The sequence below is a fragment of the Ovis aries genome, chromosome 13 (assembly GCF_016772045.2).
Source record: "Ovis aries strain OAR_USU_Benz2616 breed Rambouillet chromosome 13, ARS-UI_Ramb_v3.0, whole genome shotgun sequence".
Lineage (NCBI taxonomy): Eukaryota > Metazoa > Chordata > Mammalia > Artiodactyla > Bovidae > Ovis > Ovis aries.
In genome coordinates this window covers 79,826,418-79,897,958 of record NC_056066.1, presented here as the reverse complement: position 1 = coordinate 79,897,958, position 71,541 = coordinate 79,826,418, and the positions used below count along the sequence as shown (strand labels likewise).

Sequence of the window (71,541 nt, the reverse complement as noted above, 5' to 3'; positions counted from 1 at the left end):
TTTAAGACACAAGCAAGTCTCCCACACCAGCTGGGTGCCCTGCTCAATTCCACAGGTAGGTAGTGTCAGATCCCACAAGTCAAGGGTTCAGTCCTGCAAGACGGCCTCACCCTCTCCTTCAGAAGCCGGTGACAGGCCCATGTTGGCACAAGCTTCTGGCAGCAGCTGGGGATCTGCATGTCCCAAGACACGCCCCACCCCACCCCTGGCCCCTGCCTTGAGCTCCGTTAACCCTCTAGAGTCACTCACAGAACTCAAAGAACATTTTACTAATTTCTCACCAGTTTGTTATAAACGGACACAACCTAGGAACAGCAGGGTGGAACGGCACAGGGTGAGTAGGTAGGAAGAGGCCCAGAGCCTCCCTGCTCCCCTTGAATTCCTGGCCAGATGTTCACCAGCCCGGACGCGGTCTGCAGCCTGTCCTTTTGGGTTTTCGTGGAGGCTCCCTTACCCTGGCAGTGTTGATTAAATCCCGGCCATTGGTGGTAAAACCAATCTGAGACTGCAAGTTCCAACCAGGGCTAAACACAGGCTGGGTTTCCCTGGCAACCAGCACCCTTGCTTAGGTGACTTGGGGTTCCCAAAAGCCACCTCATTAACATAACAAAAGACGTTTTCATCACTCTCATCTCTGAGGAAACTCCAAAGGGTTTTAGGAGCTTCAAACCAAGAAAGGTGGAAAACCAACCTCACCAACTCATAAATCACAGTATCACACATGTCACTAGCGAGGAAACGAGTATTTTCCTGTATAGCTTAGACTGAGGCTAAGCACCCAGACCAAAGCTAGTCTTGACCACCGTAACCAGCCCAGGAGCTCCAGTAAACCCACTTCTGTCCATCTGCCGATAGGATTGCGGTGACCTGTGCATGAGGCATAACTGAGAAAAACTCCGTGTAAGACGCTGGCAGCCAAAGGCGTCCTAACTGAGACAGGCCACGACCAACCAGCACAAAACACTCCCCGGCGCCTCAGCTGGTGAAGAACCCTCCTGCAGTGCAGGGGACCCCAGTGTGATTCCTGGGTCAGGAAGATCCCCTGGGGAAGGGATAGGCTATCCACGCCAGTATTCTTGGGCTTCCCTGGTGGCTCAGCTGGTAAAGAGTCTCCCCATAATGCAGGAGACATGACTTCAAACCCTGTGTTGGGAAGACCCCCTGGAGGAGGGCATAGAAACCCACTCCAGTATTCTTGCCTGAAGAATCCCCATGGACAGAGGAGCCTGGCGGGCTACGGTCCATGGACTTGCGAAGAGTCGGACATGACTGAGCGACTAAGCACAGCACAAGTGCTAGGGTGCGGCCACACAGAGGGACCTGCAGGAAGAGGCTCGTAGATCAGCCAAGATGTTAAAGAGGGTCCGTAGAAGGGGACCTTGAGCTCATTCCAGTGGTCATGTACTGTGAAGAAAGCTGAGCACCCAAGAACTGATGCTTTTGAGCTGTGGTGTTGGAGAAGACTCTTGAGAGTCCCTTGGACTCAAGGAGATCCAACCAGTCCATTCTGAAGGAGATCAGCCCTGGGATTTCCTTGGAAGGAATGATGCTAAAGCTGAAACTCCAGTACTTTGGCCACCTCATGCGAAGAGTTGACTCATTGGAAAAGACTCTGATGCTGGGAGGGATTGAGGGCAGGAGGAGAAGGGGACGACAGAGGATGAGATGGCTGGATGGCATCACTGACTCGATGGACGTGGGTCTGAGTGAACTCTGGGAGATGGTGATGGACAGGGAGGCCTGGCGCACTGCGATTCATGGGGTCACAAAGAGTCGGGCATGACTGAGCAACTGAACTGAACTGAACTGATCCTGATAAAGTGAGACACAGAGTTTCAGATGGAAACAGGACAGAAGGTATACAGTGCGGAAGCTTGGAGGAGCTTCAGGTAATTCAGGATGATAGAAGCTGTCTCTGCAATGGCACCCCACTCCAGTACTCTTGCCTGGAAAATCCCATGGACGGAGGAGCCTGCTGGGCTGCAGTCCATGGGGTCGCTGAGAGTCGGACATGACTGAGCGACTTCACTTTCACTTTTCACTTTCATGCATTGGAGAAGGAAATGGCAACCCACTCCAGTGTTCTTGCCTGGAGAATCCCAGGGACGGGGGAGCCTGGTGGGCTGCCATCTATAGGGTCGCACAGAGTCGGACACGACTGAAGTGACTTAGTAGTAGTAGTAGTAGAAGCTGTCTCAGTCTGGATCATGTGAACATTTTGGTTGACAACTGGGCTGGGGGGAGGGGGATGGCTGTGACTTACTTTATGTGGAGTCAGGGCAGTCATTCTCAAGGGAAGTCACAGAAAGAAGTAGTCTTGTTCTCAGAAGTAAGAAACAGATACTAGGAAGACCAAAACAATAGCTCCTCCGTCCATAGAATTCTCCAGGCAAGAATACTGGAGTGATTTGCCATTTCCTCCTCCAGGGGATCTTCTCAACCCAGGGATCAAACCCAGGTCGCCTGCATTGCAAGCAGATTCTCTGCCATCTGAGCCACTAGGGAAGCCCCTAAATGATAACAAACTGAACTAAACCCTAGGTTCTCCAATCTCCTGGGTGATACACCATCTGAGAAAAAGCGGAGAATCCTTTCTGTGGCAGACAAGCTACTTGTACATCAAAAATACACCTCCTCCAGTCTAGAGGGTCCGTATTTCCTTCAAGGAGACCCCCTTTTGTGGACGGGAACACCCATCTTAGACTGCAGAGAATGAGAAATTAGTTTCTATGACTTTGAACCCTTGTATCTTGGGGACTGTTGATTTCAATAGCATACGTGGCCCTAACTAAAGTGTTAACACTTCCTGGGACACCTTACTGAAAAATCTGGATTATCAGCACAGTTGTCATATGACTACCTTCTGAATTGGCTGTGATCTTGGATGGGTAAAAAGCATTTAAAAGTAATAAACATTTCAAGATGTTTTTGTTTGTTTGGTAACTCAAAAAGAATATGCCATTGTCACTGGGGAGAAGGTAATATAAGAACTTACTGTTTTCACAACTTTTTATGAATCTTCAATGATTCCAAAATTTAAAGGCATTTTAAAAGATATTCAAAAAGATTTTTTTTTTAATGTTTACCAACAGTTTTGGATTCTACAAGGGAAGGGTCTCAGTTTTGCACTCTGTAAAATGAGGGTTTTGTGTTTAGTCCCATAGTCATGTCTGACTCTTGCAATCCCGTAGACTGTAGCCTGCCAGGCTCCTCTTTCCATGGGATTTCCCAGGCCAGAATACTGGAGTGGGTTGCCATTTCCTTCTCCAGGGGATCTTCCTGACCCAGGGATCAAACTCTCACCCCCTGCAGTGCAGGTGGATTCTTTACCACTGCGCCACCTAGGAAGCCCAATATGGGGATTGCTGCTGCTGCTGCTGCTGGGTCGCTCCAGTCATGTCCGACTCTGTGCGACCCCATAGATGGCAGCCCACCAGCCTCCGCCGTCCCCGGGATTCTCCAGGCAAGAACACTGGAGTGGGTTGCCATTTCCTTCTCCAATGCATGAAAGTGAAAAGTGAAAGTGAAGTCGCTCATTCGTGCCCGACTCTTAGCGACCCCATGGACTGCAGCCCAGCAGGCTCCTCCATCCATGGGATTTTCCAGGCAAGAGTGCTGGAGTGGGCTGCCATTGCCTTCTCCGAATATGAGGATTAGATCAGTGATTTTCAAACCATACCATCATTTAGGGTTTCAAGATCTTAGCAAATAACTGATTGGAATTTTCTGTCACATATTAGAACCATTTGAAAACACACAAGCTAAAGTATTACCTGCTAATTTTTAACACACCGGGGACCCCAGCGAGCTGAGAGCCAACCCCAGCAGGTTAGCTCTTCGGCAGTCACATTTTGGGACAAGGTGTCTCCTTTGCCATCGATGCGTTATGTCTGAACCTCTCTGAACTCATAATTATACAGACTGTAACTGCATTGTTCTGTTTTGTTGGAGACAGGGGTTGAGTTTGCTTTCCTTTGATTAAATTCAGAGGTATATCATGATAAGAGAAATGCAAATTAAATCTCTGACACAGCATTTTTTTTACCCACCAGATTGACAGAGATCAGAAACCTGATAACTGAGTTAGAATGTAGGAAAGAGATGCCCTAACAAGTTACTGATGGGCATTCAAAGTGCCACTGGAAAGCATCAAAATTTGAAAGGCAGAGTTGCCCCTGGTGGTCCAGTGGTTAAGACTTCCCCTTCCAATGTAGGGGATGTGCTTCAGTCTCTGGTCCGGGAGCAGAGGTTATACATCCCTCCAGGCCAAAAAAACAAAACAAAACGTAAAAGAGAAACAGTATTGTAACAAATTCAGTAAAGACTTTAAAAATGGTCCATATCCCCCCAAAAAAACTTAAAAAAAAAAACCCACTAAATGCCCATACCCATTGACTTAGCAATTCTACCTTAGGAAATTATGCTACAGATATACATTCTCCCCTGTACAGGTATAGATACAGATATAGATACTCATTGCAGCTTTGTCAATGGCAATAAAACCCTTGAAACAAACTAAATGTTCATTAACAGGGATTGTTTAAGTGAATTTTAGTATATGTATACACACAATGAAAAACTGAACTCTTCCTAAGGCAGGGAGGAAAATCCAGATTCACTTACAAGCGATATTTTCCAAACTACATTGTTATGCAAAAAAGCAGGGTGTCAAGTGTTGTTTACATGGTATTTTCATTTGGAAGAAAAATAAATGGAGGGAGATATGTATATAGATCTGTATAGATAATACTGCTCTGAAGAACACCCCAGCCACTGGCGATAATGACTGTTTCTTGGAAGGGAGACTAGGGGAGCTGTGAGAGGCTGCAGAGGCACGCCCTTTTCATGACACAACTTCTTATACTGTTGGAGCACTCTCGTGTTCAGACAGTATACAAAAAAGCGAAAAACCTCAGGCGTGTGTGTGCTTGCTCGCATGGGCTCATCCGCGTGAAGCTGCTCTGAAAGCGCAGGCGTGCCACCCTCAGACGCCAGACAATTCTCAGAGCCAGCTCTCATCAAAATGATTGGTTGTATAATCACCACCTAATGCCCAACAGGTTGAGTCTTGACTATATCCTATTACAGAAGGTTTCAGTGGTTATTTTAACCTTCAAGTGTTTCTTCGTTGACTTTTATGTAAAGATTATGTAAATCTTATGTAAAGATTGCAGGCCGTCGTTAAATACTGTTGTCAAATCAGCTCTGGAATATAAAAAATTTCCCCCTGGTCTGCTGCCAAGATTTTAGATCAGGTTTCACGGAGAAGGTCAGGAGGGGCTAGTTAGTGTCACCCATGACGTTTCTCCAGGCTTGGTGCCTGGAACTCCACGCCTCAAGGCTCTGTTCCCGCACAGCTGGGTGTCGCCCAGGTGTGTGTGTTTTCAGCAAACTCCCTTGGAGATTTTAAGACACTCTCCAATTAAGAATCACCTGCCGTGTCCAGGAAAGCCAGAAGAAAATTATAAGCCCTACACACCTTAATCCAAACCTTAAACCAGAGCCCAACCAGGAGAAGAAAGCAAGTCTGAGGATTTAAGTTAAACTGACATCAGGAATTGATAGCTGAAAGGCCAAATGGATGTTTAGGTAACCAGAGATTATAGCATCAGCTGGAAGTCACCGGCCCATGCTCCCCAGGGAGGAAGCCGTATTTCAGAGACCAGGAACCAGAGTCCCTGCCTGAGGCCACAGTGGGCCCATCTGGGATCCAAGGCCAGAGCAGAGACGCAGACCCTGCCACCCAGAGGGGAAGACCTGGGCAAAGACTCCGGCTGCTTCTCCAGCTTCCTTCCACCCACTAGCAAACTCGACAGGAAGCTAGAAGTCCTGGAAGCCTGGAAGACAAGACAGGGGTCAGCTCTCCTGCAGAGCCGAGCAGAGGAGGCAGGGAAGCGATCAGACGACAAGAGGCTCAGAGCCAGCTCACCCACCTCGGGTAAATTTATGGGTGGACCCTTAGGCCAGAATTTTCTGTAGTACTTTTGAGAAATGGAGAAGTGGAGAGGTTGCTGACACAAGTACTTTTGAAAACCGCAAAGCCCGGGGTTAGCCATTCTTGTTAGCCTTTGTCTAGAAAAATAAGGAAGGCTATAAGGTATTTGCATATCAGTGACTACACAACTTAAATGAAACCTATAATTTTTCTAGATTCTGTCACTGTACCACACTTCTGTCTGTATGTTTTACTGAAAAGGGAAAAATGCTTTCCTATAATCGTCAAAGATTTGCTTTAATAGTTGTCTTCCAAAGTAACCATGATACTAGTCATGCCATCCGTCCATCCATCATCCACCCATCCATCCATCTGTCTGTTCATCACCCATCTATCCATCCCTTTTTAGATACCAGACACTATTATAGATGCTGGTGTAAGCAAGGAAGAAAATGAACAAAAGTTTCTGCCCTGAGAACTTCAATTTTAGTGAATTGTGCATGGTTGCTATAGGAAACTAAATCTGTTAAAATGGTTACTGTCAAAAAAATTTTGATCACTTGAAATTATAAACCATTTTGTTAGGACAAGGATATCTTCACTTGCAGAACTTACAGCAATCAAGCCAGTGACTGTGACCTCAGTCTTCTTGTTACGATTAATAAATACTGCCAGCATAAAAATAGTGTGTTTTTAAATTTATTTTTGTTTGCGCTGGGGCTTCGCTCCAGTGCACTGGCTCTTCGTCGCTGTGTTCAGGCTTTCCTAGGTGCAGCCACGACCGAAGCGACTCAGCAGCAGCAGCAGCAGCTACGCAAGGCTCAGGAGTTGTGGCGCGTGGGTTTTAGTGGCTCCAAGCATGTGGGATCTTAGTTGCCCAAGCAGAGATCGAACTCATGTCCCCCACATTGGCAGGTGGATTCTTAACCACTGGACCACCAGGAAAGGTCCTATGTATTTTCTTAACAACTGAAGAAAGTATCTGAAAATCTCCTGCCAGAAATCACTTAAAGAAGGATAGAATTCTAATTGATTGACTGTAACATATGCAAATCTCCATTCTTCTTACAGTTTCGGTTACTTGTCCTCAAGGAGTCTTAACTGCGCTGGTCCTTTATCGGCCTTCCATGCGGATGACATTTATTTAACTTTTAGGAGACTCAGTTTCCACATCTGTAAACGAGTGTGACAGTGTCTACCTATGTGTTGTTCTAAGGATTAAATGGCATAGCACAAGTAGTAGAAGTAATTCCAGGCAAGAATCCTGGAGTGGGTCGCCCGGCCCTCCTCCAGGGGATCTTCCCAACGCAGGGATCGAAGCCGCTTCTCTTATGCCTCCTGCATTGGCAGGCGAGTTCTTTACCAATAGTGCCACCTGGGAGACCCACATACACATACAAACATACACAAAAAGAAAGAAAGGCTTTATGTAGATTCATCAACCGAAAAGTTATTTCTGGGTACTAAATTATATATGGGTTTTCTTTTCTTATATTATTGGGTTTTTTCTAAACTACTAACCAAGAACTTGTAATACACCTATAATAAGAAGTACATGTATAGGAAGAAAAAAAGAAATAAAAAAAGGATATTTTAAGACCTGAAAAAAAAAAAAAACCACTGCAGTGACCTATAGGTGCGGTAGAGAAAGTCTGGCTGAGCACAGTAGCAAGTGGTTAATACGGAGCTGGTGGAAACATATGTGAATTCATTCAGCAGCAACAACTGTACTCAGGTCTCATGTGTCAGGCCCTGTTCTAGGCTCCAGAGATGCAGGGTTAATGAAAGAAATCAGGCCCATGCTCTCCAGGAGCTTACAGTCTGGACAGGAGACAGCAACAGGAAGACATAATAATAACGGTGAATAGGATTTGGACTTACCTGGTGGTCCAGTGGTTGAGAATCTGCTTGCCAATGCAAGGGTCACGGGTTTGAGCCCTGGTCTGGGAAGATCCCACATGTTGTGGAGCAGCTGAGTCCAGTGCCGCAACGACAGAAGCCCGTGGGCCTGGAGCCTGCGCTCCATGACAGGAGAAGCCCCAGTGAGAAGCCGGGAGCCACAGCCAAGAGGAACCCCACGCGCTGCAACTGGGAAAAGCCTGTGAGCAGCAGGGAAGACCCGGCACAACCAAGACTAAACAGTGTCTACACATTTAGATGGTGATTTCAGCTCAGCTCAGTCAGTCAGTAGTCCGACTCTTTGTGGCCCCGAGGACTGCAGCACACCAGGCCTGCCTGTCCATCACCGATTCCCAGAGTTTGCTCAAACTCGTGTCCATTGAGTCCGTGATGCCGTCCAACCACCTCATCCTCTGTCGTCCCCTTCTCCTCCTGCCCTCAATCTTTCCCAGCATTAGGGTCTTTTCTAATGAGTCAGTTCTTCGCATGAGGTGGCCAAAGTATTGGAGTTTCAGCTTCAGCATCAGTCCTTCCAATGAATATTCAGGACTGATTTCTTTAGGATGGACTCGTTGAATCTCCTTGCAGTCCAAGACTCTCAAGAGTCTTCTCCAACACCACAGTTCAAAAGCATCAATTCTTCAGTACTCAGCTTTCTTTATAGTCCAACTCCCTCATCCATACCTGGCTACTTGAAAAACCATAGCCTTGACTAGACAGACCTTTGTTGGCAAAGTAATGTCTCTGCTTTTGAATATACTATCTAGGTTGGTCATAGCTTTTCTTCCAAGGAATAAACATCTTTTAATTTCATGGCTGCAGTCGCCACCTGCAGGGATTTTGGAGCCCCAAAATATAAAGTCAGCCACTGTTTCCACTGTATCTCCATCTATTTTGCCATGAAATGATGGGACCAGATGCCATGATCTTAGTTTTCTGAATGTTGAGCTTTAAGCCAACTTTTTCACTCTCCTCTTTCACTTTCATCAAGAGGCTTTTGAATTCCTCTTCACTTTCTGCCATAAGGGTGGTGTCATCTGCATATCTGAGGTTATTGATATTTCTCCCAGCAATCTTGATTCCAGCTTGTGCTTCTTCCAGACCAGCGTTTCTCATGATGTATTCTGCATATAAGTTAAATAAGCAGGGTGACAATATACAGCCTTGACATACTCCTTTCCCAGTTTGGAACCAGTCTGTTGTTCCATGTCCAGTTCTAACTGTTGCTTCCTGACCTGCATACAGATTTCCCAAGAAGCAGGTCAGCTGGTCTGGTATTCCCATCTCTTTCAGAATTTTCCACAGCTTATTGTGATCCACACAGTCAAATGCTTTGGCATAGTCAATAAAGCAGAAGTAGATGTGTTTTTGGAACTCTCTTCGTTTTTCCATGATCCAGTGGATGTTGGCAATTTGATCTCTGATTTCTCTGCCTTTTCTAAAACCAGCTTGAACATCTGGAAGTTCACAGTTCACGTATTATTGAAGCCTGGCTTGGAGAATTTTGAGCATTACTTTCCTAGTGTATGAGATGAGTGCAATTATGCGGTAGTTTGAGCATTCTTTGGCATTGCCTTTCTTTGGGATTGGAATGAAAACTGGCCTTTTCCAGTCCTGTGGCCACTGCTGAGTTTTCCAAATTTGCTGGCATATTGAGTGCAGCACTTTCACAGCATCATCTTTCAGGATTTGAAACAGCTCAACTGGAATTCCATCACCTCCACTAGCTTTGTTTGTAGTGATGCTTTCTAAGGCCCACTTGACTTCACATTCCAGGATGTCTGGCTCTAGGTGAGTGATCACACCATCGTGATCATCTGGATCATGAAGATCTTTTTAATATAGTTCTTCTGTGTATTCTTGCCACCTCTTCTTAATATCTTCTGCTTCTGTTAGGTCCATACCATTTCTGTCCTTTATTGAGCCCATCTTTGCATGAAATGTTCCCTTGGTATCTCTAATTTTCTTGAAGAGATCTCTAGTCTTTCCCATTCTGTTGTTTTCCTCTATTTCTTTGCACTGATCATTGAGGAAGATTTTCTTATCTCTCCTTGCTATTCTTTGGAACTCTGCATTCAAATGGGTATATCTTTCCTTTTCTCCTTTGCTTTTTGCTTCTCTTCTTTTCACAGCTATTTATAAGGCCTCCCCAGACAGCCATTTTGCTGTTTTGCATTTCTTTTTCTTGGGGATGGTCTTGATCCCTGTCTCCTGTACAATGTCACGAACCTCCATCCATAGTTCATCAGGCACTCTGTCTATCAGATCTAGTCCCTTAAATCTATTTCTCACTTCCACTGTATAATCATTAGGGATTTGATTTAGGTCATACCTGAATGGTCTAGTGGTTTTCCTTGCTTTCTTCAATTTAAGTCTGAATTTGGCAATAAGGAGTTCATGATCTGAGCCACAGTCTGCTCCGTCTTGTTTTTGCTGACTGTATAGAGCTTCTCCATCTTTGGCTGCAAATATAATCAATCTGATTTTGGTGTTGGCTATCTGGTGATGTCCATGTGTAGAGTCTTCTCTTGTGTTGTTGGAAGAGAGTGTTTGCTATGACCAGTGTGTTCTCTTGGCAAAACTCTATTAGCCTTTGTCCTGCTTCATTCCGTACTCCAAGGCCAAATTTGCCTGTTATCCAGGTGTTTCTTGACTTCCTGCTTTTGCATTCCAATCTCCTATAATGAAAAAGACAAATTTTGGGGGTGTTAGTTCTAGAAGGTCTTGTAGGTCTTCATAGAACCTTTCAACTTTAGCTTCTTCAGCATTATTGGTCGGGGCATAGACTTGGATTATCGTGATACTGAATGGTTTGCCTTAGAAATGAACAGAGATCATTCTGTCGTTTTTGAGATTGCATCCAAGTACTGCATTTCGGTACTGCTGGAATCAAGATTGCCAGGAGAAATATCAATAACCTCAGATATGCAGATGACACCACCCTTATGGCAGAAAGTGAAGAGGAACTAAAAAGTCTCTTGATGAAAGTGGAAGAGGAAAGCAAAAAAGTTGGCTTAAAGCTCAACATTCAGAAAACGAAGATCATGGCATCCAGTCCCATCACTTCATGGGAAATAGATGGGAAACAGTTGAAACAGTGTCAGACTTTATTTTGGGGGGCTCCAAAATCACTGCAGATGGTGACTGCAGCCATGAAATTAAAAGATGCTTAACTCCTTGGAAGAAAAGTTATGACCAACCTAGATAGCATATTCAAAAGCAGAGACATTACTTTGCCGACTAAGGTCCGTCTAGTCAAGGCTATGGTCTTTCCAGTGGTCATGTATGGATGTGAGAGTTGGACTGTGAAGAAGGCTGAGCACTGAAGAATTGATGCTTTTGAACTATGGTGTTGGAGAAGACTCTTGAGAGTCCCTTGGACTGCAAGGAGATCCAACCAGTCCATTCTGAAGGAGATCAACCCTGGGATTTCTTTGGAAAGAATGATGCTAAAGCTGAAGCTCTAGTACTTTGGCCACCTCATGCGAAGCGCTGACTCATTGGAAAAGACTCTGATGCTGGGAGGGATTGGGGGCAGGAAGAGAAGGGGACGACCGAGGATGAGATGGCTGGATGGCATCACTGACTCGATGGACGTGAGTCTGAGTGAACTCCGGGAGATGGTGATGGACAGGGAGGCCCGGCGTGCTGCGATTCATGGGGTGGCAAAGAGTCGGACACGACTGAGCGACTGAGCTGAACTGAACTGAACTGCATTTCGGACTCTTGTTGACCATGATGGCTACCCCATTTCTTCTAAGGGATTCCTGCCCGCAGTAGTAGACACACTGGTCATCTGAGCCAAATCCACCCATTCCAGTCCATTTTAGTTCACCGGTTCCTAAAATGTAGACGTTCACTCTTGCCATCTCCTGTTTGACAACTTCCAGTTTGCCTTGATTTGTGCACCTAACATTCCAGGTTCCTATGCAATATTGCTCTTTACAGCATTGGACCTTGCTTCTCTCACCAGTCACATCCACAACTGGATGTTGTTTTTCTTTGGCTCCATCCCTTCATTCTTTCTGGAGTTATTTCTCCACTGATCTCCAGTAACATATTAGGCACCTACCAACCTGGGGAGCTCCCCTTTCAGTATCCTATCATTTTGCCTTTTCATACTGTTCATGGACTTCTCAAGGCAAGAATACTGAAGCAGTTTGCCATTCCCTTCTCCAGTGGACAGTGTTTTGTCAGAACTCTCCACCATGACCTGTCTTGGGTGGCCCCACACGGCATGGCTCATAGTTTCATTGAGTTAGACAAGGCTGTGGTCCGTGTGATCAGATTGGTTAGTTTTCTGTGATTGTGGTTTTCAGTCTTTCTGCCCTCTGATGGAGAAGGGTAAGAGGCTTCTGGAAGCTTCCTGATAGGAGAGACTGAAGGGGAAACTGATGGGCAGGGCCATGCTCAGTAACTCTTTAATCCAGTTTTCTGTTGATGAGTGAGGCTATGTTCCCTCCCTGTTGTCTGACCTGAGGCCAAACTATGGTGGAGATAATGAAGACATTGGAGACCTCCTTCAAAAGGTCCCATGATGCACTGCTGCACTCAGTGCCCCCGACCCTGCAGCAGGCCCCCGCCGACCCACGCCTCCCCCAGAGACTCCTGGACACTGCCGGGCAAGTCTGGGTCAGTCTCCTGTGGGGTCACTGCTCCTTTCTCCTGCGTCCGGGTGCACAAGGTTCTCTTGTGCCCTCCAAGAGTCTATTTCCCGGTGCTGTGTAAGTTCCGGCGGCTCTATGGTGGGGTTAATGGCGACCTCCAAGAGGGCTTACGCTGCACCCAGGTCTGCTGCACCCAGAGCCCCTGCCCCTGTGCAGGCCACTGCTAACCCGCTCCTCTGCAGCTGACACTCAGACGCAGTTCTGGCTCGGTCTCTGTGGGGTCCCTGGGTCCTGGTGCGCGCAAGCTATGTTTGAGCCTTCTGAGTGTCTCTGGTGGAAATGGGGTTTGATTTTTAAATGCGAATTCGCCCCTCCTCCTGTCTTGCTGGGGCTTCTCCTTTGCCCTTGGACATGGGGTAAATAATTAAATTTTTTTAAACATTTGTTGCCCGATCATGCTAATGTTGCCCTGGCGGTATTCTAGGCTCAGTCGAGACCGCCTCTTTGCGACCCGATGGACTGTAGCCCACCGGGCTTCTCTGTCCATGGGATTCTCCAGGCAAGAGTACTGGAGTAGGTTGCCATTTCCTTCTCCAGGTAACCCCTAAATGTGTGTGTGTGTTAATCATTATGTTGTGTCCGCCTCTTTGCGACCCCAGGGACTGTAGTCTACCAGGCTTCTCTGTCCATGGGATTCTCCAGGCAAGAATACTGGAGAGGGTTGCCATTTCCTTCTCCAGGGGATCTTCCTGACCCAGGAATCGAACCCGGGTCTCCTGCACTGCAGGCAGACGCTTTACCCTCTGAGCCACTAGCGAAGCCCTATTCGAAGCACTTTATATATATGGACTCCCAGGTGGCTCAGAGGGTAAAGCGTCTGCCTGCAATGCGGGAGACCCAGGTTCAATCCCTGGGTCGGGAAGATCCCCTGGAGGAGGAAATGGCAACCCTCTCCAGTACTCTTGCCTGGAAAAATCCATGGATGGAGGAGCCTGGTGGCCTACAGTGCATGGGGTGGCAAATAGTCGGACCTACTGAAGGACTTCACTTTCACGTTCCTCTGAAAAGACCCTAGGGAAATAGGTACCATTACTATTCCCAGACTATAGATAACTGAGGCACAGAGAGTTGAGTCTCCCACACAGGTCACCCAACTGGTTACAGCAAAACAGCTCCAGGGTTTACATCACCTTGGAATAGTGTGTGTCCAGGATGGGCAGACCTAAGCACTGATTCGTAAGGCCCCCAAGCATATCGTGGTGAGAATTACCTGAAGCACTTGTGAAATACATGCAGATCACCGGGTCTTGCCTTAGGAAATTTGGGTGCAGTCGATCTGGATTGGAACTTTAGGATTTGTTCCTTAGCAAGCCCCCTTGGTGTTTCTCCTCTTCCGACAAAAATAAAAAATACTGCTCTCAACAAAAGGAATCTGCAACAACAGAATTCTGTATGGTGTTTATCTGTCTGGACTTGGGGAGCTGGGGTAACACTGACTGGGAAGGGGCATGAGGCGGGAAATGTTCATCCAGGTGGGGATTCATTTATCAACCGTTAAAAAAATAAACATTGCCCTATGCTGCGGTGCCTTTCTGGGTCATATAGACTAGGAGTGGGTGTAATGAAGGTGATGTACAGAGTGTACCAAGCAGGGGGTAAGGACTTCAGATAAGAGACAGAAAAGGTCTCCCCCACAAAGTGACCTTCCATTTGGCTAGTCTTACAAAGACCAGGGGAAGGCAATCCAGGAAGCAGGAGGAGGAAACACAGAGCTGGGCGTGTCTGAGCAGGAGCAGTGACGGGGGTCTGGCTGACCTGAGCATCTGGGAGAGAGCGGTGAGACTCGCAGTGGGACCAGTGGGAGCATTGTGGATGAGGGCTCCCGCGCCTGCCAGTCCCCCAGGCTGGAACTGCCCCAGACGCAGCGGCCTCATTCACATATTGCTTGCTCAGATAGGCCAAGGAAGCCACTATCACATCCTTGGTTCGTGTCTTCTGAGATCATATTATTCTCAAGAAATTACACTGCTGATCTGACTGTTTAGCATGGACTGCATCGCTAGCCACCAGCCAAGTTCTGTTAGAGCAGGAAGTAAATAGTCGGGATCACCCTTGTACCTCCAGGGACTAGACCGCTGCCTGGCACATGGCGAACGCTTCTAAGTAAATTGCTGCTGGAAGAATGAGCAAACCCTCAGTGGAAACCGCAGGATAATCCCATCAGTTATAGTCACCCTATTTACTGTGGGCCTACTATGTGCTGGGCACCAGGCCAAGTCACTGGGGATAGATGTATCAGCGAGGCAGAGGGGTTTTTATTATTCATTCAAGGTCGTTGAGGACTTATTGAATGTAAGGGGCAAGGGAAGACAGGTAATAAACGAATAAATCTGTGTATCTGTCTGTAGAGATTGACTAGATAGATCCATCTGCAGATAGATGGATAGACTGGTAGATACAGAGATACTCCAGATTACCAGGTTAGATTTGACCAATTCTAAGATAAAGCAGACCAGAAAGTAACAGGGGAGCCACTGGATGGAGGGTCGGCAGGATCAGAACGGGGGGCTAGCCAAGAAGGGCCTCTCCGTGGACGGCATTTGACCCGAGGGCGTTAGGCAGGGTGGCCGGTGGATACAGAGCGAACAGTGAGCACAGAAGCCTTGAGGCTGAAAAGAGCTCGGGGCTGACGCCTGAGGGGAGCAGGGAACGGCAGGTGAAGCCAGCCGAGCGCGGGGTCAGATCGGGCGCAGCAGCGCCCGCCAGTATCAGGAATTTCACCTTGCCACTTAGAATGCTGGTCCTCGGGCCTCCCCCCGAACCACCGAGTCAGAAACTCTGGGCTGGCCCCGCGGCCTCCGTCCTAACAAGCTCTTCGGGGGTGGTGATGCACAGAAGAGTTGGCGGACCCCCGGAGCCAGGGGTCTTGCCCCAGCGACAGATCCCAGTTGCCACCCAAGCACGTGAGCACGGTCCTCTTTATTTCACTACTGGGCAGGGGGCCCGCCCAGCGCTCTGCGGATACGCTCAGCCGGCATTCCCCACCCGCCAGGCCTGTGACCAACCTCCCCCCACCCACCCACGCACCCACCCACCCAACTGCTGCCTGGCTCGGGCCTCATCTGCAAACCCCTGGGACGACCCGATTGCCCGGACTCGGCGGGGACCAGATGCCCAGAGCGGCAGGTGCAAAGGCGCCAGAGCCGGGGTGGGGAGAGGGGAGGGGGTGCCAAACGCGCCGGCCCAGCCCTCCGGGGTGCGGGCAGGGCGCCGGCTGGTGCAGCCCGGGGGGTTGGGGGGGGGCGCGTCCCTCGCTGCCCGCGGCCGCCCCTCCGCTTGTGCGCCGTCCGGACCCCGGGGAGACCCCGCGGCCCGGGCGCCGGGATTGGCCGGCTCCTTCCCCCGGGAGCCGCAGCCGCGAAGCCAGGTTGGTGCGGCCGGGCCGGGCCAGCGCCCTCTAGGCAGCGGAAGTGGCGCTCGCTGTACATCCGTCCTCCCCGCCTCGCGGAGTTGGGAGAAGGAAGGCTGGGGGGGGGTGGTGGAAAAATAAAAGGAAAAGTCCCTGCACCATGTAGACCCGCGCGCCCCGCGCCCTGGCACCCCGGCCGGCCGGGGACCACCCCCTCGCCCCCAGTCTGCGGCCATGAACGCGAGCAACGAGGGCGAGAGCTTCCCGGGCTCGGTGCAAAGTAAGTGCTTTTCCGGGCGCAGTGCGCGCTCCGGGGCCCGGGCCCAAGCACGCCTGCGACGCAGCGGGCAGGCCCGGGGCCCCGAAATCGGGGTGACGGCCCCGAGCCGGCGTCTCGGGGACCGCGGCGGGCGCGCCGGGCAGGAGGCGCCGGGGTGGGCCGGGGGCGCGCGCACCCGACCCGGCGCGAGGCGGGGGCGCTCGCCAGCCTCCGACGAGCCCCCCGGGCAGGGGGTGGCCGGGGAGGGCTGGCGGCTCCGACGGTCGCCCACCCTCTCGCGGCATTCCCCGCCCCCGGCGCAGCCTCAGGTGGATTTGGGGTAACCGCGGCCACGCTGATGGGAAAGCTTCTGTCTCGGTGGCCCCGAATCCTTGAAGTCTGGGGTTCGGAGGACTGCACGAGGTCTGGCTGGCTGGGCTTGCCGGCTTCCTGCAAAGCCTTGTCCACGTTCAAGGTGGAGATCTGAATGGGGAACGGGGCCGTGGGCGTTTTCTTTGAGTTTTGAGTTTGAGGTTCGTTTTCATTATGATGACAGCCTTTTTCAAGCCCGTGGTTTCGCCTGGCTCGTTGTTTCCCTAAGTGTGGACCAGGGGCTGAGCGCGAACCAGCCACCTGGGAGCTCCAGCGCTTATTTTTTTAAAAGGGGGAAAAAAAAAAAAGCTCTCTGAGCCCCACCTACCGGGTGGTGGGGCCGGGGTTGAGGGGAGGAGGATGGTCTTGCCCTGGGCGATTCGGAGGCCCAGGAAGTTTGAGAACCCCTGGCACTTGTTAGATGTTACTGTTAACGACTCGGAAGATACTGGCTCCTAAACTTGTCTGTATGTTCCTTGCGTAACTTGTGAAAAGCGCAGATTTCCCTAAACCTCAGTCCCCGTTCACCCCACCTCCGCTGGGACTCTCTGAAGTGGGGCTCAGACGTGTCCGTGTTTAAACAACCCACCCCAGCCCTTATTCTGATGCCCAGACAGGTTTGGAGAACTTTGCAAGGAAAAAGAGGCTTCTCAGGCAGCGCCAGTGGTAAAGAACCCGCCTCCCAATGTCGGAGACGGAAGAGTCACAGGTTCGATCCCTGGCTTGGGAAGACACCCTGGAGAAGGGCGCGGTAACCCACTCCAGTGTTCTTGCCTGGAGAATCCCATGGACAGAGGAGCCTGGCAAAGATAAAGGAATTCTTTTTGTTGATGATGCAAAAAAGAAAAAAAGACCCAGTGTATTCTATTGGGTCTCAGTTCATTACAGATTTTCAGAAGGGATGTTTCAAATCCAACTAGAACACCTCAGTAATAACCCCATCAGGTGATATGCTGGGGATCCCTGTGGCGGCCTTTTACAAGCACCATCTCATTTAATTCTCGTAACCATCTTACGAAGCAGAAACTTCACCCCATCTCCTCCCGGGTATCAGTCCTGCCGTTAAGGAATCTCAGTGATGCAGTCACTACGTCTCTTGAATTCCTTGTCTTCCTGTTAGCTTGGGCGCCTCAGTAGCTACAGGAAGACAGTGAAGAGAAATGTCACGTCCTTCCATCCACTGATTTCAGTGTTTGCAAGATGCCTTATAAACCTACCTTGCTCAGTGCAGAGTATCTTTTCTTAGAAGTCAACCAAATTGTATTTCTGCACAGAGATGTCTTGTCTTGGTTGTAACAGGACATTGAACATAATGCAAATATTCTATAATTTTTTTAAAATTAGGAAGCAAAGATGCCAACTGTTTATGCACAGAGGTGGTTTAAATACTATTTAGACTCAGGGAAAATTGGGAATAATATACAAACCTTACAGTTAGAAATTATGAGGCTTAAAAAATATGGAATACTGTATTGCTATTAAATAATTATATATATATAAAGAGATTTTAGTGATAGAGCATAATGCTTATACAGCAGTACTGGGGAAAAGGTTAATAATTTACAATGCACTATGATATAAACAATCTTTAATTGAATTAATGGAAGAAAATATTTTGTAATGTTCATGGTAGCCATAGGTGGAAAGACTGTAATTTCCCTCCTTGCTTCTTCTCTTCCAAGTTTTCTGTTATAAATATGAATTTCCTTGTAATAAGGCAAAGAAAACTTTTTAAATAAAAATTCAGTTTGTCTTATTAGTTAGAGACTTAGTCATTGTATTTCTTTAGTTAACAAACATTTATATAGCAGTTTCTAATATAGTGCCAGGACTGTGGTAAGCACTTTGCAAGTGTTAAATACAGTATTAATTCTTGATATTATTACTATAGTGAAATAATGCCTCTGTCAGGAATTAGTTTTGCTTACAAGTAACAAAAGTGAACTATACTGGCCTAATTAGAAGTCTGGAATTGATTGATTCTAGGGTTGATTTAGGGGATCAGTGAAGTAAACTTTTGTAGAGATCGTACTATTTACCTCATGTTACAACATGGCTGCAGAAGCACCTGGCCTCACATCTGCATTCAAGACTGAAGGGAGAGGTGAACAGTGCCAACCATGTCATCTCCTTTTTATCATGTCTTTCCCTGGAGCTCCTCCAGCACTGTGCTGGAGGGATTCCCAAGTATGTCATGAACCAAAATTATTCAGGCTAGTGGTTCTCACGATGGGGGAGAGGGTTGGAATAGTGGGAGCCTTGGCTCTCATAATGACTGAAAAGTACAATTACGTTTTACTTGAGATAGGAGATGGTCCTTTGAAGTGCAAGGCAGCCTTCTTGAAGTGCAGGGAAGAACCTTCTTGCATGAAATACCCCTAGTGTCCCCACAGGGAATAATCAGGAGCGTTACTTGGGTGGGTATGTTGCTGCTGGGGCAGAACTGGGCTTCTGTGTGCAAGAAGAGGGGAGTGGAATAGATATTGGGCCAGCAACTAGCCACGTCTGCCACCATGCCCGTTTTTCTCACCGTGGTCTGGTTTGTGCTGTCATTTCAAACTGTCTGAAATTAACCTGTGACTCCCGCTTTGTCCCATGGAGTTCCAGGTGGCACAACCGTGCTGGTGGAGCTGACTCCCGACATCCACATCTGTGGCATCTGCAAGCAGCACTTTAACAATTTGGACGCCTTTGTGGCTCACAAGCAGAGTGGCTGCCAGCTGACCGGCACGTCTGGGGCAGCGCCCAGCACGGTCCAGTTTGTATCGGAGGAAACGGTGCCTGCCACCCAGACTCAGACTGCCACTCGAACCATCACCTCGGAGACCCAGACGATCACAGGTATGGTTGAGGGGTGGGGTAGTCACTCAGAGTCGGCCTGGTTATGTCCCAGACGCCTCTTCAGATCCTGTTAAAAATATAGACAGCAGGGCCCACCCCCTAGGATTGCTGATTCATTATTTTTAACAAGCTCCATGGGGAAGCTAGCTGCCTGGCCAGGATTGGAAACTGCTAGGTTAAAACATTAAGTGGTAGCAGTTATAAATTGTTGTCACATGCTAAACAAAACTAACAGACAAAAACCAGGTTTTTAAAACAAAACTAAAAAAAAAAAATGCTATATACTAAGAAAAAAATACTTGCAAGAAATGGTAAAAAAGGAAAAAGGAGTTATTTGGGGGTGGTGGAAATATGTGTGTGATTCCTGAATTTGCATTATTTGTGTAAAGGACAAGAAAAATGTTTAAGACATTTTTAAAATCTATAAACAAAGTATTGATGACTCCCCTTCCCTGTGCCGCCAATCAGAAAACCAGAAAAGGTCATCCTAGTTCTTGGTCACGTCCAGAAGAAACCGCAGATGGATCCAAAAGTTAAATGTGCGCAACGAAGCCGTCAAAGTTGTAGAGTAAAAACTATACACGTGCGAAAGAAAGAAAGTGAAGGTGAAGTCGCTCAGTCGTGTCCGACTCTGTGACCCCATGGACTACAGCCCACCAGGTTCCTCCGTCCATGGGATTCTCCAGGCAAGAGTACCGGAGTGGGTTGCCATTGCCTTCTCCAGGGGATCTTCCCGACCCAGGGATTGAACCCAGGTCTCCCACATTGTAGGCAGATGTTTTACCGTCTCAGCCACCAGGGAAGTCCACACATGCAGAGGGACCCAAACACTCACACACCCCTATGCTTATTCCGTTATAATCTGCCTTAAGGGACAAGACAGATAACTTTAGTAAGTCACCCATTTATGAGATGGTTGGTAAACACACTGTTTCATCCTGTGGGAAAATAGAGGATGTATTTGTTGGCGAAAGGCATTAAAATTTTTAAATCAAAAAATATATTAATACTGTGCCTTCTAAAGAAGGCAGGTTATAGGATTGCTCCCCCAAAAGAAAATGAATTGTTATGTGGTGGCAAATAAAATGACCATTTTTCCAAAATGAAAACAATGTATATAAAAAGCCCAAAGACAACTGGGAAAAGAAAATGCAGTACATGTGACTGAGGCCTAATATCCTTCCCATATTTAAAAAAAAAAAAAAAAAAAACTCCTAAAAACCAATAAAAGGACTGGATGGAAAAGTCAGCAAAGAGCAGCAGTTGCTATTCAAGAGCCAGTAAATATACAAGGATGTGCCCTTGACTCATCATCCCTCAGTAATAAAGAAATGCAAATCAAATACTGCTTTCCTTTCCTTTATGGAGATATCCATTCCTATAAGCTGGGCAATCTTATGATATCTTTCAAACTTTAATTTTTACGTGTAAAATATTTCAAATTTTAAAATGTACACATTTACCCAGTATGTGCACTTCTGGGTATTTATCCTGTAAAACTTGACAAGTGAAAATGCACAAGGGTGTTTACTGATATACTGTGAAGAAAATGGAACTTTTGTAATGTATATGTCAGGAGGAGATTAGATAAATAAATGCCACGATGGATAATGAATATAATCTAACAGTTAGATGAATAAATTCAGACAGTGGAATGTGACTTAGCTCCGAAAAGGAAGCTAGATCTGTGTACCCACATAGAGTCTCAAAGTAAATATAAACAGGCATATATATGCATACGTATTATATTCAAGGAAAGCTTCTAGAACAGGAATGAGGCAAGTAATGTTAATGAAAGATGTCAACTCTGCAGAAGGCATTAGGAGATGGTGGGGACTGTGGTGAAATAGAGAAAGTTGCTCTTTGGATTCAATCAGTTAGATATTTGTGTTTTTCTGAGAAACTGAAAAATGTAAAATTTCCCAAATTTTAAAACTTTGTTAGGAAACTTCCCTGTCAATTCAGTGGTTAAGACGGTCCTTTCACTGCAGGGAGTACAGGTTCGATCCCCAGTCAGGTAACTAAGATCCCACATGTCAGGCGACGAGGGGAAAAAAAAACTTTGTTGGTCAAACAAAATACATCTGTAAGCTTGATCGAGCTCATCTGCAACTTCTGACTTGTTTTCAGTGTTTTGCAAACAGTTAATTTGGAGCTAAGATGGGGAGAACCTCTGAAGTGAGGGTACTGACTTTTACCTTATCATTTGAACATTGATGTTGTGTCTGAATTTTTTGGCAGCGGGGAAGTTTGTGGTCATTTCCTTAATGCATCCAAAATAATGTTTCTGCTGAAATTTGTTAAGCATTGAAATATGATTGATCAACTCACAGACTTTCATCAGGTTACCTTGAGGTCTTCCCACGTTCTCCCAGGTTTCTCTTAATCTCCTCTTAGAGGAAATCACCGAGAAAATGTTCAGACTGAAACCCACCTTAGAGATGGGCCTGGTGCCACCTTCTCATCTTACAGCTGGACAAAGGGAAGCTGCGAGTGGAGATGAGAGATGGTCAGGGTCCCAGCACCGGTTCCAGACAGTCCTGGGACTTACGTCCCTTGGCCCTGGCCCTCGTGGTCTTCTCCCTGAAGATTGAGTGTCGGGTTCTCTGTTTTAAGAAACAAGCTCCCAGTCACCCCGCACCCCGGTGCAAAGCCTGGGACCCGAGGCCCCAGCGCAGGGAGGCCTCAAGACCCTTCATTTGTTGCCATTGCCTCTCTCTGGGCTCTGAGCCTTCCCTGCTGCCGTCCCCTCTGCCTTTCTCGCCTTTTCCTGGCTGACACCAGCCCACCCTCAAAAGCTAAGGTTCAGGACCATCGGCACACAGGACCTGGCTGCATCTCAGGACACACCGCTCCCCTCTGACTCACAGTAGCCGTGATGACGTCCTTTCTGTTTCCCGAGTGGGCCACTCTTCCTTGAGCCCCGGGGCGTTTGTATGTGTTGCCCCGCTGCCTGGAGCTGACTTAATGCTGGAGTGTGTGTCCGAGCTGGGCTTAGCTGCCTCGCCCCAAAGAGCCCCGCACACACCGGCATTGTTCTCTCAGATCAGGTCCCCGTAATTAAAGGATCTTTTGCAGAACAAACTTAGGGCCTGTCCCACTGCTGAACCGTAAGCGCCACGAGGTCAGGGGCTGCATTTGACCCGCAGCATCATATTCCTGGCACTGGTTCGGTGTGGGTTATTCACAGGGGCCCACGTCCATTGGTGAAGCTGACCGCACACCATACAACCACCCCTTCCTCCATCCTAGTTCTCGGCTCGGAGACCTTCCCCCGCCTCCTGGCATCTCCACGGCCCCGCCGTCGTTGACAGTAGCCGTGCCTCAGCTTTTCCAACCACCCCATACGCCCAGGCGCCCACTGCACAAGTGTTCCCCACCGCACAGAGCTGACGGGGGCACCACGCGCCGGAGACAGGCTGCTGGGCCTTTATCCCAGTCAGCAACCCTGGGCCGTGGGCATGTCGCTCACTCAGATTCCGCGTCTGTAGAAAGGGATTGTTAAAAAGGGTCCCTAATACTAGCAGGTGTGCCTCCCAGGTGCCTGAGGGGAAAAGAACCCGCCTGCCAGTGCCGGAGACGTAGGTTCAATCCCTGGGTTGGGAAGATCCCCTAAAGAAGAAAATGGCCACCCACTGCAGTATTCTTGCCTGGGAAATCCCATGGACAGAGGGGCCTGGCAGGCTATGCAAAGAGCTGGACGTGACTTCGTGAGTAAACAACAAGTACTATTAGGTTGTAGAATTAGGTGCCTAATAGGATTGGGTTATTATGAGACTCTGCAATAATCCAAATAAAGGGCCTATGACAGTCACTGGACTCAGTAAACGACCGCTTTTATTAACATGAAGGCCTTCCCTGGTGGCTCAGCTGGTAAAGACTCTGCCCGCAATGCGGGAGACCTGGGTTTGATCCCTGGGTTGGGCAGATCCCCTGGAGAAGGGAAACGCTACCCACTCCAGTATTCTGGCCTGGAGAATTCCACAGACTGTGGAACCTTGGGTTGCAAAGAGTCGGACACGATTGAGCGATTTTCACTTTATCAACATAAATGACTGGGCGACTTTCACTTTCTTAACATCAGGATGCATGCCCAAGTGAGACTGGCAGGGCGCTGAGCCTCTGCCCGACCCAGCTGCTCTCCCAGCGTGTGCCTGCAGCTCTGCTCCCAAACAAGCAGCATCTTGCTTCCCGCTCCCCAACTTTCTTTTACACTGTTTATTTTGGTTTGCTGGGTCCAGCTTCCCCAGAGTTTGGGCTTCGGTGTTGCGGCAGCGGCAGTTTGGACCAGGGTCCCTTGGGATCTCGTTAAAGCTGCTGGTGCCAGGGCTGCGCCTCTGAATCTGCCTGGCTGAGGCTCAGGTATCTGCATTGTTAGCAAGCTCCCCAGAGGATTCCAGGCCTTGACCTAGTTGGGAAGATGCTCACCACCCGACCCCCACCCTGGCAGACCCCTCTCGATACACCCAGGCCTTGTCCAGGGCTATTGGTGCCTCTTCAGCCCTTGATTAAAACAGGCCCCCCACCCCCCGCTCCTGCTCAGTCGCTTCAGTCTTTGTGACCCCATGGACTATAGCCCACCAGGCTCCTCTGTCCATGGGATTTTTCAGGCAAGAATACTGGAGTGGGTTGCCATGTTGGATATAAAGTAAAATTTATTCTCTGCCCGCTAGCTTTGAAAGCTGCCTGTCATTTGGCATTTGATTTGAGAACTTTTCTATAAAAGCAGTGAAATTAGATCTTGACGCTGGTGAAAAAAACTAGCATCCTATACGAATTTTCTAAGTTCCCCGTTTGAAGTCATGGGGCTTGGGGTCAGGCCCCTGTGTTAAAGTCTTAGCTGCAGAGGGCCTTTAAGCTGTGTGAGTGATGCAAGTTATCAGAGCTTGCGTTGTCTCCTTTTTAAAGTGGGGACAGAAATACATAGAAAGGCCATGGAACTTGGTTGTGGAGAGAGTCTAGGTTCCTAAGTCAGACTGCCTGGGTTCAGATCCCAGCTACATCACTTCCCATCCAGGTAACCTCAGGCAGGTGACTTATGGTCTTGGGGTCTCCACTTGCCCAGCTGTAAAACAGGAGAGTAACGATAGTACTCACTTCAGAGGGTCGCTTCCAGGGGCTCCTACATGGCAGACGCTCAAGCTGTCAGTGTTAGTTCTCATTACTTACTTACTGAATCGGGGGCTGCAGAAATTAAGTGAAACAGCTCATGGAACATTTTACGAAGGCCCTGACTCATGGCAAGCCTCCAGACAGTACTAGTTGAATTATCACTGACTTTTCCCACCTCTTCTGGTTCGTTCTGACTTTTTCAGGACCCAGGTTAAAAGTCACCTACACCTAGAAGCTAGCCATGATTTCTCCCTCCCTTCCTCACCCCGAAGGCTAGGTTCTTCACCACTTCCTCAACTAGCCCTTATCACAGTTGCCATCAGTTTGTTTGGTAACAAGCAGTCTTTAGCCAGAGCAGTGAATTCAGATGCACTTGGGATCAGGCAGGGGCAGTAAATACAGCAGCAGATGGGCTGTGAGGGGGAGTGGGCAGGCTGTGGACGACCAGCAGAGGAGAGCCAGGGGGCATCGTCAGCTGGCCTTGGAGTCCCGGGGAGCTGGGTTAACTCCCTGGGGCGGGCTGTGCTGTTCCCCTGCTGAACAGAGTCACAGAACGTCCACATGGGACAGGGCAGCTCTGACTGTGCTGGGGCAGGCTGGAAACAACTCCTCTGTCATCATGCCTGAGCCTCAGAACTGCGGGCATCCCCCTGCCCCGCTGGCCTGCTGCTTTATCAATTTTATCTGCTGCTCTAGCCTTCTCTGCATCTGAGCACTAGTCGCTAAGATATCAAGTCATAGGATTGTCCCCACTTCCTGGCAGCCTCCAATGCAGGCTTCCTTGAAGCCTGCTCGCAGAATCATCTAACATGAGCCCTAAACATCTAATACTCTACATGCTTCCAGGCACCCTCTTATGAGACCCTCCACAGCCCCCGTGGGGTGAGGATTCCCTTACTGGACAGAGTAAATCAGCTTATTCAACTACAGGTGTATCCCTGGTGGTTTTTGGCCAGAGGTCGTTGATGTGGGGAAGACCCAGCCCACCTAACTGATTTTGAAAGCCTAAAAAACAGAATTATCTGAAGGCTCAATTTGGCCTGTGGGCCTCCAAGTAGTGGGTTGTTTTGTTTTCTTAACTTTAAATGACCCTTATTCTGTATTTGCAAAGCAACTAATTAGTAGGAAGCAAGGTAGTGGTTTAACTTCCAGTTCACTAGCCTATAATCTCCCTGGTTTAGCCATTAAGTCGTGTCCGACTCTTCTAACCCCATGGACTGTAGCCCACCAGGCTCCTCTGTCCGTGGGATTTCCCAGCCAAGAATACTGGAGTGGGGTGCCATTTCCTTCTCCAGGGGATCTTCCCGATCCAGGAATTGAACTCAGGTCTCCTGCACTGCAGGCAGGCTCTTTGCTGACTGAGCTATGAGGGAAGCCCCATAACCTCCCTGGAGCAGGGACTAATCAGTCTTGCTTTCTGGCCGCCCAGCCCCAGGCCTGGCACATCCTAGGCACTCAGTAAAAGTTACCAAGTAAATGCGGGAGGGGGCGGAGTTCAGATTAAACTCGTTCAAGTCCATGATGTTCATGGCGTGGCGCCGGCTCCATCATGAGGGCCCAGTGAGGGCGGCTCTGGGACTGGGGGGTGCCAGATGCTGGAGCCGAGATAATGGAGATGCTTCCCTTGGAGGAGTCCAAGCTCGTCCAGGAGCGGAGGAGAACTTAGTTGTAAGACATGGAAGCCCAGCCATGTGCGACCAGCACCCCCTCGTGCAGAGAGTTCATGGAGTAGGTTGGTCTCGGCGGGGAAAGCCACGGGGAAAAATGGTGAGTGAGATCACACGTATGGTAGACCTTGAGAATCTCACCTGCCTTTGGGAGGAAGACAGCAGGAGGGGGGTGTTTCCTCCTGCAGGTCTGGAGGTGGAGAAGCTGGTCCCTGCTGCTGAAGGGGAGATCTGATCACAGTGGCTGGTATGGAGTTGCAGCCCCTGCTTTGATCTGGCCTTTATTCTGAAGGAGCTAGGGAGCCACTGAAGCTGTTGAGTGTGTGAACAATTTAGTAAAACAAACGAGGTAGTGAGTTGCCAGGAGAATCTGGCAATAATAATAGTAATAGCTAATTCTTGTGTGAGTGTTAGTCGCCCAGTCGTGTCTGACTCTTTGTGACCCCAGGGGAGCCCACCAGGCTCCTCTGTCCTTGAGATTTCCCAGGCAGGAATGCTGGAGTGGGTGGCCATTTCCTCCTCCAGAGCGTCTTCCCCACACCAGGGATGGGACCCATGTCTCCTGCATGGGCAGGCGCTTCTTTACTTCTCTGCCCGCTGGGAAGCCCAGCTAATTCTTGCGTGCTGCTTATTATTGTGCCAAGCAGTTTTCTCAATATGTGAAGTAGGTTTTCACAACTTCAGTTGTTAATGAGTTTAACGTTTAATTTTTAAAAGTTAAATTTTTGCAACATATATTAGCTACTAATAATTATTATCCCTGTTTTACCCATAATGAACTAAAGCACAGAGGCGTTAAATAACTTGATCGAGGTGACAGAGCCAGAAAGGGGCTCGAAGCCAGACCTGGGGCTGGAAGCTAAGCTCTCAGGCTGCAGAAGCTGTGCATCCGACCGCCCCTCAGCACCCTTGGTAAAGTCCTCATCGCAGCCTTTCTCAAAAGAACCCCCTGGAGCTTCAGTAAGATAGAGATCCCCAGCCCCCTCCCCTAACAATCCCATCTGGGTAGTTCTGAGCAGGGTCCTGGGAGTCTGGGCCAGGCAGCGAGGGCTTGGGTTAGTTCAGATGCTGTCGGTTGCTCTTACTAACACTAAGCTACAAGAGGGCTGGACTGTGAGACACTGCCTATCTCAGGATAAGAGCTGGCAGGGCATACCCAGGGTTTGTGTCTTGCTCTCCCAGGCAGTAATCCTCCTCATGGCCACAAGGTGGCTGCTTTCCTCCTCAAGTCTTCACTCAGCCCTGCTCAGGGATGGGGAAAGGGACCTTCTCTTGAACAGAGAGGAACCGCTTCCCCAGGAATCCCAGATGCCATTGGCTAGGATGGGTAACGGGCTCAGTTCCACTGTCTTGGTGTAGCCAGGCCAGCAAGGGGTCACAGAGAAGGGGCTTAGCAGTGGAATCCAGCCCCAAAGCCCTTCTGGTCAGCCACTCCTGCCACTATCCTCCTGGAATAGTCTAGAGCAGAACTTCTGAAAGCTGGTATGCAAAAGAATGGAAAACGTGAGTAAAATACAGCTATAAACACACCCAGACTGTACCCAGACCTCGCATCAGAATCTCTGCTTCCTGATCAGTTTTGAGAACCCCTGGGCCGGAAAGAATGGAACTCTATCGGTAGCAATGTCTGGCACATGGGTGCTTCTTTTTTTAAAATAGATGTCCACAGCAAACCACAGTGTCTTTGTTCCAGCTCCTAACCGCAGGGCAAGTGGGTCTGATCGGTCCGGCTTCTGTGCCCGTGTCTGCCCCCAGACCAGCCAGCTGCCGCAGAGAGAGGGGCAGGGTCAGGAATCAGAAGCTGGCGTTGGGCTCAGCCCTTGGAACTGGGACTGTTGGGCTGACCTGAGGATCAGGTGTGGATCCCATGAGGGGAAAACCCTTTAGAAGAGCATGAGATGACCTTTCCTTACAGAAGTCCTTACAGAATTCTCCCAGGAGGTGAATGCTGAGTTTGCACTCGAATCAAGTCCCCTAAATGCGAGCTGTAAGCATGAGCAATATGGGGGAAAACAAACAGATTTAAATATGTGACAGTGAAGGAATAGCCTTAATTTGTAAAGATCATTTACAAGTCATGAGGAAAAAGGAAAAGTTTGATAGAAAAAAAAAAGCGCTAATAGCCTGAACAGGCAGTTCATAAAGAAGGTATGTGAATGAATAAAATATAGTGAAAAGGGATTTTTTTTTCCAATTAGGAAAGAAATGCAGATCACACTAAAATGATCTCATATTGTCCTGTCAAGGTGAAGGGGAGAATATATACTGATTTGGATTTTCCTAAAGGATCTTATAGTTATGGGTCACCAAGCCATAAAATGACCATTCCATTTTGACCCGGTTCTCCAGCTTACAGGAAGGTATCCAGAGAAACTAACAAGATAAGTTAAAATTTTTGGATAGGTGTTATTTATAAAGGTAAACCCCTAGAAACCAACTCAATGTCCAAAAAGAGAGGAAAGGGTTAATTTGGCTGGGACAGCCCGGATGGTGGCATGTTATGTAGCCAGAAGAAATTGCGTTTTGGGTGAGCTGGTAACGTGGCAGAATGCTTTCACAGAGCAAAATTGTTTAATCGTTTAATAAAAAAGAAAAGAATGCAAAACGATTTAAGCCATGATCTTAGTTCTGTATTTTTAAACTCTGTGTAAAAAGAACACGTTGGCCATCTGATCAACAGGTGTACTTTGAGCCCCTGTGCTGTGCCAGGTTCCACGCGCGGTTCTAGCAAACAGTGATGGAGGGGAATACACGTCCTCACTGGGCGCATCCAACCGAATGGCGGAGAGGAAGGGCCTCAGATGCTTTGCCACGTAACTAATTACAGCAGAGAGGAGTGCTTCAGAGAAGTGCCGGATTCAGCGAGCACACCCTGTAGGGGCACCCTGCCACGGCGGGGCAGCGTTGGTCAGGTTTTCTCCACGCCTTTCCGTGCTCCCGGGATTTTCTAGTCGCTTTTTCTTTTGTTTTGACAATATAATACACTTTTAATTTTAAAAAAGAGAAAAGGATTAAAACTGGAGTTTTTAAGTTGAAGACGAGAAAGGAGAAGCAAAGGGCCTTGGGAGACGTGGACGACTTCAGATGTTTGAAGAGCAGTTTCGTGGGAAGAGCTGCAGCTGGCCCCTGTGAGCTCAGTCGGTCTAAGACATCCCGTGGGTCCTAAGCTCAGAAGGCGGTTTTGGTTCCCTATGAAATTCATGTGACAGTCTTACTTTTTAAGCAACATCACGGGTGAATAACTGAGCACCCGAGGTGCTCCTGCTACAAACCGAGACTGCGCCTAACACGCTGCGTGTCTCAGACGTGCGGCTGGGCACACTGGCAAGCCAGGGAGAGCCCCAGAGTCCAGCCAAACCGAGAGCAGGTGTGAGGCTGTGAGCTGCTGGGGGTGGAGGGGGAGGCGTAGGGGCTGATCCAGAAACACTGGACTTGATTGTTAGAGCCATACCCACGGGGGAGACGAGGCCTTGAACTCCTGCAGAAAGTTAAAAGTGAGACACCCCCATCCCACCCACACCCCCAGAAAGCAGCAGCTCATGCTACAGACCACCCCAGTGGAAAGAAGGGTTGAGAACATTCTTCCCTGGGGGTAAGTCACATCTCTGCTAGAAGCGCTTCCCCAGCTCAGCAGATCTGGGTGCTTGGGGTTATCCCTGCTGCCTTCACATATGCTGAACACTCAAATTCCACTATTTATGCCAAATCTGAAGACAGACACGGGACCGCCCCCCACAAATGACCCCTCCAGTTGGATGCCTCCCCTAAAGACGCCAAAAGCACACGCAGCAAAGGCAAAAATAGACCAGCAGGACTGCGTCGATTTCTGTGCACCTAAGGAGACAGCCAGCGGGATGTAAAGACAGCTTCCTGGGTGGGAGGAAGGGTTTGCAAACCGGACTTCGGAAAAGGAGCTGCCACCCGGAACACTCTCAGGGTTCCCATTTGCTGTCTCTCCACAAAAGAGATGCTAAGGCTTGTAGGGGCAGGGCGGGGGGCGGTTAGCAGACATCTCCAGGGACGGTGGGAATCCCAGGCTCAGGACCATTCCGAACCCAGGACTCGCCTCCCGGAGGGTCACAGACTCTGCAGCCGGGCTGTAGGGAGTGCCTGGCCACTGTCACAACCCCCAGCCCCTGTGCCCCCCACATCTTCTTTCCCAGGAGCCGGGGGGTCACGGTGGTGTGACCAGCCATCCTAGTTTTATGTCGAGTCTCGTGACCACGGGAACCCCTCAGTCCCAGGCCAGTGGAAGTGGTTGCTCCCCTAAGCCTTGATCATTCCCGCTAAGAGTTTGGTGCCCAGTTCTGTTCAGCTGTAGGGATTAGTGTTTATTAAGACTCACTGTGCCCATGTCCTGCACTACTGATGCTCTCATGAAGCTTTGTGATATCCTTGTGAAGTGGGCACAGTGATTATCCCCGCTGACGGGCGGGGAAACAGGCTCAAGGGAGCTCCTCGACTGGCCTGAAGTCCCACCCGTGGGAAGTGGCTGAGCCTGGACTCACATCAGTTCCCCGACACATTATAACACCTGACACGGGGCTGCACCTTGGAATCAGCGAGACGGCTGCCGGCCCGGAGGCAGTCACCAAGGAATTGCCTTTGCACGTTTGTGAATAACCTGGATTGTTATCAGTAATCACTGTTTTACTCACTTTGGCAGAGAAGCGTGCATTTTTTTTGGAGCTCTGTGTGTTGGGTTTAATTGCTGTTTGAAATGTCTCCTGAGATACTGAAGGATGACTCAGGCTGAAGATGAAAAGTAACTCTACCCAGAAATACCTGGAAATAGTAGTAGGGGGTCCATCTGATATTGATGAAGCAAATTTTGTTGCTGGAGGAACAACCATTGGTTTTTGCAAAGCAACAACTGAGAGATGGAGTCCCTCAACTAGACAAAGCTGAATTAAGGTTACTGCTAAACTGCATGGAAAAGCATGGTCTCTACCATTAGTTCTCAAACTTGTGTTTATCAGAATCACGTGGGCAGCTCGTTAGACCAGATTGCTGGGCCCACCCTGGAGTTTCCGATTCAGTAAGCTGGGGTGGGGCCCAAGAACTTGCCTCTGTAGCAAATTCCTAGGTAAGTCCATTACTGCTGCCTGGGCACCCAACACTGCGGGCTGGGGATCACACTTTGAAAACCACTAGCTAAATCCCAGAGTAGATAAAGCATCTCAACAAGAGGCGGGGCTGGTTGGTCATGTCATCAAAGAGACTTGGCAAGAAGCTGGAACATCAGTTTGCCAGAATCTTTTGCCAGCTTTAAACAAAAGCCACTTAACTCCCCCCAACATATTTCAGCTGAGAAGAAGGGGAAACCATGAGTTTGCTCAAACACCAAATGCCGATCCACCTGGGTGTTCTTTGACACACACTGGGGTGAGGTTGTCATTGCTCAAGGCGCCCAAGAGCTGCATGCCGGGAATGTGGATTTCCTGCCAAATGTTCAGTGAACTCTTAGAGAACTCATTCAATACATACAGTCTCTAAGGAATATCAGTATATGTAAAATACCTAAGGAATATGAAAGCAGTACGTTATGTGTTGAATTGACAGCTTTTAAAAATTTATTGTATATAAAATAATGTGACATCTTACGGTCTATAACATCTTAGCTTCAAAGAGAGAGAATGTTTGTTTTAAGAGAAAACATAACTGGCACCTCAGACCTTTGGAGTGGGTATTACTGCTTCAGGCAAAGCTGAAATAGGGAGTGATGTCAGGCCTGTGTTGATTTAAAGAAGTGTACTTTGTAAATACAACGGAGAAATGTCAAAGGTGGTGCCTCCGTGACTGAAGTTTGGGAAGGAGAATATGACATTGGCTCTCAAAATCATCAGGAGGGCCTCTCAGCCTGACAGGTTCACCTGAAAAAGCCCTAGAGGCCGTATTTACTCCTGTCTGAAGCCAGATCTCCATGTGACGATTACATATAATAAAGGAAGAAAGAAAATACATATTCCCAAACTGCAAACTATAAACTTAATTAACAAAGCAGTAAAAACAGTTTTAAGAAAAGACGTGGGACTGCCTGTTTTACCTGTTATAATGAGAAAAGTTAAAGACAAAGATGATAATGATGTTTGGTCTTCTTTTCATTTATTCTTTTTTCCTCAAAACTTCCGTGAGAATATAAGGTTGGTTTTTGGGCTGGTTGGTTTTAGGAGTGCTTGAAGAGTGTTTGTGTTTAGAGAGTATTCGTAGTTTCCCCAGAATTCCTTCAGTCAGCTCCTTTCTGGTTTTTGAAAGGATTTTGTGATTAAAGCTTCTGAAAGTACAGGACCTAGTGCATTTGGGTGAAGTTAACAGAAAACCTACCTGGTATAAACGATAGGACACTTCTTGTTTATTTAATGAGTGTGGATTTGAATGGGTTTCAGGGCTCTGGCTCAGCAGCTCCCTTTATGGTTACAAAGTGGCTGCCTAGATCCAGACATCACATCCTCATCAGCCATGTCCAAAGACAAACAGTAGGGCAACCAGGGCAGCAAGAATGAGTTTTCCTCAATTTACGTCTCTTTCTGCCCCCACCTTTTTTTGAAACCAGGGAGAAAATCTTTCCCAGAAGCCCCCTCAGTGGATGTTCTGTAGTGTCTCAGCTAGAACAGGGTCGCGTGATCACTCCTAAGCGGCAAGGAACAGTGGAAAAACAATCTAACATAATCATTCTCACAAAGGAATGTAGGCAAAGGGAGTAGGCTACTGGGTATGCATATTAGGAAAATTAATAATCATCCTATCTTTTAGTTTCAGCTCCAGAATTTGTTTTTGAACATGGCTATCAAACTTATCTGCCCACGGAAAGCAACGAAAACCAGACAGCCACTGTTATCTCTCTCCCTGCCAAGTCGCGTGCCAAAAAGCCCACAGCCCCACCTGCTCAGAAGAGGCTCAACTGCTGCTATCCAGGTAAAGGCGACGTTGAGTCCTGCGTGTGTAGAGAATGTGACGTTTACCAGGTCCCGGGCTCGAGCTCCTGGGTTCCCAACAACTGGGCAAAGAAGTACTGCAAACTGCCTGGCTTAGAAATCAACCCCACAGAATTTCCACCATCACGCATGGCGCACCTCTCACTGCCTCTGCTCACCATGCACTTGGGCTCTGAGACTTTAACAGCCAAGGACCTTTGAATGGGAACAGTGAGAATTTCAGATTTCTGTGAATTTTTCTTGGTGCTACAGCTTAGGAAGATATCCAGAAAAATTGTCCCTTACCTACTTTAAAAAAGGAAAACAAAAAAATTTATTTGGAAATAATTTCAGACTTAGGGAAAAGTTGCGAAAATAGTACAGAAAGTTTCTGAGCACCCTTTTGTTATTGTTGTGTCTGACTCTTTTCCACCCCATGGGCTGCAGCATGCTGGGCCTCCCTGCCCTTCACTGTCTCCTGGAGTTTGTTCAAACTCATGTCCATTGCAGTCGGTGAAGCTAACTAACCATCTCCTCCTCTGCCGGCCCCTTCTTTTCCCTTCGACCTTTACCTTTCATCCGGATTTCCCAAATATTAACATATCACATTTGCTTTGTTTTTTCTGGTGGGTGGTGGGTTAGTCACTTCAGTCCTGTCCAACTCTTTGCAACCCCGTGGACTGCAGCCCGCCAGGCTCCTCTGTCCATGGGATTCTCCAGGCAAGAATGCTGGAGTGGGTTGCCATATCCTCCTCCAGGGGATCTTCCTGATCCAGAAGTTGAACCGAGGTCTCCTGCATTGCAGGCAGATTCTTTACCAACTGAGTTACAAGGGAAGCCCCTGTTTTTTTCTAAATGTACATATATTTCCCTCAAAGTTGCAGACATGACCTTTACCTCTTAGCACCTTAATATAAATTTCCTAGAAACAAGGAAATTCTTTTATATAACCACAGTACAATCATCAAAATCAGGAAATTAGCATTGATAAATGCTGTTATCAAACTGTTGACTTTATCAAGAGTTTGCCAACTGTTCTCATTAAAAGTCCTCTGTATCAAAAGAAAAATATTTTTCCCTTGGTCCAGGATCCAAGCTGTGATCACACATGGCATTTAGTTTTTATGTGTCTTTAGTTTCCTTTAATCTAAGCTTTTGTCTTTCATGAACTTGATATTTTTGCAAAGTAACAGGCCAGTTATCGCATAAAATGTTCATCACTTTGGGTCTGTCTGATTAGACTTAGGTGCAGCACGGAAGTGATGTTACATGCTTCTTGATTCCTGGGATCAGGATTCACACTGATACCTGTTGGTCCTGCTGCTGCTGCTGCAGCTAAGTCGCTTCCGTCGTGTCCGACTCTGTGCGACCCCATAGACGGCAGCCCACCAGGCTCCCGTCCCGGGATTCTCCAGGCAGCGCACTGGAGCGGGCTGCCACTGCCTCTCCGGCTGGTCCTGTTGCCATGCTGTTAATGTCCATCCGTCGGTTAAGGAAGTTGCTTTGCTGCTTTTCCGTTCTAGAGTGACTGTGTCCCTCTGTCGTTGATCTCTCCTTGCCTTTTTAAGGTTGCCAGTTCAAGACTGCCTATGGTATGAAGGACATGGAACGTCATTTAAAAATCCACACTGGTAAGTGGTCACACGCATCCCTCCTCTGCTGGGAGCTGGGGGTCCAGACAAGTCAGACACTTGGTATGACACAGACCTCACTGGCCGTCACGGGAACACAGACAGAAATGAAATAAAAACAAGATGCTGTTTCTACGCATGATTTTGGCAGCAAATGTTTAGAGCAAGAAAACTCGGTGCTAGAATCGATAGGAGCAAACTTAGGAGAAGAAATGTGAACAGGTATGGGCATTTTGAATATTGATGTGCCAGAATTAATTACAACTTAAATGCACCCGCTCTTCTCATCTGGAGGAGAATATCTTGAAGTGTGTGTGTGTGTGCTGTGTGTGTAATGACCGGTAAACAGAGCAAGAAGGGGGAGAATAGCAACTTTTCACGTAGGTATCTTTACACTAGTCATTGGACGGATACCTGAGTGTGTGATTTTTGCAGTTTCCAAGGGGAAATTTAACAAAAACTATTTTCAAAGGAGAAAAACAGACTGATGCATGGAAAAAAGAGAACCACGGTGATTTCTGGGGATTTAATTTCCTTTGATGGATCATTTTTGTGTCTCCTAGACTTTGCGCCTGGAGAAGGAATTGCTTTTAGGCCATTTTAAACAAAGTATTAGGTGCTTATAAGTCAAATGATATAGTCATGTATAAGTTCAATGAGTATCCATCTATATAAGGGAGGGACACTGAAATTTGTCTTGGGCATCACTAATTGCCCAAAATCTGCTACTTAGCCTCAGATAAAGTATCTATAAGGGAAAATGAAGACAATAAGATATCCAGCAGTTGTCTCAGATATCTCCTTGGCCACAGGTCTAATCAGCCTCACAGCATCTCGTCATTTGAATTTCATCGAGTTATCAGACTCTGAAATTATTATGTTTCAGGTATTGGTAAGCATTCTCAGTGTACCAAGCAATAAATCTCTCCTGGTGGGTTTCCTATGTTGGAGTTCCATCAGTCACATATAGCATATTCATCCTTGCAAGAGTACAGTGCTATGATGACTTATGAAAATTAGGGAAATATTATAAAGTAGAAGTGAGGACAGCGGCCTGAAGTTCACTGCTGCAGATCCTCAGGGAGTGTCCTCTCCTCCCGGTTAACCAGGCTTGGGTTTGTAAGGTGGTTTCTGTATAACGGTAGCGTCTCCATTAACATCTTCAAGTTGGAGAGCTGACAGAGTGTCCTTGCCTTAGAAGAGGGTGTGGCCAGGACCAACGGGAGCAGGACTCTCTGCCAGCAGAGCTGGCCCAAAACCACCCGCCTGGCTCCACCACTGTCCAGCATTGGAGTACACAGGATGGCAACCCACAGGTGTAGCAGCTGACAGTAACGAGAAGTGATGGTTGCTGGATTTTCTGACCATGAACATTTTTAATAATAAAATTATAATCTTTAATTCACTTCTGTAGATTTATTCTTAAATCCCAGATGTTTATTCTATGAAGATAGTGATGACCTTTGACTGACAATTGACTTTAGCCCTTAGCTATTTAGGATTTGGTCAAAATATGTGTTTGGTATGTAAAAAGTGAAAATCCTGACTCACTGCCTGCCTCCTTCATATCTGATACATGCGCCAAAGTCATCAGCCTTTATAGTCCAGCGTGTCTCATTCTTAAATTTTGGCATGAGTCGCTCAGTCGTGTCTGACTCTTTGCATCCCCATGGACTGCAGCCCACCAGGCTCCTCTGTCCATGGGATTCTCCAGACAAGAACACTGGAGTGGGTTGCCATTTCCTCCTCCAGGGGATCTTCCCGACCCAGGGATCGAACCCAGGTCTCCCACATTGCAGGCAGATTCTTTACTATCTGAGCCACCAGGGAAGCCCATACTGGGCTTTAACAGACACAAAATGTACTTTTTCCATTTCTTATGAAATTAATATTGTAGACACTCTCACTGCAGCTTGCTGTTTCTCCCTTAATGCTGGAGGTCTTTCCACATCCATATGTGGGTGTATCTACTTCATTCTTTCAATGGCCAAGTAGGAAACTGGTTCATTAATTTACAGTACATCCATACAGTGAAATACTTCACCCTTAACAATTATGTTCTAGAAATTTAATGATATGAACATGATTGAAATTATTTCAAGTATAAGAAAGTAGCCAATAATAGGGAGACAGTGTTGCATTTGGCTAAGAAGGCAAGGCCATCCTGGATTCTAATCCAAGTTGAAAGTGTTAAGTAAAATCATTGAGAGACACAGTACCATTCAAAAATAAGTATTTAAATTGATATTGGTCAGGAAGGCTTTTGTACCCCAAAATGTACACACACACATATACAAAAGTCATCAAAAAAGTATACATCAAAAAATTGGCAGGTGTTCAAGGGTGGCAGGGCTTCCCTGATAGCTCAGTTGATAATCCGCCTGCAATGCAGGAAACCCCAGTTCACTTCCTGGGTCAGGAAGATCCCCTGGAGAAGGGATAGGGTACCCACTCCAGTGTTCCTGGGCTTCCCTTGTGGCTCAGCTGGTAAAGAATCCACCTGCAATGCAGGAGACCTGGATTCAACCCCTGGGTTAGGAAGATCCTCTGCAGAAGGGAAAGGCTACCCATTCCAGTATTCTGGCCTGGAGAATTCCATGGACTGTATAGCATAGTCCATGAGGTCGCAGAGTCGAACACAACTGAGTGACTTTCACTTCACTTTCAAGGGTGGCAAGATGACAGGTGTGTCAGTGAGTACAGATTAAGCTGCTGTAACAAAGGAGCTCACATGCCAGCTCACACACGGCAGGGGTCTGTGTCTGTCTGGCGTAACCGCACGGCAGGGGTCTGTGTCTGTCTCGCGTAACCGTCCGGAGGTGAGCAGGTGGTCTAGGCAGACAGGCAGCGTGTTCTGGGAGGCCGTCTGAGGACTGAAGTCCCGCCTACTGTCATGGTGCGTTGGGCACGTATCCACCCTCTGCAGCCGTGACGTCCTCACATGTTTGCTCACTTCCATGTCATGGTAACAGGCTGGCAAGACAGGTGGAAAGAGAAAAAGTAAAAGTCAAGCTATTTCCTTTTAGGAAAGGAACGAGTCTACCTCCTCTGCCGTTTGATTGATGGTGACTTTATTGCAGAATCACCCCTGGCTGCAAGTGAGGCTGAGAAATGTATTCTTAGGCTGGTCAGCCATGAGCTCAGAGACTCTTGAGTTTTGGGCTGTGTCTGTTATGAAAAAGAAAAAAGAACAAATGGGTATAAAAGACAAAGTTTCTCATTTTTACTTAGCTGCACTTTAAAATTTGAGCTGCTTTCTATTTTTAATTGATAAGGAATTCATATTCACTGTCAGAAAAATTAGAAAATCCTAATCAACAAAATAGAAGCAGTTCCCTGTCTCCCAAGATGCCAGCTCTTTGCCGATTACCCATCTAGCTTTTTTCATTATTATTGTTTCTTTATTTGACTGCACTGGGTCTTAGCTGCAGCCTGTGGGATCTAGTCCCTTCACCAAAGATTGAACCCTAGCCCGTTGCATCGGGAGTGCAGAGTCTCAGCGACTGAACCACTAGGGGAGCCCCATCTAGTTTTATTTTTTAATTGGAGTATAATTGCTTTACAATCTTGTTTTAGTTTCTGCTGTACCACAAAGTGAATCAGCTATGTGTGTGTATATATTTAAGCATATATATATATATATATATATATACGTACATATCCCCTCCCCCTTGATTCCTCCCTCCCCACCACCCCACCCTCTAGGTCATCACGGAGCACCAAGCTGGGCTCCCTGCACTAAACAGCAGCTCCCCACCAGCTGTCTATTGACAACTAAAACCCATCCATCTAGTTTGGGGGGGGGCGGTTTCCAAATATTCTTGGGCGACTGTGCCTTACTCTTTTCTTAAGGCCGCGGGAAGTAAGCCTTTCTCTTTTTTCGTTTTTCCCCTGCTGCCGCACGTGCTTGTGTGAAGGCGACAAGCCCCACAAGTGTGAAGTCTGCGGCAAGTGCTTCAGCCGGAAGGACAAGCTGAAGACCCACATGCGCTGCCACACGGGCGTGAGGCCCTACAAGTGCAAGAGCTGCGACTACGCGGCCGCCGACAGCAGCAGCCTCAACAAGCACCTGCGCATCCACTCGGACGAGCGGCCCTTCAAGTGCCAGCTCTGCCCCTACGCCAGCCGCAACTCCAGCCAGCTCACCGTGCACCTGCGCTCCCACACGGGTAAGTCCCCCGTGCGGCCCTCGCTCTGCGCACCCACCGGCCTGGCGCTCAGGCACCGGCACCTTCCCGCGCTGAGTCACAACCTCGGGCAGGGAACTGCGCGCAGCCGTTCACCCCCCAGGGTGCCGTCTTGCTCGTCAACTGCTCAGAAGCATCTTTCTCTGAACAACAGGGGAGAACAGTCAAGTTCCAGCTTTATGCAATTCTTTATATAGCTCTGTAACTCACCCACTAGCATTTCATCAAGAAGGTGCTCTAAATGAAATAGAGATATAAAATGCATTTTTAGTTAAGTGTCTGCACAACATGTGGTTAGACATTTCGATTACTGTTTTAAAGAATACTCATCACTTCATCATGGGACAGCTTGATGGAAAAACTCAGCAGAGTAGGTAACTTAACAAATTAGGTATGTTTTCCTTTTAGCAAGTGTGTGTCTGTTAGCTTTCAATTCACTGATGCTGTGTAACAACCACCACAAAATCTCAGTGGCATAATATATTAGTAAAAGTATTCATTGCTCACATACTTCAGGTCAGCAGGCAGTTGGCTAGACATTCCGTTGATCTTGGCCGGGCTTAATCACGTATGTGGGAAAGGCCGGGTGTCCACTGACCTTGGCTGGGCGTCTGCCGGCTGTCCCCCTGCTTTAGCTGGGGCAGTCTGGCTGTGTCCGCATACCTCATGGCCTCCTTCTGGGCCCAGTGGGATGATGGCAGACAAAACGAGCATGCCCCTGTGTGTAAGCTCATGGCAAGCCTCTGCTTGCATCCCGTTGGCTAAAGTCAGTTACCTGATTGGACCTGGTATCAAGGGGTGGGGCTGAGCTCACCCACAGTGGAGGGTCATCAAAGGTTACATGGCGAAGACCGTCTTCACACCAACCGGAGTTCACTCCACCATCATCCACTTCTCTCTGACAGGCAGGTGGGTTCTTGCTCTTCCCAGACCCCCACAAGTCACATCTAATCATAGAATCAGCTTTAAAGGCCAGGGTCCTATGATCTCCATCAGGCATAGATATGGCTTCTCTTGACCTAGAGCCTTTTGAATTGGAAATAGAAAGACAAATTGTCTGTCCCCACACTCCCAACAAATAGCAGTGAAACACAGTCAGAATACTTGGAATAATCCTGCCATTCCAAGGGGGAGGAACAGGAGGCACTTGGCAGTCACTGGTCCACAGATTTCTGAACTCTCTGGAAAGATGCTTCTAGGTCCCCCAACTCTGAGGACAGGGAGTGTTTCTTGAATAAGCGTTGGCCCAGCTGCCTGGCTTTCAGCTCTGTCCCCTGCAGCGTCCCCTTCCTTCTCCACTTCTGAAAAGGAGTGGAAATGTACTTTTGAGAAACTTTCTCCACCTGCTTCCATCCTAGAGAAACTTGGGGTCTTTCTGGATTTTATTTTACTCTAGACTGGTGACATCGTTGCTAGTAGAGCTCCCTTAAAACTCTGTGCACTTCCTGTGTGTCTGTGTGCCAGAAGCCACACCCATACTCCTCTTGGAGACTTGCCTTTCTTCTAAACCTAATTATAGACACTTTTGGCATGTCGCCTTCTGGAGGTTGAAACCAGTGAGACTTTTAGGAATCCTTGTTCAGCTGAGAGGACTTAGCCGGCACCAACTTTATTCTTTTGGAGATTTTAAGCAGGAACCTTATGCTTTCACCCCTCTTTCCCCGTTTGTTCTTCCCTCTGAGATCAGTTCCCTGGATGTGATCTTTGTCCCCAGGATGTGATCTTTGTCTTCCTTTGAAAATCGTTTGCTGGTTGGAGATGAGCAGCTTCATCCCGACCAGCACACCTTTGACTTTCTGTATCGTCTCTAGATTCCTTTTGAAATGGCCTGTTCTTGTTTGAGTTTGTCTCTTTCTTGTGGGACCTTATCAGACACAGCTTGTAAGACACTTTGACTGTTCTGCTTAGAACTAATCTCTTTGCTCAGATCCAAACTTCAGTGGGTACACTTTCTATCTTCTGAGTCACAACAGGCGACAGTTTTGCCAAGCGTCTGCCGCTCAGTTCTGGCTGTCGCCACTATTCCCTGCCTCTAGCTGCCGCCCAGGCGCTCAGTCAGCGCCACATATTGTACTTTTCTGCTAAGGCAGCACTGTGTTTCTGGATGCTAATATGTGTATCAGTTATCTAATGTCACAATGATGCTGTGTAACAAAAGACCCCAGAAAGCCTCAGTGCCAGCTGTGGGCCGGGTGTCCAGGGGCCTTGGCTGCAGCAGCCCAGCTCTGCTCTGCCTCTGTTACCCTCCTTGCCAGCGGGCAAGGACAGCATTGGCCTTCTCATGGCAGCGGGTGACAGAGGCGCACGTGGGCAGAGCCTGACTCATGGGCCCTGGCTCAAGCCGCTACTTCCATCAAGTCTAGTTGGCACACCATCCGCCAAGCCCAGCGACATGATTGAGGCTATCATCTGGGGGGTCATGGAAGGTCACCCTGCCCCTGCCAGGAGAGCCTGCATAATCACTTACCTGGGAGAGGCTGTGGGTGCAGAGAGGGCCAGGAGGTGGGGACCTCTGGGGACATTAAGATACTATAGCAAGTTAAGACACTGGCATGACTGCTGTCCATTTGATTTTCTTCAGAAGTCTCTCCCACCTAAGTTAGGGGCACTGAAGGATGCACTTAGCGAAGTGGGTCAGAGTCAACTTAGGAGGGAAAGCTTGCCATTTATAGTAGCGTATTTAAGTTGGTCTAGTGCTCTTGCCTGGAAAATCCCATGGGCGGACGAACCTGGTGGGCTGCAGTCTGAGGGGTCGCTAAGAGTTGGACACGACTGAGCAACTTCACTTTCACTTTTCACTTTCATGCACTGGAGAAGGAAATGGCAACCCACTCCAGTGTTCTTGCCTGGAGAATCCCAGGGACAGGGGAGCCTGGTGGGCTGCGGTCTATGGGGTCGCACAGAGTCGGACACGACTGAAGTGACTTAGCAGCAGCAGCAGCAGCAGAAAAGGTATATTTTCTAAAGATTTAACTGTATGCCACTTACGCAGTGTCTCCATGGAACATTCATTTCCCTTTTATAAATCTGTGGCACTTGTAATTTCTTTAAGTTGTAGAATTAATAGAAGTTTGTTTTTACCTTTTCCTCTCTTGGATCAACTACCTTGTCTTAGCAGCAACGTGAACTCAAGAAAGCTCTGTCAGCTTAAACACATCAGTCGCTTATCCATTGAGCACCACTCACTGAGTCCTACCAGGTATCAGATACTGTGGGAACCAGGTAGTGGGCAGGAACAAACGTAGTCATTAGCTTTGGAGAATTTCTGGTCCTATGGGACTGGTACTAACATTTCTGCCTCATTTAAGAAATTAATTTACGGTTAAAAGGAAAAGGATTTCCCTGGTAGCTCAGCTCGTAAAGAATCCGCCTGCAATGCAGGAGACCGGATTCTATCCCTGGGTCAGGAAGATCCCCTGGAGGAGGGCATAGCTACCCACTCCAGTATTCTTGCCTGGAGAATTCCATGGACAGAGGAGCCTGTCGGGCTTCAGTCCACGGGGTCGAAAAGAATCGGACATGACTGAGCAACTTTCACTTTCACTTTAAAAGGAGAAAGAACGTATGAAAGTTTTTTTAAAAAGGAAAAAGATGATGACGAAGAGATTTAAACCCTCTGCTTTCATGTCAGAAAGTGCTGTTAAGCTCTGCAACTCAGCTCTGAGATTTGGTTACCTGGTTTTTCCAGGTTTGACCTTTGCTGGTTGCTTTAAAAAAAAAAAAAAGGCAAACAGATGGTCACTAATTGGGGCAGTGATGTAATTGAAATGCGTAGTAGAACATTCTGAAGCAACAGTTATTCCTCTGAATTCACAGACACCTCCACCCCGAATCCATGAGTAGAATTTAGGAGGCCCATGAACTTGGATGAGGGAAAAAAATCACATCTTCGTTCTCACTGATCTTACTGGAGCGTGATGTGTCCTTCAGTTATGAAAACAGGCATTCCATCTGATTACAGTGTGTGTGACCTTGTCAATAGAAGTCACAGATCTTTTTAGAGCAAGTATTTTTGATCGATCAAAGTATAGTTTACTTTCTTCTCTATTTAGAAAGTATTGTAGTCCCAGAGGAGCCTGGTAGGAGGCCGTCTATGGGGCTGCACAGAGTCAGACACGACTGAAGTGACTTAGCAGCAGCAGCCTCTGCAGCTTGTCACTTCATGCACTAATAAAGCACACACATCGCCAAATCACAGACTTTTCTCTTTCGATTTTTAATAACTTCCAGTACAACTAGTTTCTCTTGTCTTCCTATTGATTTTTTTTTAGCTTACCTTGTGCCTTTAAACGTTGTCCTGAGAAAGGGTCCATGGATTTCACTGCCAAAGGGGGGTCCCGTGGCATGAAAAAGGTTACGAGCAGCATTCTAAGGCAGAAGTCAGCAAACTTTTCTTTTTTTTTTTGATGGTTCTATACATTCACTTATGGCTGTGCCGGGTCTTGGTTGCTGCGCGTGGGCCTTCCCTCGGCGCAGTGAGTGGGGGCCGCCCCACAGTCGGGGTGCTGGCTGCCATTGCGTGGCGCCTCCCAGTGGGGGGCACGGGCTCAGGGCATGAGGGCTCAGCAGTCGAGGCTCCCCGGCTCCGGAGCCCAGGCTCGGCAGTCACAGCACATAGGCCTAGTTGCTCCAAGGCACGTGAGATCTCCCAGACCAGGGATCGAACCAGCATCTCCTGCCTTGGCAGGCGGACTCTCTACCACGGAGCTAACTTTTCCATAAAGGGCCAGATAGTTAATACTGTAGGCTTTGCGGACCATACAGCGTCTGTCACAGTTACTCATCTCTGCTGTTGCGGCATGAAAGCAATCATCAACAACACATTATCAGATGCATGCGACTGTGTTACAATAAAACTTTATTTACAGAAATGAACTGTGGGCCGGATTTGCCCCATAGTCTGTATAGCTTACCATTCCTTGTTCGAGAGTTTCGTGTGAATGACCTTAGTGGCATTTTAGTCGTGCAAAGCATTGTTTGGTTTGGAGCGTCTTCATTTTCTCAAAGCTTATTTAATCTGCTCCCTGCCATTGTTCATTGCATTTATCAAACATCTCACGGTGATGTTATAGGTCTTGTACCAAAAAACTGGAACACAAACCCACTCTTTTAAGTTTATGGTAAGAAAGCCTTGGTCATATGTACAGATAATCACCCAGCACCTAAAGTACCAGCTTTGGAATCAGCCTGGGTTGGAATCCGAGCTCTGCCATGTTCTACCCAGTGATTGTGAACCAGTGATGTAGCCCCTCTAGGCCTCAGTCTTCTCATTCATAAATAGTACTGAGAGTAATATTGACAGTGGTACCCACCTCATAGGAATGTCGGGATCTTCAAATGAGACCATTCTTGTGGAATGCTCAGCAGGGCACCTGCCTTCCCAGAAGCCACCGAAGACTCTTAGCTGCTATTTCTCTTGCTCAAACAGCATTGCAATGGGTGGGCTCTCCAATTTGCTTCAGTTATCAGACGATTGGGACTTGGCATTCACTGAGGAAATAAATTTGGAATATCCATGTCCTTTCAGATGTTTGCAGTTTCGCTTTTCCTGTTCATCTTTCACCGAACATGAATCTTAAAAAAAAAAAAAAAATCAAGCAGCTGGATTTTGTAACTCCAAGAGTAAAGAACGCAGCTGGCGATGTGGGATAAATAAGTTGCACGCAATAAACACATCTTTAATGATAAAAATCTACACGAAGTATAAGAGGGGCGTCTCAATCACTGTCAAAAGAATATTCTGATGAGTGAGCACGGAGCTGACTGATTTGAAAATGTACCCTTGAATCTATTACAACACGTAACTCAATCAAAATCAACGGATTATGCAAAATTAGACAACTGTGAATGGTTCCGTAGCAGAGCAAGCACACTAACCGTAGGAAGAGCTAGCCTGATTGTTTTAAAGGATACACTGAGCATATTCACAAATCTTATTTTACGGGGGACGATTAAGCAGCTTGATTTTCAGGCTCCATTTTCCTTCCGGGTATTATGATGGTGGTGGTGGGAAAGTTTGGGCAAAGGAAAGAAGCCCCGGACCCCTCTTTTTTTTTTTTTTTTCCTCCCAGGGGCTGCTAGGAGCCGCAGTTAGAAGGTCTCCACCCGCCCGCCTCGGTTTGAGCGGGTTTCTGGTGTGTGCTTCGGGGGGATCCGCTGTGGTTGTTGCCTGCCTGTTCTTATCGAAACTCACCTTGTGTTGACAGGGGACGCCCCCTTCCAGTGCTGGCTCTGTAGCGCCAAGTTCAAAATCAGCTCGGACTTGAAAAGGCACATGCGCGTGCACTCGGGGGAGAAGCCTTTCAAGTGCGAGTTCTGCAGTGTCCGCTGCACCATGAAGGGGAACCTCAAGTCGCACATCCGCATCAAGCACAGCGGGGACAGCTTCAAGTGTCCGCACTGCGACTTCCTGGGGGACAGCAAGGCCACGCTCCGCAAGCACAGCCGGCTGCACCAGGCCGAGCACCCCGAGAAGTGCCCCGAGTGCAGCTACTCGTGCCCCAGCAAGGCCGCCCTGCGCGTGCACAGCCGCGTGCACTGCCCCGACCGGCCCTTCAAGTGCAGCCACTGCAGCTTCGACACCAAGCAGCCCAGCAACCTGGCCAAGCACGTGAAGAAGTTCCACGGCGACGCGCTCAAGAGCGAGGCGGCGGAGCGGCGAGAGGCGGGTCGGTCGAGCGGCCGCCAGGCGGCCAAGCTGGACGCCAAGAAGACCTTCCACTGCGACCGCTGCGACGCCTCGTTCATGCGCGAGGACTCGCTCCGCAGCCACAAGCGGCAGCACAGTGAGTACGGCGACGGCAGGGGCGCCGACGGGACGGTCCTGCAGCTCCGGGGGGACGCCGGCAAGCCGCCCGCCGCGCCCCTGGCCGTGGGGCACCTGCAGGTGCCCCTCCCGCCCACCCCGGCGCCCCAGTTCGGCGAGGGCAGGGTCAAAATCATCGTCGGCCACCAAGTGCCCCAGGCCAGCACCATCGTCCAGGCGGCGGCGGCCGCCGTGAACATCGTGCAGCCCACGTTGGTGGCGCCGAACCCCGAGGAGCTGCGGGGCAACAGCCGGCTGCAGATCCTCCGCCAGGTCAACCTGATCGCGCCCCCTCCGCCCTCGGGCTGCCCCAGCGAGGCCGCGGCGCTGCCCCAGCCGGCTGTCCTGCTGACCACCCACGACCAGACGGAGGGCGCCGCTCTGCACCAGACCCTCATCCCCACCACCCCGGGCGGCCCCCAGGAAGGCTCTGGCAACCAGACTTTCATCACCAGCTCGGGCATCACGTGCACTGACTTCGAAGGCCTGAACGCCCTGATTCAGGAGGGGGCCGCCGAAGTGACCGTGGTCAGCGACGGAGGCCAGAGCATCGCAGTGGCCACCACGGCGCCGCCCATATTCTCCACGTCCCAGCAAGAGCTCCCCAAGCAGACTTACTCCATCGTCCAAGGAGGTGCCCACCCAGCCCTGCTCTGTCCTGCGGATTCCATCCCAGACTAGTGCTTATAAAACAAAGGAAGGGGGGAAAGGACTGACAGAAAAAAGAAGTCAGAATCCTGTGAGAGGTTTGCCTTTACTGTTTTCAAGGGCTGCTGTGAAAAACGCCTCGCCCCCGTAATAAATTGCAATTTTCTACTGCTCATTGTAATTTTTTTACGCTGTGATAATTTTGAGACCTCTGAATCACCATATGGTAACTGCCGTAGAGTCTCCAGTGATAGGGACATGATCCCATTTAGGGGTTGGAATGAAATGAGTAGTGAATACATTTGTTTGCTTCCAACTTGATTTCCCAACTCTAATAAAGGATTTTTCCATCTCATTAAATTTGTGTAGTAGATGGTACTTCTCAGCCTTTTGTAAGCTTCCATTCTGAAATCCCCCAAGTGTTTGGGGGTAATCGTGTTTTAACACATGGATACAAATCTGTTGGCATGAAGGACCATTTTCTACATAATGTTACATGGATATTTGACTTAAAACAGTTTAGTGCAAATGGCGGGGGGGGGGGGGGGGGGCGAAGCAATAGGTTTCCTAATAAGTTGATACATGATTCAAGCATAACAAATGTTAATGATTCTTTAGAGTCACCGTATGATTTGGGTTATGGGGGGGGAGATGTTATATAATTGAGAACTTGAAGAAGCAAAGATTCTTAGTCCTCTCTCATGAGTAGTATGTAAACGTCTTACCTTCTTCACAGTCAAATATGTGTGGTGCCTAAAGTGACCCAACTATCGTTTTAATTTTAAAACTTCAGAGTGACAAACCGGACATTTCTGTTTAGATGCTAATATAATGCAAGTTCCTAGTAGCCTTTAGGACAATTTTCTGGGATACTGTTGTGTTAGATATTAACATACATGCAGTCCCAGGGATCAGACAAGCGAGATTGAAAAAGCATCTATGTTTTTCCAAAGTGTGGGCTGTACAGAGAGGAAATTCAAATTTTACTGTTTTGAATTAAAATGCTGTGTAATCAGTAGGTGGCGCCAGAGAGTAGTCTCAAGTTTCCCGTACTTTGAAGACAAGAGGCTTCCCTGGGGGCTCAGATGGTAAAGAATCCACCCACAATGCTGGAGACCCGAGATCGATCCCTGGATCGGGAAGATCCCCTGAAGAAGGGAATGGCTACCCACGCCAGTATTCTTGCCTGAAGAATTTCATAGACAAAGCCTCGAGGACTACATAGTTGATGGGATCTCCAAGAGTGGGACACAACTGAGCAAATAACACGTTCATTGTCAAAGATCTGAATTAGGGTCTTCATCTCTGATTTCCAGCTTCTAGCATTATCTTCAACTCAGGATGGGCTCTTAATAAATCCTAAGTGAATGAAACATGCTGGCACAGAGCATCAGCAAGGATTGGTCAGGAGGGGAGGTTTCGCTTGTGAAAGAAGCATATTTAAAATGAGAGAACACTTTAGATACATTTTTACCAGGGTCATCAACACTTTAATTTCCCCAACGCAGGAATTTATTAAAATTCTCATGCATATCAACTCACTTTTATATAAAGATATTATCCCCCCTTTTTTTGTAATAACAAACTAAGAAACTAGGCAAAATGGAGATGCCGGAAACCTTGGGGGTTGCCTGTTAGAAAGCCAGCTTTCCATAAGACACACAGAGTTCGAGCTGGGTTTTGTCTTTTATTTTTGATCCCTTCTATTTGAACACAGTCTTGATAATTCATTTATCTTCTTTGCCAGAATTTATGTTCGCATCAGCAATGGTAATAATGCATCATTAACTGTGGTTTGATAAGAAATCAAAAAAAACTTGCAGTTTACTCTGGTAGTATTTGAGTTATCACTTTAGGATTATTGCTTGCAGCTCTTTGAGAAAATATTCAGCCACTAAATTCTGCCTGGGAAACTCTCACGAACCTATGTTCTACATGTTTCTTTTTTCCCAGTATGCCCCTTGTTTGAACTTTTAAATGATATTTTTCCTGCTTATAAATGTTATATAGTCAAGATAGAAAATATGGGGACCATGTTACAACTCTTCCTCAGACATACAAATGGGTTATGTCCTGATGAAGCCATCGTTAAGTTGAAAATATTGCGAAGTCGAAAATATCATGAAGTCAAAAATTCGCTTAATGCAGCTAATCTACAAACATAGCTTAGCTTCACCTTCAACACGCTCGGAACATTTCATTAGCCGCCAGCTGGGCTGGTGCAAAGCCCATGTGTAGCAGGATATGGGATATCCCGTGTAATGTATTGACTGCAGAAGCTGACAGTCGTGGATGGTAGGGGTACAGATGGCTGTAGGTATATCACTTGTTCGTCTTCGGGATCCCATGGCTGAGTCACTGCCACTGCCCAGCCTCCGGGAGAGATGGTCAGACTGCAGAGCGCTAGCCGGGGAAAGAGCGAGATTCAAAGCACGGTTCCATTGAATGCATACTGCTGTTGTACCATCGAAAAGTTAACAAACTGTAAGTTGAGCCATCGTATAAATTGGGGGCCGTCTGCATATATATTAAGAAAAATTCAAAGACACGATTCTGACTACCCAGATGCAAACACTGTGACCATTTCGCTGTACTTTCTTCTCATCTCTGTTTTCTGTGCTCGTGTTTCCTGCTCCGGTTGCAGAGCTGGGGTTGAACTGAGCACACTGGTTTCTTTTTACACACTGTACTTGTCTTCATACCATCACGTCTCCGCAGAGCTGCGGCTCTCCATTTATACAAATAAGGCACATACACGCCTGTGCATATACACACGTGCATATTTGGATTTTAACAAACTGCAGCGGGAAGACTTGTTCTTCATGATAAACTATATAGAGAGCTGAACAAACACCAAGACCATAATCTCCAGCCTGTTCTTGCCCCACCCAAGGTAAGTGAGTTCTCCGTGTTCATACCAACTCAAAAGATAACTAGGAAAGGTTTGTCCTTATTTTTGTAGTAGGGCACTACCTACATTTCTCTCTGATGTGAAAAATGAAAGCGTTAGGCGCTCAGTCGGGTCCGACTCTTTGTGACCCCATGGACTGTAGCCCACCAGGCTCCTCTGTCCATGGGATTCTCCAGGCAAGAATACTGAAGGGGGTTGCCATTCGCTACTCCAGGGGATCTTCCCGACCCGGGAATTGAACCCGGATCTCGAGATTCTTTACTGTCTGAACCCCAGTAAAGGTCTCGCCTTATCTTTATGGTGTCATGCTGCGTGCGTCTCCTTGTACCTGCTCTCACGATCCCACTTATAACAGTACTGTGTGTCAGGACAGCAACGCCTAACTCTTTTTAAGCAAAAGCTAGAGTATGAATTACCGTGTTATAAACACCCACCTCCGTATTCGTGGATATTCGGGTCGTTTGGGGCTCTGTTTACCGTCAGGAACTGCCACAGTAAATGTCCTGCATAATTCCTTGTATTCATCTGTGCTTTATTTTCTTTCTGTAGGTTAGATTTCTCAGAGTGAGTGTCAGTGAGTTCCTCTAGTTTGCAGTTGCGTAGATTCAGATGGCTTTTTCAAAATGATAGTCTCACTGGGATATGAGCCCCAGCTATCACCAACCTCGGGTGTTACTGATCTTTTGGGGTTTAGTGATCTGACGTGTGAAAATGGTAATCAGGACTCTGCATTCCCTGAGCTTGTGCTTTGATCTGCGTCTCCCTGATGCCTCCGCACAGGCTTCTGATTATTTGCATTTTTCTTACCTATGAACTTTAAACTCACACTCTCATTTTTCTCCTTGGGTTGTTGGGCACCTGGGACATGAACCCCATGTCTGTCCCTTTTTCATTGTACATTCCTGTGAAACTTTCCAATTTTTTTCTGTAATTAATGTTCTATTTGGATCCTGATATATTTTGGTACTACAGACTTTGCAAAAGAAAAAAAAACTCATTTCACTCTAAATTTTCAAATCTGTAGTATGTAATTCCACTTAGTCTCTTAAAATTGTTTAGAACCCAGTATTTTTGGGGTCTGACAGCTTTCTGATTGCCTTTTTTGCTTGTTTGTTTGTGGGATTTGGTGAAAGGTTTTGGGGATTTTCGTTTGACTTTTGGTCTGGCTTTGTTGCCATTGATGGGCTTTTGGGTTCTGTTTTGTTTGTTTGTTTTTGGTATTTTCTGTTCTCTCCTTAGGGAGTCTGCCAAGAGTTTATCTTGTTGTTTATGTAACAGGAAATCTTTTTCTTCTATTTATTCTTTCTCTACTCCTCCTCCATTTTATTCAGTTCAGCATTTATCTTTATTTCAGTGTTGTCTTTATTAATTCTTTCCCCTGTTTTTCTTTCAGTTTATTAGTCTAATTTCCTGTATTAAGGTCAGCCTTATTTTCCGCCTTTAATAGTAAAAGCATTTAAACCTATATATTTTCCAGTATGACTTAAAGATCTTTTCTTTTTTTAAAAAAAAAAAAAAAGATCATTTTTTCGAAGTTTTAAAATCATGACTGTCATACAAATATAAAGTGAACAGGCATTAGCAATTTTATTTAATTCATTAAGTAATGAAGGAATCAGTAAGATGTTACAACAGGTTCCAAGGAGAAGTCAATGAATGAACACTTAAAAAGGCAATCAGGAATACTGAAGTGAGTTCACAGACAGATGCAAATTGGTCAGCGTCTGCAGGGCAACCACCAGGTGCATTCCACCCACAAAGTTTGCATTCTTACATGGTTTTTGCATTATCGTATGTTTCTGTAACTCACAAAGGTATAAAATATCTCAAAAACACTGACAGGCATTGACCCCTATAGAGTTAGGGAACCCAGGGCTGTGATCTCTCAGGACCAGCCAGTAATCTTTCTTGCCTATTTCCAAGTCTTTCAGAAATTTTCTTGACATCCATTCTCTACAGATTTTTATATGAAGCATCTTTTCAAAATTTTCTAGATTCTTTGTTATTCCAGTTTCAGGGTGGGTTGGTTGGTTTGGTGGGTCAGGGGGATAAAACCCAAGAGGTTTATTTCTTATTTTTTTAAGTAAGTACAATTTGTGAAACTAATTTTGGTTTTTGATATTAATGTTTTGATCTGGGAATATGACCTGTAAAATATGTGCTTTTGGTAATTTATTAGTTTTCTTTATGGCCGTACACATGACCAATTTTTGTAAATGTATGATGGAGATCTATGAATTAAGCATGTTGATTTTGTTACTCAGATTTTCTGAATCCCTCTTAGTTTTTGTCTATTTGGTAAACTTTGAAGTGAGTATTTTTAAGCCTTTCACTATCATTGTGTTTTTTATCGAGCTTTGCTTGTGTTACTGTGTTTTATTGTATTTTGTCACATGTTTGATGCGTATAATTCTGTGGCTGTGATGTGTTCTTTGTCAATTTTACAGTTTATCTGTTACGTCTGATCTTTCCATTTAAATTATACTTCATTTTGTGACAATATTCTAAGACTTATTTTATATTTTATTATATTTGCTCAGTTTATCTTTGCCCACTCTGTGGTTTAATATCTTTCTTTAATAGCATCTCTTCGTCTTTGGTTGGAGAATTCAAACTGTTTGCATTTATCATAGTAACATATGATAACTATTATTCATTTCTGTCTTATTTAATATTTACTACTTATTAAACTTTGTGATTTTCTTCTTTTCCCTTTCTAGCTTTTCGTTTTGTTCTCAATAGTTCTTAAATATGTCTCCATTCTGCTAATAGTTTCTTTCTAAACTTTAGTGATTATTCTTAAATTGCTTCCCCTACTGCTATATCAAATATAAATATTAACCAGGCGCCAACCTTTCATTAAGAATCTGCGTCCTCCTAAGAGGAGACTGTCAGACCACATCTCTTTCTAGGAGCCCCTCCCCAGATCCTGGGTTTTGCTGAGATAGCTTCTAGATTACCTCCAGGCTTTTGTTAAACGTTAGCCTGCAGAATGTCTCTTATAATTCCCAAATTACCATCATCCACTGAGGTCTAATCAAAGTCACAACATTCATTATTCACCGTAGTGTCTTGTGCTCTTTTTCCTGTATTTCATATCTTTACTCTGATTTTTATCCTTATTCCATTAATCTCTTGAGTATATTCCTCAGAAAGGTCACTTAGGTTGGTATTTCTTTTGTCCTGGCAGAGGAATAATATCTTTGGACAGAGGGTTCTTTTAAGTCATCTTTAAAACCTGTTCTCATGGAGAGGAAAAGTTTGATACTGGTCTGATCCAGTGACCGGCAAAACTGAGATAGAATGGCAGTGTTGATGGGGGAAAAAGTTGGGAGGTCTCTCATCTCAGCCAATCAGATTGAAAGAACCAGTCTCTGAAACTTCCAGATCTGAAACTAATCATTTCATCCAAATACTCAGCAATAAAATTATGGTTCTACAAATTGAAACACATTTTTCTTCCCTTTGACCATAGGGCTCCAAGCTTTAAACATTTCTTTACATCAAATTATCATTAGAAACAACTTTTTCTTGTTGTTATGTTGTAAACATGTTTTGATAATTAAAATTTTTTGAATTTACTGATAGGCCTAGTTTTTAGTCAGCTTATATATCTGTGATGAACATTACTTAAAAGTTTTTATCAGCTGCTAGAATGAGGTACAGATCACTTGCAGTTATATTCTCAGTTTTCTTTTTTATTGAGGTAAATGAACCCTGAGAAGTCTCAGTCACATAAGTAAGGATGTGGACATAGAAAGTGTATTGTTTCAGCAATGCTTCTCAATTATTTAAATTCCTTCTGAGATAAATGCCAGAAAATCATACAACAATCAATCATAATTAATTGGGTCAATTTTGTTAAAAGCAAAGAACTGAAACCCACCTGAGATTTCCTTCCCAGTGGAGCACTTACTCTCAACCTCGGCACCATCAGTCACCTTCTGGGTGTGTTCTTATCAGTTTTAGGGAAACGTACCCTTAGAAGTGGAGGATCTGAGAACTGATTTCCTCAGCCATGCCCATACACTTCTTGAGAAATCTTTCTATATTCCCCAAACACAAGAACCCCAACCAAAGGCCCTTGCTATGGAGCAGGGTTTAGCAAACTTCTATAAACCAGAGACAATAGTGGAGGAGAGGGTATAGCTGCGTTCCGATTAAACTTTATTTATGGACATTGACATCTGAATTTCATATAGTTTTCAAGTGTCACAAACTATTATTTTTCTTTTTTTTTTTCCCAACCATTTTTTTAAAAATGTGAAAACCATTCTTGACTCACAGAAAAAAAACAGGTGTGTTGGGTCATAGTTTGCCAACCCTTGCCCCAGTACACCTGCACAGTAGGTGCATAACAGATTTTTATTAAACAAATAGCAATAATGATTTTCAGTGATAAAAAGCTAACATTTATTGACTCAGGATATGCCATGCATGCATGCTAAGTCACTTCAGTCGTGTCCGACTCTTTGCAACCCCGTGGACTGTAGCCTGCCAGGCTCCTCTGTCCAACACGTGCTAAATGCTGAACGCAGTTATCTCATCCTCCTAACAGCCCACAAGGGAGGCACAATTATTACCCATATTGTGCAGAAACAGATGTTTCCCAACTTGCCTGATGTAAGGATCACCTGGAAAACTTGTTAAAAAGGCCCACAGCCACAGCCCAGCTTTGGAAATACTAATACAGTGCACCTGTGAGGGGGTCCGAGACTGTTTTAGAAATAGCACTGCTGACTATTTTTCTGACCCAGACAACGTGGGAAATGCTAAAAAATCAAAGGCTCAGAAAAGGTAAGAAACCCACCCAAGGTCACACAGCAAATTCCCTTGTAATGTTTCAACCAACAGCCATCACTCAAATCACCTACCCCCGTTCGAATCAGCGTGTTTTCTCCAGTCACGACCTTCATCCAGTCTGGTAAATCTGGGATTCTTCCCTACTCCCACCCAGCCCTGGACCTCCCTGGAATATTAAGTGGGACTGGGAAGCCATTGCTGGTGTGCCTGCCACGCCCACCCCCCGTTGAGAGTGATAGACGTGTTTGTTGCATGTTGGTTTACAGCTATAGTTTGGGAAATTCAAAGGCAGAATCTTTGCTCTGAGCTTCTCACACACACCAAAATACTTCAGTGTTGTGTTTCATATTATTCTGTGTTTGATCTACGAGAGTAAAATATAAGCCTGTTAGCATTCTTCCAAAAGGAAAAAGCCAAAAGAGTAAGGAAGTAAATGGTGCTCCTCAGGGAATGTTAGCTCCTGGGAGAGTTGTTATTTCTAGAGAAGCAATACCACATTTATATCAGGTATATAAAGAGTCTGTGTAGTCCATCATCCGGCCTGGGTAGGACAGGAGAGCAGGTCTAAGTAGCTTCCAATATGCCCTTGCCCATTCCAATGGAAGGCCAAGCCCAGAAGCTGCAAAATAACGCCTAATGCTTTGCCCTAGCAATGGAAGACAGCAACATAAGGCAAAGGTCAGAGTTTCATATCCCACGGGTCCGTTCTCCAAGAAAAATAGCAAGTCACATGCCACAGAGCTGATGGAGTTTGAGTTTTGACCTAATGCTTTAGAGATAAATGTACTCTTCCTATAAATGTACCATCTTTATCTGTTTATTCTTCGCCATGTGACTGTATTCCTACTTCCAATGTTAGTAGGCATAGTGGATTAGATTCCTATTTCCAACCCGGCACCCCCTCCCTGGGACTTACCCACCCTCGCCCATCAGTATCACGGTGGGTAGAGTGGCTGCCTGGCCCCGTTGACTCTGGGCAAAGCTGTGTGATTTGCTCTGGCCAATGAAGCTGATGGGAAGAGGGGTTTTCTCACTGTTCCTGTGCAGTTTGGCTCATCCTGTCCCTCTCACGTGACCTGTCATGAGAAGAACATGCCCTGTGTAGATAAAGACCCAGGGAAAAACGAGCAGCCACATGGAGTTGACCTGAACCCAAGCCAACAGAGCCACAATGATTCCCAGATCCGGGAAAAAGAACATGAAGATTTGTGGTCAAAAGCCATGGAGATTTTGAGGTTGTGACACAGCGGAAGCTAACACAGGAGGCTATTTGTGAATGTCCTCAGTTTACGATTGTCTACTGAATTGCCGTATCCCGTGTTAGCATTTACCTGAATAAGTAAAACAATGTTTTCCCTACAATACCACTTTAAAATCACTTTCAACACAAGTATGATGAAAAAAGTGTTTGTCCTTATAAACTGCGAATGCAAATCCAGCTGGTCTCTTTTTCACATCTTACCTCCTTTTCCTTTTTTTTTTAAATTTTTGGTCAGTTCCCTTTTTTCAGAAAGGGAAGGAAACCTGCCCACAAGACGCCCTACTCGGTCTGCCCAAGACCTGTTGGTCTCCCTGTGGCATCTTTGGTTCGAAGTAGCATTTTCCCTGCTGGCTCTGAGACTCAGCACATTCCAGAAGATATATGAGAGGGACAAAGTTCTGGAGATGCTTCAGCTTTTAAGAGAGTTTACACCTTTTCTCAAAGAGGATTCCATTCATTTCTACCTGACTCTAAGTTACTATGTGTCTTCAGAAAGATCAGCAGAGTTCAGGTTAATTTGAAAGATTTTTATGTTGAAGGATCCATGAGAACTTAAAAATTTTTCAGTATTAAAAGTTCTTGCAAGTTAGTAAGTTGGCAATCATCTTTACAGAGCTTCTTTCCACCTGATCCAGTGTAGACAGCATGTATGCGTGCTAAGTCACTTCAGTCGTGTCCGACTCTTTGCGATGCTATGGACTGTGGCTCTCCAGGCTCCTCTGTCCCTGGAATTCTCCAGGCAAGAATACTGGAGTGGGCTTCCATTTCCTCCTCCAGGAGATCTTCCCAACCCAGGGATCAAACCCAGGTCTCCGCGTTGCAAGCAGATTCTTTACCATCTGAGCCACTAGGGGTAAAGAAAAAAAAAAAAAAAAAAAGCAGGTTCTATGAAGCAGTTTCTTAGAGCTGGGTCTATGGAGAACACATGGATATCATTCAAAGCCCTCACAAGCCTGGGTTGTACAGCAGGCCCATGGAGAAGTGGAATACGGATGGCAGTGGTTAGGAAGAAAGGCTCTGGAGTCAGATCAATGTGGGTTAGAATCCCAGCTCCGTATTATCCCAGAGAATGAAAATGACCCAGACAAGTGACGTAACCTCTCTGAACCTCAGTTTCGTCTTCTGCATAATGTGAGGTAATAACCATGCCTGCCTTATAGTACTGTAAAGAAGAGTTAAATAAAATAATACATGTTAAATAGAGTAATGCATGTTAAGATACAGAAAATTAGCAAAGGGGAGAAGAAAGGGAGAGGGGACAAATTAGGAATATGGGATTAACAGATACACATACTATATGTAAAACAGGTAAGCAGCAAGGATATAGCCATATCCATTATCTTATAATAACCTATAATGGAATATAATCTACAAAAATACTGAATCACTATACTGTATACCTGAGACTCACATAATATTGTAAAGCAACCATACTTCAATTTAAAACGAAAAACAAAAAGAGTAATATATGTTAGGTACCTAACACATGTGAACAGCACTCAGTCGTGTCCAACTCTTTGCATGCAGCCCCATGGACCATACAGTCCATGGCATTCTCTAGGCCAGAATACTGGAGTGGGTAGCCTTTCTCTTCTCCAGGGGATCTTCCCAAGCCAGGGATCGAACCCATATCTCTTGTCTCCTGCACCGGCAAGCGGGCTCTTTACCACTCACACCACCTGGGAAGGCCAGTGCAAACCAGAGGAGGTCTGAGAGCTCACTCCGAAGAGCAGCATTTCCGCAGGTTTCAGCAGAGCGCGATGGCAGCTTCTGGGAGCAGCGGGGCCCAGCTTAGGCGTTTCCAGCTTCAGCACCGCAGACACCCCTGCAGCATCCCAAGTGGACGAGCCTCATTCGGTCCCTCGTTCTGGCCCGTCTCCCTGTCGCCCAAGCTGTGCTCTCAGCCCCCTCACGTGCTGCCAGTCAATCCCTGATCTGCTGCAGTTGGCCAGCAGTTTCTGTTGCTTGTAATCAATGAACTCTAATTGATTCACTCCCAAAGAGAGAAGCTCTGATGGGATCTGTGGTCGTGGTCTGTACTGAGGACGCCCGTTGGGCAGAATTTGGGGCCGTATCGATGTACATGTCATTGCTTAGACTCAGCCCTTGCACTTAACTAAAAAGTCAGCTCAGATGTTTTCGGTCTAATAGTGCAAACCTTGTTTCCTTTAGACAAAAAGATGCCCCTACCCCCACCAGGGGAATTCTCCTTCCTTCTGAGAGCTTAACGGGCTCCAGTCTGTGAGGGCCGGCCTTCACGAGGGGAAGGCATGCGTCCCATGCCTGGCCAATCACAGTATCCTGTGACCTTGGTCAAAGCTATCAGTCTAATAGCAAAGGTTAGCGAGTTTATCCTATAAGGCAACAGAAAGAGTTGCTGGTTTCAACAGAAATAATTGATGGTAAATATTCATCATCTCTACTGCAGCTCATCAGTTCTGTGGTTCTAGCACAAGAGCAGCCATGTGAAGTGAAGTGAAATTTGCTCAGTCGTGTCCGACTCTGTGCGACCCCATGAACTGTAGCCCGCCAGGCTCCTTTGTCCGTGGGATCCTCCAGGCAAGAATCCTGGGGTGGGTTGCCATGCCCTCCTCCAGGGATCTTCCCGACCCAGGGATCGAACCCAGGTCTCTCACATTGCAGGCGGGTTCTTTACCCTTTGAATTACTCAGGAATCAGCCATAGATAAATATGTAACTGAGTGGAGCCATGTTAATAAAACCTGATTTACAGAAACACGCAAATGGGCCAGATTTGGTCCATAGACCATAGCTTGCCAACCCCTGGGCTAAAGGGTGGGTATATGACCCAAGGCAAGCCAATCAGGCACTTTGTAGATACTCAATAAAATCAATAGATTATAATTTGTATTTTAAAGTATTTTATTTAAAATATTTTATTTAAAGTATTTATCGCATTTAAAGTATTTGTCGACCCCTTTACATATATTTCCCTTTTAACGCTCAGAAAAACCATTCGAGTTAGGTAGAATTATCATCCTCATTTTACAGATGAGGAAACTGAGGCTTGAGGAGGTTAAGTTCAGTTCAGTCGCTCAGTCGTGTCTGACTCTTTGCGACCCCATGAACTGCAGCACGCCAGGCCTCCCTGTCCATCACCAACTCCCGGAGTTTACTCAAACTCAAGTCCATCGAGTCAGTGATGCCATCCAGCCATCTCATCCTCTGTCATCCCCTTCTCCTCCTGCCCTCAATCTTTCCCAGCATCAGAGTCTTTTCGAATGAGTCAGCTCTTTGCATCAGGTGGCCAAAGTACTGGAGTTTCAGCTTCAGCATCAGTCCGTTCAATGAACACCCAGGACTGATCTCCTTTAGGATGGACTGGTTGGATCTCCTTGCAGTCCAAGGGACTCTCAAGAGAGGAGGTTAAGGGACTTATTCAAAATCACACATCTCTGAAGAGCTGAACTCGGGTGAGATAATGCATGTGAGATGTGTTCACAGATGCTCACACGGCAAGCCTCTGTGATCACTCTTCACTGACACCATCGCAGCCATCACTGCCACCGCTACTGATGCCTCTCAGGTGAGGGAGCTTAGGTAACCTTCCCAGGCCAGGCCTCGGACCTGCTGTGGAAATGTCCACGTTCAATAGGGAGAGGGGAAGAAGAAACCGGAGCTGGTTTCACTACAGCCTGTTGCCATCAAAGCCTTCTCGTCTCCTCCCTACCCACCTCCGGCTCCAGCATTCCGCCCGCCTCCAGCCAGACAGGTTTCTCATAAGTGCCGTGGCTGATCTCTGCACAGTCTGTTCCCTCTTGGCCTCATTTCTCAGTCTGCCTAAGACCTGCTCTTCCTACACTTTTGGGGTTATGAGTCTGCCTCCTGCGTGACGCTTTGCCTGGCCACTGTGTGAGTCTTTATCCTATTGTATGGAACCGTTTACTTATTTTTCCTTTTGCCTACTCTGTGACTTCCTTAAAGGCTTACTGTGGCATTCCTAGAGGCCGACACAGCACCTCACACTCAGATGGAATCAAATTAATTTTTGTTAAACAAATGAATGGCTCTAGAACAAGTGCCAGCGGAATATGTCAGAGTCAGGGAGACGGTGTGCCATAAGATCAGTCTAGTTCAGTCGCTCAGTCGTGTCCGACTCTTTGTGACCGCATGGAGTGCAGCCCGCCATTCCTCCCTGTCCATCGCCAACTCCCAGAGCTTGCTCATGGACTGACTCATGTCCATCGAATCAGTGATGCCATCCAACCGTCTCATCCTCTGTCATCCCCTTCTCCTCCTACCTTCAATCTTTCCCAGCATCAGGGTCTTTTCAAATGAGTCAGCTCTTCGCATCAGGTGGCCAAAGTATTGGAGTTTCAGCTTCAGCATCCATCCTTCCAGTGAACACCCAGGACTGATTTCCTTTAGGATGGACTGGTTGGATCTCCTTGCAGTCCAAGGGACTCTCAAGAGTCTTCTCCAACACCACAGCTCAAAAGCATCAATTCTTCGGCGCTCAGCTTTCTTCACAGTCCAACTCTCACATCCATACATGACTACTGGAAAAACCATAGCCTTGACTAGATGGACCCTTGTTGACAAAGTAATGTCTCTGCTTTTTAATATGGTATCTAGGTTGGTCATAGCTTTTCTTCCAAGGAGCAAGTGTCTTTTAATTTCATGGCTGCAGTCACCATCTGCAGTGATTTTGGACCCCGAAAAAGTAAATTCTGTCACTGTTTCCACAGTTTCCCCATCTATTTCCCATGAAGTGATGGGACCAGATGCTATGATCTTCGTTTTCTGAATGTTGAGCTTTAAGCCAACTTTTTCACTCTCCTCTTTCACTTTCATCAAGAGGCTCTTTAGTTCTTCTTCACTTTCTGCCATAAGGGTGGTGTCATCTGCATATCTGAGGTTATTGATATTTCTCCCGGCAATCTTGATTCCAGCTTGTGCTTCATCCAGCCCAGCATTTCTCATGATGTACTCTGCATAGAAGTTAAATAAGCAGGGTGACAATATACAGCCTTGACGTACTCCTTTTCCTATTTGGAACCAGTCTGTTGTTCCATGTCCAGTTCTAACTGTTGCTTCTTGACTGGCATACAGGTTTCTCAGAAGGCAGGTTAGGTGGTCTGGTATTCCCATCTCTTGAAAAATTTTCCACAGTTTGTTGTGATCCACACAGTCAAAGGTTTTGGCGTAGTCAATAAAGCAGAAGTAGATGTTTTTCTGGAACTCTCCTGCTTTCTTGATGATCCGGCGGATGTTGGCAATTTGATCTCTGGTTCCTCCGCCTTTTCTAAATCCAGCTTGAGCATCTGAAGTTCACGGTTCACATACTGTTGAAGCCTGGCTTGGAGGATTTTGAGCATCACTCTGCTAGCGTGTGAGGTGAGCGTGATTGTGACATAATCTATGGATCACTCACAGAGCCTGGAAGTGACAGTGGGGCTGGGTGACGTCAGTGCCACCTCAAAGGAACCGAGATGCACTTTTCTCGAGAGCACGTAAGGTAGCTGAGCAGTCCAGGCCTGCCACACCCAGCCCCACATCTAGAAGTTTAGAATGCTTATCCTGGGAAAACATTCCTTTAGCGTTCAGGAACTTCCATGGCTGTGGGGCCAGCCAGTGAACTGGAGGCTGTTTCCACCATAAAGGTCCTGATCCACGTTGTTGCTTACACAGTATCCTCCTCCAATATTTCACGCTCATCATTTCAAATTCTAGTCCATGTAGGGGAGGGGCTGGAGTGATGGAGGAGAAAGGAAAGGGGAGGAGGAGCTGAGGATCTGTTTGTTTCATGGTTATTTCCATTTTCAGCTAAGACTGTGTCCCAGTGACTGCGGGCTGCCCAGGTGGCGCTAGAGGCAAAGAACCCATCTGCTGAGGCAGGAGACGCCGGAGATGTCGGTCCAGTCCCTACATCGTGGAGGAGGACATGGCAGCCCACTCCAGTATTCTTGCCTGGAGAGTCCCACGGACAGAGGAGCCTGGCAGCCTGTGGTCCACAGTGTCGCAGAGAGTTGGGAGTCAGGCACGACTGAAGCAACTTAGCACCAGTGGCTATTTAACTAGCTGCTGCTGCTTTTTTTTTTTTTTTATTTAAAAAGTTATATATTCTGACAAAGTGAAGTGAAGTTGTTCAGTTGTGTCTGGACTCTTTGCGACCCCATGGACTATACAGTCCTGGAATTCTCCAGGCCAGAATACTGGAGCGGGTAGCCTTTCCCTTCTCCAGGGGATCTTCCCAACCCAGGGATAGAACCCAGGTCTCCCACATTGCGTGTGGATTCTTTACCAGCTGAGCCACAAAGGAAGCCCAAGAATACTGGAGTGGGTAGCCTTTCCCTTCTCCAGGGGATCTTCCCAACCCAGGGATCAAACCCAGGTCTCCTGCGTTGCAGGCAGATTCTTTACCAGCTGAGCCTCCAGGGAAGCCCAGTGGCTCAGCTATATCTGCTAGGGTTATAAATTAGTATGGCCACATTGAAGTAGTTAGCATTTCCTAGGAAATTTTAACATAAGCGTATGTTCTGATCCAGGCATTCCTCCCACACTACATTTCTCAAACTTACCGTGCATGAGACTCACCAGGGGATTTTGTTATTAGTAAAATGCAGATTCTGGGCATAGAGAAACTTATACACATGAATCAGGAAACCAGTGCAAGAATGTTGGTAGCGACATTGCTCGTGATTACAGATTGGAGACCACCCGTCAGCAATGAAGGTGTCGCTGAAGCGTGAATATATTCCCAGGGCAACAGTGAACGAGCCACAGCTGCCTGCAGTGACGTGTTGAATCTCACAGGCTTAAAGGAGCAAGGGAGGGAAAGTTAAGTCATACCGTTCCCCGAGTGGCAATACTAAGCAACATATTTAGGTGATGCAGCTATTTTTCAATAGTGCCCAGAATTAGAGCTTGTGGCAGCAGGTGGCTGAGGAAGGAGGAGCTGATGTGGAGCATGAAGGGCTTCTTCAGTGCTAAGAGTCTTCCCCATCTTCCTATGCTGATGGCTGCTGCTGCTGCTGCTGAGTCACTTCAGTCGTGTCCGACTCTATGTGACCCCATAGACAGCAGCCCACCAGGCTCCCCCGTCCCTGGGATTCTCCAGGCAAGAACACTGGAGTGGGTTGCCATTTCTTTCTCCAATGCATGAAAGTGAAAAGGGAAAGTGAAGTCACTCAGTCGTGTCTGACCCCTTAGTGACCCCATGGACTGCAGCCCACCAGGCTCCTCCGTCCATGGGATCTTCCAGGCAAGAGCACTGGAGTCGGGGCGCCACTGCCTTCTCCAGTGTTGATGGTTATTCAGGTGTTACGCCTTAAATTGCACATTTATGTTTTGTACATTCTTGTACGTGTGCCACATTTAAAATTTTCAAACTTAGAAGAGTGTGAAAAGGCATGTAGCCAAGATGCCCGTCACTCAGACAGCTGCGCCACAAACGCTGCTATCGAGTTATCACCAGAGAGAACTCCTGTTACCAGCAGCCTGGTCTCCTCTGCATCACGAGTTTATGCGAGGATGTGCGTATATGTAAACGTGTTAAATTTTATCACAATACTATTGCGTGTGTGCGTGCATCTTGAAGAATGTTCCATCCGTGCACAGGGAAACTGTCTTTGTGGTCACGAAGAATTTATTCCATTGTGTGATACAGCCATAATTTAGTAATTTTAATTATTAACTTTTAACCATAAAGTGGTATGTGAACCCGCTCCTCCCTATTTAAAAAAAACATTGCTGAGTATAATGTTCTCTTGGGCACATCCGTGGATATTTTCGGCTCTCCAGTCCTTCCCCTTCCAAAGTGCTCCCTGCCCACGTCTCCCTGAACTCACGGCCAGTACACATGTGCACTCAGCCTCAGTCATGTCCCACTCTCTGCGACCCCATGGCCTCTAGCCCACCAGGCTCCTCTGTCCATGGGATTCTCCAGGCAAGAATACTGGAGTGGGCTGCCATTTCCTCCCCCAGGGGATCTTCCCGACCCAGGGATCGAACCCGCATCTCCCGCAGTGACAGGCGGATTCTCTACCACTGAGCCACCTGTGGGAATCCCATAGCCAGTGTGCATTCTGCCAAAACGTTTCGCCCCTGGACATTCATTTTTCACCACCGGAAACACATGGAATGGAAGATGTGTTCCTGGCTATGTGGGCTTCCCTGGGGGCTCAGCTGGTAAAGAATCCATCTGCAATGGGGGAGACCTGGGTTCAGTCCCTGGTTGGGAAGATCCCCTGGAGAAGGGAAAGGCTACCCAGTCCAGCATTCTGGACTGGAGAACACAGTCCATGGGGTCACAAAGAGTTGGACACGACTGAGTGACTTTCTTTTTCACTTTCATGTCTTTGTATGACTTGTTTTTCCTCTTCATGCAGTCTATCTAGAGCTCTCAGTTCAGTTCAGTTCAGTCGCTCAGTCGTGTCCGACTCTTTGCGACCCCATGAACTGCAGCACGCCAGGCCTCCCTGTCCATCACCATCTCCCGGAGTTCACTCAGACTCACGTCCATCGAGTCAGTGATGCCATCCAGCCATCTCATCCTCTGTCGTCCCCTTCTCCTCCTGCTCCCAATCCCTCCCAGCATCAGGGTCTTTTCCAATGAGTCAACTCTTCGCATGAGGTGGCCAAAGTACTGGAGTTTCAACTTCAGCATCATTCCTTCCAAAGAAATCCCAGGGCTGATCTCCTTCAGAATGGACTGTAGCCACGCCTATAACCGTGAATCTGCCTGAGTACTTTTATTTGCTGCCTGATGTGGTAAGGCACAGCTGGATCTAACCATTCCTCTGCTGCTGCTGCTGCTAAGTCACTTCAATCATGTCTGACTCTGTGCGACCCCATAGATGGCAACCCACCAGGCTCCCCTGTCCCTGGGATTCTCCAGGCAAGAACACTGGAGTGGGTTGCCATTTCCTTCTCCAATGCATGAAAGTGAAAAGTGAAAGGGAAGTCGCTCAGTCGTGTCCGACTCTTAGCGACCCCATGGACTGCAGCCTCCAGGCTCCTCCATCCATGGGATTTTCCAGGCAAGAGTGCTGGAGTGGGTGCCAGCGCCTTCTCCAACCACTCCTCTACTGTTGGCATTTAGGCCGTCGCCCAAGGGTTCTTGCTGTGACAGTGGTTATTGCAGTGAACATCCTCGGACCTGCCCCCTGGCACGTGTGCCACCGTTTCTCTGAAGCGTCGCCGGGGGGTAGCACTGCCAGGCCGCTGGCAGGGTGCATCTACAGACTCACCGCCCAGCTGCCCTCCAAAGGGACATAAATACTCACGCTCCTGCCGGCAGTGCTCAAGAGGACACATCTCCCTGCACTCTCGCTGAAAGTCGATGTTATCAGCATTCTCAATTTTTATCGAGCTGATAGGTTAAAAGAAAAAAGGACTTTGTGGTTATCATTCCAGTAATCGGGCTTAGTCGGTAAAGAACCCGCCTGCAGTGCAGGAGACCCAGGTTTGATCTGGGTCTCAGGAAGATTCCCCTGGAGAAGGAAGTGGCAACCTAGTCCAGTATTCTTGCCTGGGAAATCCCATAGACAGAGAAGCGGGGCAAGTTACAGTTCACGGGGTCTCAAAGAGTCCAACACAACTTAGCGACTTCACCACCACCACCCTTGTAGTTAGTGATGCTGAACGCCGCTTACACATTTCTCGCCTGGAATCTGCATTTAGCAGGATCCCCAGGTCAGTCTTCTGCACGTTTGAGAAGCATTGGAGTCAGAATCTGCTTTTGAACAAGGTCCCCAGCGATGCCCACGCACAGTTTGAGAAATGCACAGCGGGGAGAATAGCTGGACCACAACATACACTCCCCTCCACTAACATGGGGTGTGTGTGTGTTTATCTCTTCTATTCAGACAGGATATAAAATAGTACTTCAATGTATTTTTAACTTGTATTTCTTTCATCGTAAGTGACTTTGGACCTTCTTTTCAAATTCTTATGAGCTATCTTTTTCTTCTCTGGGAACAGTCAGAGAGAGAATTGTGTTTTTAATTTATTTCTCTTAAAAAAGAAATTACTTGACTAATTAAATGAGTACTAGTACTTATTAACAGAGAAGGCAATGGCAACCCACTCCAGTACTCTTGCCTGGAAAACCCCATGGACGGAGGAGCCTGGTAATCTGCAGTCGATGGGGTTGTTAAGAGTCAGACACGACTGAGTGACTTCACTTTCACTTTTCACTTTCACGCACCGGAGAAGGAAATGGCAACCCACTCCAGTGTTCTTGCCTGGAGAATCCCAGGGATGGGGGAGCCTAGTGGGCTGCCGTCTATGGGGTCGCACAGAGCCAGACACGCCTTAGCAGCAGCAGCAGCACTTATTGACCAGGGAGAGAGACTGGCACAAAGGCAGCTCAGAAGGGTTGATGACGTCAGCACAGCTTGTTTGCTTCCTGTTTATTCCCACATAAAACGAGTATCTGCCTCAAGTTCATTGGAACCGCCAATTCTTTTTTTTGGTCATAGCACGAAGCTTGTGGGATCTTAGTTCTCCAACCAGGGATCAAACCCGGGTCCCCAGCAGTGAGAGCTCAGAGTCCTGATCACTGGACTTCCAGGGAATCCCAGGAACCGCCAGTTCTGGATGAGCATTCACTACTATCACAGGAGCTCTACCTCTCACCCTTCTGTCATGAACACCTGTTACCGTTCACAGTCCCGCCTCTGTCGCAGACACTGCTCCCTGCAGTTTTACATGTACGAAGTTCATTCACCCTCGCTACCACCCTGGGTGTATCAGCATCCCCATTTTATTGATGGGAAAACTGAAGCACAGGGCAGCTTTCTCAAGATCACCTGGTCTCAGAGCTAGGATTCTCACCCTGGCTGGCCCCAGGACATGTGCTTAGTAAGGATAGGATACTAACTCTGGAATCTTTGCAATGCTTTGTAAGGAGATGCTGAGTGACCAGGAAAAATCTGTATAATTCATCCATATGTGTTATCTCTTGGCAAAATGCTTGCTTAAATTATCAAAATTACAAATACACTCCATTTTTCTTTTACAAAGTGACAAGCCTTAAAAATTCACTTTCTCTGTGAAGAAAGGGAACTACCTAACAACTATTTTTTTTTAAATCAAGATAAAAGTAATATATATAAAGAATGAGAAGTAACTAGGGACTTCCCTAGCAGTCCAGCGGATAAGACTCCACGCCCCCAGTGCAGGCACCACAGGTTTGAACCCTGATAGGGGGACTTCCAGATGTTCAAGCTGGATTTAGGAAAGGCAGAGGAACCAGAGATCAAATTGCCAACATCCATTAGATCATCAAAAAAGCAAGGGAGTTCAAAAAAAAAAATCTACTTCTGCTTCATTGACTACACCAAAGCCTTTGTGTGGATCACAACAAACTGTGGAAAATTCTTCAAGAGATGGGAATACCAGACCACCTGACCTGCCTCTTGAGAAATCTGTATGCAGGTCAAGAAGCAACAGTTAGAACTGGACATGGAACAACGGACTGGTTCCAAACTGGGAAAGGAGTCCGTCAAGGCTGTATATTGTCACCCTGCTTATTTAACTTATATTCAGAGTACATCATGAGAAACGATGGGCTGGAGGAAGCACAAGCTGGAATAAAGATTGCCGAGAGAAATATCAATAACCTCAGATATGCAGATGACACCACCCTTATGGCAGAAAGTGAAGATCTAAAGAGCCTCTTGATGAAAGTGAAAGAGGAGAATGAAAAAGTTGGCTTAAAGCTCAACACAAAAAACAAAGATTATGGGATCCGGTCCCATCACTTCATGGCAAATAGATAGGGAAACAGTGGAAACAGTGTCAGACTTTTTCTGGCTCCAAAAATACTGCAGATGGTGACTGCTGCCATGAAATTAAAAGACACTTGCTCCTTGGAAGAAAAGTTATGACCAAACTAGACAGCATATTGAAAAGCAGAGACATTACTTTGTCAACAAAGTTCTGTCTAGTCACAGCTGTGATTTTTCCAGTAGTCATATATGGATGTGAGAGTTGGACTATAAAGAAAGCTGAGCACCGAAGAATTGATGCTTTTGAACTGTGGTGTTGGAGAAGACTCTTGAGAGTCCCTTGGACTGCAAGGAGATCCAACCAGTCCATCCTAAAGGAGATCAATCCTAGTGTTCACTGAAGGACTGATGTTGAAGCTGAAACTCCAACACTTTCACCACCTGATGTGAAGAACTGAGTCCTTGGAAAAGACCCTGATTCTGGGAAAGATTGAGGGCAAGAGGAGAAGGGGACAACAGAGGATGAGATGGTTGGATGTCATCACTGACTCGATGGACATGGGTTTGCGCAAACTCCAGGAGTTGGTGATGGACAGGGAGGCCTGGTGTCCTGCAGTCTATGGGGTCGCAAAGAGTCGGACACGACTGAGTGACTGAACTGAACTGAGGGTAACTAAGATCGTGCATGCCCAAAGACAAGAGCAAAGAAAGAAAAAGAAGAAGTTCTAAACCAGAAAGTAACTAGTTTCTAAGAGGAACATGATATGGAGTGAATATTTGAAATACAGTGTTTAGCCAGGATTCCTTTGTTAGGCAATTTTGTTGCTGAAAATAAAGAAAAGTTGTCACCTGTAAAAACCTCTATCTGCATGTTTAAACTTGGCAACAGAATTTCCTAATCTTTTCAAATATCTTCCACCTACAGAGCTTCAGTGGGTTTGAAATCCACTTGTTACACAGATAGTGGGGCATACTCTTTAGTTTAGTTTGTAGAAGCCCCAGGTTGATTATCAGGGAATATGAAAATTTACATGCTGGATTTCAAAGAAAATGAAGACTCAATCTGTATTAACTGGTGAATGGGATTAAAAAGGGAGAACCGGAACTTAAGCATAGCCAATGGTACTTTGCTTTTTTCTATATATTCTGTGAGGTTTTCTGTTTTTCAGTGATGACCCTGAAATTAAGCCGTTAAAACCAAACATGGTATGGAGCTTTATTTAGGATCGTAACTCTGAATGGATGTACTACAAAACACTAAAACAATGCCTTCAAAGAAGAAAACAAATTTTAATCTGTTGCTATCATGATACTTGTAGAAAACATTGCTATTTTTCACTTTTTTTGAGTAGAAATATGTGCAAGGATAATTCAAGTCAAAATCATAGTGAAATATCTTTGTACGTCAACTTGATTGGCAAAATTAAAACATCCAATGAGATGGAGTGTGGGAAAGACGGTGGCTCCACGGTCCCTCTCCCTTCGCTGGGAAAGTGAGGTTGATGCCTCTCCTGCTTCATCATGCCTTAGTCTCTTACAGTCCAACCAATGTTCACATTCATTTAAGAAACTGACACTTTCCAGAAAGACCGTAGCCACATGAGTCACGAGGCAAAGACTGGGAAACAACCAAGTGCCCGTCAACAGGAAAGCAGATAATCACACTGGAATATTACACACCCGTCAAAATGGTTGAACAACAGCGACAATGTGGGCGACCTTAACAATATAATAAATGAGGGAGTGATTCAGACCTGGATACTGGGAAAGACTGAGGGCAGGAGGAGAAGGGGACGACAGAGGATGAGATGGCATCACCGACTCCATGGACAAGGGTTTGAGCAAGCTCCAGGAGATGGTGAAGGACAGAGGAGCCTGGCGCAAAACGTCAGACACGACTGAGCGACTGAACTAATTCCTGGGAGATTACATTCCCATTTCTTTCTTCTTTTCAGTATTTGTTGACGTGGGCCATTTTTTAAAGTCGTTGTTGAATTTGTTAAAACACTCTTTCTGTTTTACATTTTGGTTTTTTGGTCCCAAGGCATGTGGGACTCTTGGCTCCCTGACCCGGGATCAGAGACACGCACCCCCTGCATTGGAAGGCAGAACCAGTGCGCCGCCAGGGAAGTCACTACCTTCCCTTTTAATGACCTTCTTGAAAGATTAAGATTTAAGGAATACGTGTAGGTGCAAAAAAGAAAAGAAAAAAAAACTTGTCAAGGGGGAAAAAGGGCAAAGAAATGAAGAATGGAGGGTTTAGGTTAATGGCAATTAAATTGGGGGAGGGGCTAAGGGAGGAATATGAGAAATGCAGGTTATGGTTAAGGTCTGGCTGGGGGTTGCAGGTTCCCTGGTATTAATTATATCACAATAAGCCAAGGAACAGACAAGCACCCAAACAAATGCGCATCAGGGATGGCAACGGGACATGTACCAACACCAAAGATCGGTTAATCCAATTCTGTGCACCTGACCTGAAGAAATGACCTCTATCCACAGAAAATACAATCACAGGCACACACCTGTGGAGTGGTGTCAGACCTCTCCCAACCTCTGGGCTACATGCGTTTCCTCTTTCAACTTCCCCAGAGGCAACCCTAATGGCAGGAAGCAGAGAGGAACCAAAGAGCCTCTTGATGCAGGTAAAAGAGGAGTGTAAAAAAGCTGGCTTAGAACTTAACATTCAAATAACTAAGATCACAGCATCCGGTCCCATCACTTCATGGCAAATAGATGGGGAAACAATGGAAACAGTGACAGACTTTATTTTCTTGGGCTCCAAAATCACTTCGGACAGTGACTGCAGTCGTGAAATTAAAAGACACTGGCTCCTTGGAAGAAAAGCTATGGCAAACATAGACAGTGTATTAAAAAGCAGAGACATCACTTTGCCGACAAAGGACCATCTAGTCACAGCTGTATTTTTTCCAGTAGTCATGTATGGATGTGAGAGTTGGACCATAAAGAAGGCTGAGCACTGAAGAAAGGATGCTTTCAAACTGTGGTGCTGGAGAAGACTCTTGAGAGTCCCTTGGACTGCGAGGAGATCAAACCAGTTAATCCTAAAGGATACCAACACTGAATAGTCACTGGAAGGATGGATGCTGAAGCTCCAATATTTAAGCCACCTAATGCGAAGAACCAGCTCATTGGAAAAGACCCTGATGCTGGGAAAGATTGAGGGCAGACAGAGGGTGAAGTGAGATGGTTGGATGGCATCACTGACTCAATGGACATGAGTTTGAGCAAACTCTGGGACATGGTGAACAGGGAAGCCTGGCATGCTGCAGTCCATGGGGCTGCAAAGAGTTGGACACGATTGAGAGACTGAACAAGAGGCAAGCGCCACCTGATAATCCTTCTGAGACATTTCAAAAAGACACACAATAAGCACAAGCACCAGGATGTTCTGAAACGGCTTTACCTGTGTGTGTACCCCGAGGGCTTCCCTGGAGGCTTAGTCAGGAAAGAACCCGCCTTCAGTGAAACGCCGGAGTGCGGGTTCCACCCCCACCCTGGGCCGGGGAGATGCGGGTTCAGCCTCCCCTCCCCCCGCCCCCAGGCCGGGAAGATCCCCTGGAGAAGGAAAGGGCAATCCGCTCCGGTATCCTTGCCTGGGGAATTCCATGGACAGGGGAGACTGGCAGGCTCCAGGGGGCCGAAAGAGTCGGACACGACTTGGCGCCTACGCCGCCACCACCACCACCACATGTGCCCTTAGGCACACATCCCAAAGAAAGCTTTAAAAGTTGCTTTTAATAAACGTCGTGAAAATTCAACCTTGAGTGACTTCATCCGGCTTTACACAGACATGTTTACAATCAATCTACACCTTGAAAATCAACAGGAAATTTGAGGAAAACAGGCTCTGTCTTTGAGAAATATAAAAATGAGCTGCTCGCAGGCAGTCCCCTAGGGTGTGTCAAGGGTAAACGTCACAAAAGGTGAATGGAAGACAGGGTGAAGCGGAAGCCGCTCGGGGCCGGGCCAGCCACCGAAGAAAACCGCACCGGCGGCTCTGTTAGAAATGCGGGCTCCAGGCCCCGCCCCCACGGGTTCAAAGCTGAACCTGTCTTTTTACCCAAAGGCACCGCGTGACTCTCAGGTTCGGGCAAGCTTCGGGCACAGCCCGCCTCGAGTAACTCCCCAACCGAAGAGCGCAAACACCTGGGGCTCGTAGGTGGCTTTCTGCTCCCAGTTGGATGTCGTTTACCTGGTGCCAGGAGGGGTCCCCTCGGGTCTCATCAAGACCCAGCCAGTCTGAGCAAGAACGCCAATTAGCTCAACCCCCCCTCCCCCCTGCTCCCTGGACCACGCCTCGGTCACCTGCCGGGCGGGGTCCGCCCTGTTCTTGGCCCCAGGCTCCCTCTGTGTGGTCTCGGACCCCGGGCGCCGGGGTCCCGGGACAGGGCGGGGCGTGGTTTGGGGGTCGGATGGGGAAGACGGTGCACAGAAATACAGATTCCTGGGCCCTGGTGCCTGAAGCGAAAACTTGCGGAATCTGCATTTTTACCCAGCTCTTCCAGGACTAGTGGGTTCACCCTGCAGTTGTAGCCTAATTTAAATTTTAAATTCGAATACG

At 47.0% G+C, this 71,541-nt stretch overlaps 1 protein-coding gene across 2 annotated transcripts; it reads left to right on the top strand.

The window, feature by feature from the left end:
• Nucleotides 1–15,923: 15,923 nt before the first annotated feature.
• LOC105608645 (zinc finger protein 64) lies at nt 15,924–46,459 on the top strand. Of its 2 annotated transcripts, none has more exons than XM_027977340.3 (6): nt 15,924–16,130; nt 19,089–19,322; nt 32,855–33,016; nt 34,584–34,646; nt 38,564–38,815; nt 45,040–46,459. In XM_027977340.3, the coding sequence occupies exons 1-6, from the start codon at nt 16,085–16,087 to the stop codon at nt 46,317–46,319; spliced, it is 2,037 nt and encodes a 678-aa protein (XP_027833141.1). In that variant the 5' UTR covers nt 15,924–16,084; the 3' UTR covers nt 46,320–46,459. The 2 variants fall into 2 exon arrangements, with proteins under 2 accessions (XP_027833141.1, XP_027833140.1); XM_027977339.3 differs by having other exon boundaries at nt 19,083–19,322.
• The last annotated feature ends 25,082 nt before the right edge of the window (nt 46,460–71,541 follow it).

Coding starts and splice junctions, on each gene's coding strand:
- LOC105608645 (XM_027977339.3), top strand. CDS start 16,085: ATGAACGCGAGCAACGAGGGCGAGAGCTTCCCGGGCTCGGTGCAAA. Junction 19,323..32,854: donor GGAGACCCAGACGATCACAG/GTATGGTTGAGG, acceptor CCTATCTTTTAG/TTTCAGCTCCAGAATTTGTT. Junction 38,816..45,039: donor GCACCTGCGCTCCCACACGG/GTAAGTCCCCCG, acceptor TTGTGTTGACAG/GGGACGCCCCCTTCCAGTGC.